Source organism: Notolabrus celidotus, chromosome 13 (genome assembly GCF_009762535.1).
Source record: "Notolabrus celidotus isolate fNotCel1 chromosome 13, fNotCel1.pri, whole genome shotgun sequence".
NCBI classification, from domain to species: domain Eukaryota; kingdom Metazoa; phylum Chordata; class Actinopteri; order Labriformes; family Labridae; genus Notolabrus; species Notolabrus celidotus.
The window spans coordinates 5,814,429-5,885,763 of NC_048284.1; the positions used below are offsets into that span (position 1 = coordinate 5,814,429).

At 39.6% G+C, this 71,335-nt stretch overlaps 5 protein-coding genes and 4 non-coding genes across 10 annotated transcripts in view; 3 read left to right on the top strand and 6 right to left on the bottom strand.

The window, feature by feature from the left end:
* scara5 (scavenger receptor class A, member 5 (putative)) overlaps positions 1–1,240 on the top strand; it is a 127,653-nt gene extending 126,413 nt beyond the window's left edge. Inside the window, exon 12 of the mRNA XM_034698974.1 lies at positions 1–1,240. This exon is cut by the window's left edge and continues 4,111 nt beyond it. The gene's annotated coding sequence lies outside the window, so the exon portion shown is untranslated.
* A 10,226-nt stretch (positions 1,241–11,466) lies between these two features.
* On the top strand, positions 11,467–20,722 carry pbk (PDZ binding kinase). Its single transcript, XM_034698983.1, has 7 exons — positions 11,467–11,604; positions 13,328–13,486; positions 13,621–13,760; positions 13,907–14,076; positions 15,896–16,025; positions 17,583–17,771; positions 19,831–20,722. Exons 1-7 carry the CDS (start codon positions 11,549–11,551, stop codon positions 20,061–20,063), a joined length of 1,077 nt encoding a protein of 358 aa, XP_034554874.1. The 5' UTR covers positions 11,467–11,548; the 3' UTR covers positions 20,064–20,722.
* Positions 20,723–21,619: 897 nt separating this feature from the next.
* Positions 21,620–42,759, bottom strand: esco2 (establishment of sister chromatid cohesion N-acetyltransferase 2). 2 transcript variants are annotated; one of them, XM_034698962.1, is made up of 17 exons: positions 42,513–42,759; positions 41,863–41,900; positions 39,270–39,381; positions 31,443–31,509; positions 30,156–30,286; positions 29,766–30,063; positions 29,321–29,672; positions 28,823–28,935; positions 28,512–28,617; positions 28,315–28,378; positions 28,114–28,156; positions 27,836–27,971; positions 27,607–27,738; positions 24,329–24,418; positions 24,009–24,152; positions 23,733–23,917; positions 21,620–22,278 (listed from the first exon to the last, which is right to left on the bottom strand). In XM_034698962.1, the coding sequence occupies exons 4-17, from the start codon at positions 31,493–31,495 to the stop codon at positions 22,146–22,148; spliced, it is 1,980 nt and encodes a 659-aa protein (XP_034554853.1). In that variant the 5' UTR covers positions 31,496–31,509; positions 39,270–39,381; positions 41,863–41,900; positions 42,513–42,759; the 3' UTR covers positions 21,620–22,145. The 2 variants fall into 2 exon arrangements, with proteins under 2 accessions (XP_034554853.1, XP_034554852.1); XM_034698961.1 differs by lacking the exons at positions 39,270–39,381; positions 41,863–41,900; positions 42,513–42,759 and adding an exon at positions 32,923–33,055.
* ccdc25 (coiled-coil domain containing 25) lies at positions 34,326–39,761 on the top strand. Its single transcript, XM_034698992.1, has 9 exons — positions 34,326–34,525; positions 34,665–34,712; positions 34,870–34,909; positions 35,054–35,105; positions 36,721–36,796; positions 36,887–36,990; positions 37,089–37,291; positions 38,167–38,212; positions 38,331–39,761. Exons 1-9 carry the CDS (start codon positions 34,501–34,503, stop codon positions 38,358–38,360), a joined length of 624 nt encoding a protein of 207 aa, XP_034554883.1. The 5' UTR covers positions 34,326–34,500; the 3' UTR covers positions 38,361–39,761.
* Positions 40,338–40,410, bottom strand: trnaa-agc. The gene has a single exon. It is a non-coding gene; the product is annotated as a tRNA-Ala (tRNA).
* Positions 41,569–41,641, bottom strand: trnaa-agc. Its single transcript has one exon. It is a non-coding gene; the product is annotated as a tRNA-Ala (tRNA).
* On the bottom strand, positions 42,022–42,094 carry trnaa-agc. Its single transcript has one exon. It is a non-coding gene; the product is annotated as a tRNA-Ala (tRNA).
* On the bottom strand, positions 42,662–42,750 carry trnay-gua. Its single transcript is given in 2 exon segments — positions 42,662–42,697; positions 42,714–42,750. It is a non-coding gene; the product is annotated as a tRNA-Tyr (tRNA).
* Positions 42,760–57,906: 15,147 nt separating the features above from the next.
* Positions 57,907–58,801, bottom strand: LOC117824573 (dnaJ homolog subfamily A member 4-like). Its single transcript, XM_034700106.1, has 2 exons — positions 58,762–58,801; positions 57,907–58,384 (listed from the first exon to the last, which is right to left on the bottom strand). The coding sequence occupies exons 1-2, from the start codon at positions 58,799–58,801 to the stop codon at positions 57,909–57,911; spliced, it is 516 nt and encodes a 171-aa protein (XP_034555997.1). The 3' UTR covers positions 57,907–57,908.
* Positions 58,802–71,335: the final 12,534 nt, after the last annotated feature.

Sequence of the window (71,335 nt, forward strand, 5' to 3'; positions counted from 1 at the left end):
TGTAATCATTGCAGTCCAGTTGAGTTAGCAAAAATATGGAAAATACGTGCTTCAACTTTTATAAAATTGCATTCCCTGATGCAGCTTGTAGAAATAAGTTGTATTTCACAGCACTTCATCACAAACATGTGGCGGATGTTTACATCTAACGTCTTTAATCCAATAGGCAGGAGACAGATAAGTCACCCGGTATGGGGTAGTGAATGAGAGTGTGATTTCAGACACAGCCTGTATGTCTGGAAATTAAAGCTCCTGCAGTGTTGCCCTAAACCTGCATTTATGCTAACGGCCAGCAGGGGGCCACGTTGAGTCAAACTGATGTGAAGTCTACAAGAGAACAACCCTTCTTCTCTTGATGTATTGCCACAGTAAATACTTCTGTACTAACTTTTCAGGTCTTAATAACTCCCTTTAACTCTTCTCTATTATCATAGTTTTGTTTCAGGAAGCTAAATGTTATGTGTAAAATACAGCAGCTGATGGCGGCAGAACCTCCAGCACATTTGATTAAAGAGATTTCAACACCCATTGTCAGACTCTTTGGCGACTGAGTTCTTCAAATATGAAGATTAAGTCATGAGAAAGAAATTAAACCCCCTGAAAATATGTCTGGTATAACAGTTAACCATTCTGTCCTCTATGATGATGATGAGGGGGCAAGATAGCGCCATCCTGAGAGCATTATGTACATACAAACAGTGCTCTAACACTGTGTCCAACACTCAAAAATAGGCCTCCTTTTTCATAAGCCTTGTTGGAAAATGCCATTTGATCAAATAAAGATGTGAAGGAGAATTCATGAGGACTTGGAGGACAAGTTCAGAGTGATACGACTCCAGAATAATCCCATGACTATATTTCAATCTGCACAACTTATTCAGAAAATATGCAACTTCATCCTCGGAGTATTTTACACCAAGTGCACTTAACCGCTTAATTGTGTCATTTTTTACAGTGTTGATTTTCAAAGTGTTGATTTCAAAGCATACCTGCTTGTACAAAGACCTTACAGTGCTGCTTTGGCATTAGTGTATTCATGCGTGTGTGTGTTCTATTACATTGTGCTGGTCATAACACACATAAGGGCTCCAGAGCTAACAACATAGATCAATGATTACGTCAAGAAGATACTTGATACACTGCTTCACTTGGCTTACACCTTTTGATTTACGTGCTGTTGATTTGTACCACTAAATGCTGTATATGCACTGCTGGAATAATAAAATGTAGATTTGTTTAAGCAGGTGGACTCTGTTTTTCCTGATAACACTGAGGTGAGGTGAGACTCAAGATGTCAGCAGGTGAAGAGGGATGCAGGAAGTCGGTTTAGACGTGTGTGTGCAAAGAGAGAGTTACACACATGATCAAAAGTAGTGAAGCATGTGGATGTGCATGATGACTGACAGCTCTGAACTTAATTACAAGTATGAATGTTTCCACATGTGAGGCGGACGGAGGGAAATGATTGGTTGAGAGATCACCTGTTCTTGCTCACACATGGCAGACGGTCAGAACAAAGACCGTGAGGCTGCTGTGACCCGGGTCAGCGTGGTTTTACTTTCTCCTCCAGGAAGATTTATGTCTTTTCATTTAATACAGTAAAATGTTCAAATACAGCGAGCAAGTGGGACTACTTTTTTTTTGCACGTGGTGATGTTTAGGTGGAGGTATATTTCAGAAACATCACATCCTGATTTTATCAAATCTAATTTCAGAGACATCTTTGACAGTTTGCTTTCACTTTTTATTTACTGATGTTTTACAAGGATGTGTGTGGGTTTTAATCATGTTACAGGATCTTCTCAACAAATTACATGAAGCTGCAGTCTCAAAGGTCAAGACTGATCCTCCACTAGTCTGTCAACACCAGTAAGAAGGACCACACAGTGAGATCAGTCTCTAATTTCCTTGAATGCCAAAGAAAAGACACTGATTTTTTACATTCCTAATTTTTTATGTGTAATGAAACAATGTGCAGACATACAGCATGTGCACGTACACACAGCATGTACAGACCTAGGCTATTAAAACAAATCCAATACTGTCAACAATAAGTTGCTGAGGTGCGAAATGAGGAACTGTTTCAGGCGTGTGTTTTCAGTTGACACGGTATTTCCAATGGATGTGAATACACAGATTTGTTTATTGATTTTATTTTATTTGATTAGGACAATGCACATTAATAAACATTTCAGTAGTATATATCAATTTAAATATTTTGCTGGAATTAGCACTATAGCTAAATTTCATCTGGAGTCGTACGGGGGGACGTGGATTGACAGCAGCATGAATGACTTGGAGGAAGATAGATGCATATTTAAAAAGACAGCAGTGATATAATTGGCTAACAATCAGGGTTTATTGCAGAGCTATTGGATGACTGCAGGAAAATATGAGTGAGCATGTATGGAGGATGTGGACTTGGTTTTGGAAAATCTTCATGTCTACAAGGGGCAATTTGGTTTGCAACAGAAGTCCCCACCAGCATCATGTACACACAGGCAATACACATGATAAACAAACACAAGTTCATACATAGAGAATACAGGAGAGAATGCAACGTAGAATTTCTGACTGAACTTACACTAGAGCTCCATTACTAAGACATTCAGGCAAATATGAGGTCTCTCTTTTGCTCCGTTTTTGGTCTCCACCACCTCCTGAGGGAAATATCTGGTGCTTTAGCTGGTAAATACTCCACTTTTTTCATCAGCTCGAGCGTTAGTGGTGACCCAGAAGAGTTAAGCTGAGGGTTGTCGATCTAAACAGAGTTAAAGAAAGTAGAGAGAAGCTGTGGGTAAATTTAATGCTAATCTTTTGTTAGCATAAAAATATAAAATCTTGCTTCTTTAAAATTGTGGTTGCATTGGTTTTATCTTCATACTTAAGAGTAAAGCATTGAGTTCTCCCAGTACGGGTGGACTGAATGAGTTCCAGTGAGGGTGTAGCATATATTAAGACTCCCGTATGGCCTCTTAACCCAGCTGAAGAACCCCCCTGTGTTAAAATAGACCAATAGTAGCGTCACAAGTGAGTTCCACGAGGATCTGATTCTTCATTCTGTTCCACAGGGCCTTGTAGAGCCACATCCAGAGATCAACATCCAAAACACCAGCCCCTCTTTCTGCACTGAACACAACAAAGAAACAAGAGACACAACACATGATGTAACTTCCTCTGAGAATCAGCTCCATATGAAGGAGGCAGCCGTCTCTCCATTTTCCTCATACCATCGCATGTATTTATGAGTTATGATGGATGTTTTCGGTTTCAGGGACGGATCCATCAGCGGTGAGGTTTGGTTTTCGGAGTCTTGCAAACAAAAACAGGAAGAAATAGTCAAAATGAATGACATTAACAGAATTATGGCACCACAGAGAAATGTCTGTTTTGGCTGCAGTTCTTTTGGATTCCTGATACGAAGAGAAAAACTCACTCCATCCAGTGAAAACAACCTCGGAGAGACGGAGCTTTAATTTATCTGTGAAGATTGACTCATCAGTCTTGGGTGGTCTCGCACAAGTGCTGCTCAAACGTGTTTGTGTCCATGACCTTAATAAGTCTGAATGAAAACGTGTGTCTAATCCTCTGGAGTAATTATTGTTTCACTTTGTAAACATTTTAGGGATCTGAATTGATTCCTCACAGAAACGTTGAGGCTGTTATGACAGGAAATAATGTCCTAATTTGAAGTAAGATGTTCAACAACCACAAATATTTGGTATAAACATACTTTTTCTGCCATGGTGGAAATAAACCCTTGATTTCAAAAACGTCTTAATCAATGAAATCTTTAAAACATGAACTTTAGTTCAAAAACTCTTAAAAAGTTGACTTTTTATGTGGTTCTTTTGGCTGTTTGCATGGACATCGTGAATACATGATCTGTCCCGTGTGTTAGCTAACATCTGGTTGTGTCTTAAATTTGGACTAGATTAAATTTGGACAGTTATAAAGCTCAATTTTTTTCCCACTAAATTGTGTTTTGCCAAACAACTAAAACTGAGTGCTTGTTACTTTCCTCTCCTGCTGAACTCGGTCAGGGTAAGTCCCGGTTAGTTTTGCAGAAATGGCGCCCTAAAGCCCTCGTTAATGAGCTCATCATTTCACAATGTGACAGCAATAAAAACTCACAATCTTAGCAGGGGCGCTCCTTAAAGTTCATGAGTCTGTGAGTCTGCAGTTTGGGATTATAAATAGTATTTATTTTTTAATAATAATAATAATAAGAAGAATAATAACAATACACTTATTTTATATAGCGCTTTTCAAAAACTCAAAGACACTGTACAATTGTTAAAATCAATACAAGCAAAAAAAATAAATAACACAGATCAAACAAAACAACTGTACAATCACAAATTAAAAGCTAACTTAAAAAGGTGAGTTTTTAAAAGAGATTTGAAAGCTGAAGGGTCAGAGCAGTTTTGGATATAGGAGGGGAGTGAGTTCCAGAGAGTGGGGGCGACTACTGAGAAGGCTCTGTCCCCCCAGGTTTGGTGCTTGGTTCTGTGAGGTGGGGACAGGAGGTTTAATGCATACAATTGTGTTCATAAGTTTACATACCCTGGCAGAATGTATGGTTTCCTTGGGTAGCTTCTGTTGTCATTATGATATAAAAAGAGTAGACACAGTTGTTTGATAAAAAATTTGCTTTACCCAACCACTAACCATGAGTGAAAAAAAAGTTTTTCTCTTATCATTCATATTCTCCGAAAAATGGCCAAAAAAATCACAAATTCTTCCAGGGTATGTAAACTTATGAGCACAACTGTATATATCTAAATGCTAAACTGTGATTGGCCAATAGCCTTTTCAGAGGCGGGACGGGTTTTGAAATCTGCTCCTGGACCAAGCGGCAACCTCTGGCTGAGAGAATTGAAGCCAACTGCAGTTCCTCGACTGTCCACTTGAGGCTGGCTCCAGAAGTACCAGAAACCACATACACACCAATTCAAAAAAGCCGATCTTTACAGCAGAAATAAACATGTTTACAGCCTGGTTCAAAAAACTAGTGTAGTCTGAATAGATCATTTCTTGATCGGCACACACTGTACAGGGGTGAATTTTTTCATAATGCAGAAATTTATAAGATATTTAGATTAAGAGTTTCGACAGCAGTTAGGTTGACTTCAGCATTTCCAATATGGCTCCCGCTGACGATTGGCTTCAAAACAACGCTTAAGGAACAGATGGGTGACGTCACGGAAACTACGCCTTCTCGGTTTTCCACCCTTACAGATTTTTTTTTCATTTGTTCCCTGAATAGTGACTTTGGACACACATACAAACATTTTGTTGCATGTTTATGTAAAACATGATACCTCTATCCCTCTTTCCAACCCCAAATGGGTCTCAGTAGATGTGTGTCTAACATGAGTCTGGTCCTGCTGGAGGTTTCTGCCTGTTAAAGGAAGTTTGTCCTTGCCACTGTAACTTGCTAAATGCTGCAAAGTGCTCTGCTCATGGTGGATTAAGATGAGATCAGACAGAGTCCTGTCTGTAAGATTGGACTGGATCTTATCCTGTCTTGATGTTGGGTCTTTGTTAATAATGGAACATAGAGTACGGTCTAGACCTTCTCTGTTTGTAAAGAGTCCTGAGATAATGTTTGTTGTGATTTGGTGCTATGAAAAAAATAGATTGATTAATTGATACTTAAGCGACCTCAGTCCAAAAGGTTTTGACACGCCCCTGGTTTAAAACTTGATAAACAAGCCATCTCTTGCCATATTTTCAAGCAACAGGAGCGATATTCCATCTTCTTAATTTTCCATGTGAATCATTACTTTTAATTCATACTGTGATGTTCACATCCACATGATCATGACAGTAGGCCTCCTCCTCTTTGTCCTTTAGAGTAACCCGTCCTTATTCTATAAAACGCACCACGACAAGTGACAGAAACATGAGCTCATTGCCCTTCAGAGGAACAAAAACAGGGTCAAAGAGAGAAAGGGAGAGAGAAATAGTCCCAGTCTTCCCTTCTACATCCATCTGTCATCAAACCACATTCCTTGCTCCTCTTCCTCATAATGAAACAGTTATCCCTCCACACAATGAAGAGACCAGGCTGGGAACATCTGCAGCAGAAGGAGAGGAGACAAAAAATGGGATCATGAGAGGGGAGGTCAGGGTCAGCTTCAGCATCAGAGAGAGTGAAGTCCCAACACTAAAGGGAGAACAAATATCTCCTTATCTGGCTCTTATACCCAGCATGTACCCAACCATGCATGGTACAAAGTCTGTGGAGTGTTTCAGATATCTATATGCACAGGTCCAGATAAGGCTGTATGGGGAAAGCTCAAACACACTGAGGGGACTGCAGGGTTTGCAATTGTACATTAATTGATTTCAAAAAGCTGCAGGAAAAAGTTTTTGATCAGCGAAGGAAAAAATGAATAAATAAAAATGGCTGCACAGAAGCATCCTCCAAAACAGGGAATACAGTGTTTCATTGTTTGTTCCCATTTTTATCTTACAGTACGTGCATTAGATTTTTAACAACTAGTTAAGGCTCCTCCTGCTGGACTCTAGATGCATAAAGGTTTTTAATGCTTCAGTGTTAGCAAAATGCCTTACGTTTACGTACTTTGAGATTTTCAAAACCAGATTAGATTAGATTGGATATACTTTATTCATTATTTTGTTCCAGAAGCTCAAAACACGGTACAGAAAAATACAACAATGTACTTAGATAGTTACAAAACTAAGACAAAAATGAATAAAATAAAATAGAATAACATAATAATAATAATAATAATAATAATAATAATAATAATAATAATAATAATAATAATAATAATAATAATAATAATAATAATAATAATAGAATATAATTAAAATAAAATAAAATAAAATAAAGCAAATATTACAGATATATCTATCTATCAATCATCAATCTTTATTTATCTAGTGCCAAATCTGTTACGGCTTGAGCAAAGGACCAGGACCCAAATGCAGAGTACAGGGAAAAAATTATTTATTAAGCAAAAAACCAAGGTTCAACTAAAGCGCCTTGCGGGTAAAAACAACTGAGAAAAAGTACAAAACTAGGAGTAACACAAAATCACCCAAAAAGGGGGAAAAAGGTTCTATCAAAAAACTCACAAACAAAAAACCAGGAATCAATCCTCTGGAAAACACTCGAGATAAGTACACAGAAAGTGTGACTTGAATCTCCTCAGGAGCAAGGCTACAATGGGACATGGAGCATGCGGCTAGAGGAAAATAATCTGGCACTGGAGGAGTGTTTGGTGGCAGCTTAAGAAGCCAGTGCTGATGAGAAAATCAGGGACAGGTGTGCCCATAACAAAATCACAACAAACATTATCTCAAGACACTTTACAAACAGGGCAGGTCTAGACCGTACTCTATGTTCTATTATCAACAAAGACCCAACATCAAGACAGGATAAGATCCAGTCCCATCTTACAGACAGGACTCAGTCTGATCTCATCTTAATCCACCATGAGCAGAGCACTTTACAGCATTTAGCAAGTTACAGTGGCAAGGACAAACTTTCTTTAACAGGCAGAAACCTCCAGCAAGACCAGACTCATGTTAGACACACATCTGCTGAGACCGAGAGAGAAGGATGATATTTATCTTCTTTTAAATCACAGCTGAAAACATATTTTTATTGAAAGGCCTTCTTGTAATATTGTTATATCCAAGATGTTTCATTTATTTTTAATCTACTTTTATTAATTGGTTTTCTTTCATTTACTCATTGCTTTTATTTGTCTTACTGATTTTTTTATGTCTTATTGTTTTAATTGCTTTTAGTAGTTTCTCTTTTACTCTTTTATTCAGCTGTTCCTCTTAAATTGTATTGCTAGCTCTATATGTCACCCAACATGCTTTTTTTTGTTTACATTTTGGGTTTTCATGATGTAAAGCACTTTGTAACATCTGTTTTAATAAGTGCTTTATAAATAAACAGTATTATCATATATATTATTATGTACATTATGCACACTTCTATCTTATGAATAGCTAGTACAATAAGATAAGGCTCCCCTGCACTCTTGATAGAATGCATATTTGAAGTATATATAACCTGCATTCTTCCTATAATCAGACAGGAAAAGCTTCAACTTATTGTATAAATCTGATGTTGAAGCATTTAACACCTGTAGTAATTCTAGAGTCCAGCAGGGGGATCCTCAACTTGATACATTTAATCCAAAGGTTCAGTTTTAAAAACATACATCCCTTCAGAGTGTTGGGTATATGGAACGACTCCTGAGAACAGAAAAAAAAAAGAACAGTATACATTTGAATAAAAAGGAAATAGAATGTTGTTATTCAGATGTGATGTAAAACAGCAGCTACAGTCGAACAGAAAGAAAATGGCTGAGGTAAGAAACATTTTGTGATTTGATAAAAAAAAAGCTTTCATTTATCTTCTCATAGCTCATAAATGTTAGTGTAGGTGGTTCACAATTACTAGTGATCAGCTGATAGCTCATGTTTCTTTTTTAAAGTGGTGAACAGATCAGACTTTGCACTGGAGATGTTTAAAATTTCAGTGAAATGCTACTCTGCTATATTTGATGTAATGTTCAGAGGAATCACCAGTAAAATAGGTCATATTATTTGTTATTATACATATTTCAGAACGTATATCGTCAGTGGTGTAAAAGCTACTGAAATGATGTCACTACTCACAACTGCTAGTTGCTATCAATGATGAACTGAGTTACTAACCATAAAAGGAAAAAGTTGTGCACGTAGATTACAGCTCACTACTTTATTCATATCCTTATCCTTGAGGAGGGATAAATAATTAATGTTACTGCGCGAGATACTCTTTCTCCCAAGATGCAACTGTGATGATGGAGGAGTTACCTCACCACAGAGTCACCTAACTAATTTCAGGTAGCTGTTAGATATTTGACGTAATGTAACGAGTAATAACTACTTTTAAAGTCCTTTTCAATGTTGTTATTCTCCCGGGTTTACAGAGAAAACAGGAAGTGAAAGCTGACCAGCAGACCGAAGAGACGGCTAGTCCCAACGAGACGGCTAGTCCCAACTGTGACCAAGAGCCGCTTCTGATCCACGGTCTGACTGTGGATCGATACAGAGAAATCTACAACTCCGTTTTAACGCCGTCTGCCCTCGCTGAGCTGTCAACATGCAAACCCGCTGTGAGACACTTTATTAGTAACAGACACTTTAAAGTCTGATGTGGTGTTATTAAGGTGTAATAACAGACAGTCTTCTTCTGATTTTAAAGGACTATGTGAGTAAGGTGTTGGAGCTGAAGCAGTGTCTGTGGAACGCTCTGAGTCGACCGCGGCTGCAGGAGAGGGTGATGGAGGATGGACGCGTGGAGATCAAAGAGATATTTGACCTGACATAAAGTATAGTTTAATATATTTAAGTGCCAACTTTTAATAAATCTGATGGATTTTATTTATTTATTTATTTATTTATTTATTTATTTAAAGGGACGGTGCATATTAATGTGCATTTGAGCATAGCATCCATGTACATATGCTATGAGTTACTAGTTAGCTATGAGGCTAATTTTCATCTGATGTGTTTAGGAGTTGAATTGTGAATCAAGCAAGCAGCAGTTACCCTGTCTGTTTATTTAAACTACATAACTTTTTTGTGTTTTTAAGAAATCAAAAGAAAATCGAATCCCAATACCCTGGGGATAGCGATCTGATTACATGTCATCTCATTACTGTGGTGAATTAAGTTTACAAAGTTAGTTTTATTTGTGTCTAGAATGAACACAACATAAAGAGTCAACATAAAAAGTGAAGCAGACTGGGGTGGCCAGACTGGGGCACTAACTTTTGCAAGTATGTTTGTACACGTTTACTCACATTTTCATACATGAACTTCTAACATGAAAATAGCCAATATCCATATCTTTGTTTACTTTGAAGAGCAGCACAACAGAGAGGCAACATTTAAATCTTCTTTGCTTTGAGGAAAATATGCTTGTTAAAAGTCACAATTTACAGTTCTGACAAAAAGAAAATATTTATCAGGATTTTGGAGTGGTCACTGGGGTGGCTAATCAGATTTTACAGGGTCATAGCCACCCTTGGCCACCCCCTGGATACACTCCTTGGGAAATAGCATGTGAGGGGGGAAGGTATTATTATAATGACTCATTGTAACATCACATGGACAGCAGATTCTGAATGGTCTGTCAGTTTAATTTCACTTTTTGTAGGTCAGCGGATAATAATGCTGAAAATGTGTGTGTGTTTTTTTTTACTACACCCCTTTAACTATAAGCTTTACAGGTTTTGTAAAGACTACATGGTTTTGTACATTTCTCACTGCATGTCTGTCTGTTCATCAAACTACTTCTAACCTCCACCCATTTCAACTGTATTACTTCTTCATATGGGGTATTTGGTGCTTCCTATATGCTTGTACAAAATAAACTTCACAATTTTTCAGGTTTTTAGATATTTCTCAGTACCTGTGAAACCTCTTTTTATTTAATTTCTGCTGTCTCATATTATTTATTCATACAGTCATACAACTCCAGTGAAATACCTAGCCCTAGCCTCCTGGTTGTCCTGCAGCACAGTCAAACATTTCAGCAGCTTTAAGCTATTTATTTCATGTTTCTACATTTACAGCAGTGTAGCATTGCATTTCAGCATTTCCACGCATGTGTAAAAAAAAAATAGATATTTTAATGATATCATTAACTCTCTAAAAGTTTTTTTTATTTATAGTCTATGTCTTAAAGTTATGGAAGCCCGTTTCTGCCAGTTAAAAAATAAACATATAAATAAATAAATAAAGAAATGTTTTAGGAAAAAGTAAAAAAAATAAAAAATTGGGAAAAGTAAAAAAAAAAAAAGAAAAAAGAAAAGTCAAGTCATAATAATGAGATACTAAGTCATAATTATGAGATAGGCCTAAATGGGCTTCCATGTGTCTCGCGGCAGCTACAGTTTGAAGGGGCTGAGACAAAGCTTTGCAGACCTTAATGGATATCATCATTAAAGACTACTTTAGATGTGGATTCACAAATCGTGAAATAACCTTTTTGAGGGCATCCATTGTTTCCAGTTACAGCATCAATAAAATAACCTGCAATGCTTCTAGCTATATCATTTTTCTTGAGAAACCATCAATGATGCATATTCCATAGGGTTTTAATTTTTCATAGCCATCTATGTGCCATTCTAATTTTTCTGCTTCTTCTTCTTCAACTACTTCTACTACTCTTCCACATGTTCAGCTGTGTTTAACAGCTTTCAGCCTTCAGCTTCAGCATTTCAACGCATTTGCTTTCAGGAAATGCAACCTTTCTAATTATGACTTAGTATCTCATTATTATGACTTAACCTTTTTTTTTTTTTTCTTTTCCTTAAAAATTATTATTATTTTATTTAATTTTCAATTTATTTTAACTGGCGGAAACGGGCTTCCATATCAAGTGGTTTAAAAAAAAAAAAAAGCAAAACAATCCATTGTACTTTCCAATCGCAGATTTCCGCGACGTGCGCTCAGTTTGTCCCTCTGCGGCTCCCGTACAAAGAGGGAGGAAACAATTTGAATGTTCGGCGCGGTTCAGCAGGAGCAGTTTTGTTGTGATCGTGAAGGAAAACGAAGGTAATGTCACGAATTTCGACCACTTTATGAAACCATCCATCCCGTCCTGTACTGTTAGCACACAGATCTGAGTGTACCTGTATTAACAGTAGAGGCTTGTCAAATGATTTTGCGGTCGACGTAAAATGTAACTGCTGTCACGTTGAGTTTAGTTGCTACAACGTTAGCAGACCGACTAAATCAACGTTTAATCATTTACTTTTTTTCTTTCAGTGAACACAAATTAAATAACTTAACTTTAAAGCAGTCAATGGTTCCTGCCTCATTGTTTAACTCTAACCAATTATTGTCACCAGCTATTGTTTCCAATACTGCCGGTGTTTCGATTAAAAGTGCGACCCTTCTAAATGGCGACTTTCAGCCGTTGAAAGATAAACAGGGATAGTTGAGTTGTTATTACTGTAAAAACACACTCATTAGATATACCTTCGATGAAAAACGAGAGAAGCACACATATATCTTAATAAATACTCAGTGACACATCATATAAACAAGGTTTAATTCGGCTAACATCACAAACATCTGATAACTTGGTCTCACTTCCGCCGAATACTAACTTTTTAAAGCTCCTGTCGGGAGTTTGGAGCTGGTTATGAAACACAGTAACATTTGTAGAGATGTCTCTTTATGATGTAAAGAAGCAAACAAGACCTTAACATTTATATATATATATATATATATATATATATATATATATATATATATGTATATTAAAAAAAACTTTCTATGTGTTGTTTTTGTCTGAAACATGGCAGCGGGTAGGTACCAGATAGCATGCACGAGCGCCGCTGACTTGCGACCATATGATGGTGACTAATTCAAAACCGGTCCTCACCAAAACATTATCATAGTGAAAGTTAAAAACACAAACAAACATGGCTGCTGTTAGTACTCACAACTGTCATGCTAGCATTATCCAGTTGTACTGGTGACACGACATCAGGAGAAAAGTTAAAACACATATATAATACTGTAACAGCTCTACTGTTTGTTAAACGTGTTCAGTGTAGATGTTCTTAATTCCTACAGTGTTGACAGTCAGTGAAGGCATCAGGAGAGGTGTAGAGTGTGAGCTGGAGAGAGGAGAGACAAGATGAGAAGTTCTTCATTCATTCAAACATTGATTGTTTGTTGGTTGACGTGATCACGGCCGACAGTGACCGCTTATTAAAGATCAACGTGTTCACGAATCGGCTCGTCATCCCTACAGCGTCTGGACGGACGCTACAGTACATCTACATTTTCTCTAGGACTTACTAAATGTCATTAATTCCTTTGCTTGTCAGAGCCCCCGTGGTGAGAGCTTTTTAGACTCTGATCCGGACTACAGTCCTGAGCAAAGCACCTCATCGGGTCAGAGGGGACAGGCCCGAGGTCGAGCGAGAGGGGCAGTAAATAGAGTCAGGGGACGGGGAGAGCACACCGGGGAAATGTACGCACAGGAGGCGGGCACAACGGCAGGACGGGATTTGATTGGTTTAAAATTTTGGGACCCAAAAACGGTGATTGGTTGGTGTTTTCCCAGGTTTGCTCCGGCTGTAGATAGCAGCTTTTTCCACTCTTTTTTAAGAACACATTATGCTTTGATCGCCATCAGGACATAAAGATCATTTTAACAAGTATGACAAAAAATGTATCTAAATCTGATTACCAACCCCAGCTTTAAGTGGATCATGTTGCTGTGGTAAAGTGAAATATGGTGGATTTTGTGCCGTCCTTGTAGTATGGCTTCCTCCACCTCGAGCGCTGATGAGGGCTCCTTCAAGACCCCTAAAATCTCCCGAGTGAGGGTCAACGGAGGGACCCCCATCACCATCCCGGCCTCACCTTTCATGAAGAAGCTGGGCTGTGGGACTGGAGTCAATGTTTACCTCATGAACAGGTCTGTCTCTCCAGTCTTGACTCTCATTTTGCTCCCTTCAGATCTATCCTTGGAATATGAAATAGTGTTGTTCATAAGTGATGTTTCCCAAGCTTCAGAAACATATAATCAACGTGTTTTTATTGATCCATCAGGATGGGGAAGCTGAATTCATCTCCCTGGGCTGTGAAGAAAATCAACAGTAAGTGTGCGACCAAACAGCTGGCCGTTTACCAGAAGCGTCTGAATGCAGAGGCAAAGATCCTGAAGGGAATCAACCACCCAAACATTGTTGGTAAGACACAAAAGCAACCTCACATTACATTAGCCGTACAACTCACTGTGCCTTTATGTCACCAGTGTCAATGTCAACTCCAGAAATACTGTACAAAAAGGTGACATACTGGTGCAATAACTCTGAGTCTTTCTTCCATCATTAAGGGTTTCGGGCCTTCACCACGGCTAAAGATGGATCAAAGTGTCTGGCCATGGAATACGGAGGAGAACAATCCCTCAATGACCTGATCGAGACGAGGAAGAAGGACGAAGGGAAAGCTTTTCCTGCTGCCATTATAGAGAAAGTGGCGCTGCATGTTGCTCGAGGCCTTCAGGTAGCACTCACAAATCACGCTTTAGCCACTCGCCAAACATCTTGGCTATCCACTGTCAGTATATGTGTCTGTGGGAACAAACTGCTCCTTAATTTGGGTGTAGCAAAGCTAGGAGTTAGCCAAAAGTGACATCCAGGCAAGACTTCCTCTCCTGTATGCTGCATCGGTCACAATCTAATTAGCAGGTCTAGACCGTACTCTATGTTCTATTATTAACAAAGACCCAACATCAAATCAGGATAAGATCCAGTCCCATCTTACAGACAGGACTCAGTCTGATCTCATCTTAATCCACCATGAGCAGAGCACTTTGCAGCATTTAGCAAGTTACAGTGGCAAGGGCAAACTTCCTTTAACAGGTAGAAACCTCCAGCAGGACCAGACTCATGTTAGACACACATCTGCTGAGACTGAGTTGGGGGTTGGATAGAGGGGATTAAGAGAGAGAGAGAGATGATGGTGGTGGTTGTTGCTGCTGGAGTCTGGCACATCCACAGCAGCAGGTTGTCTACGGCAGAGATTCAGAGGAAACTACGAGACAAGGGAGCTCAGGGACTCCAGATAGGATCCCAGTGTGTTAGTGTTTCAGTTCCCCGGCAGTCTAAGCTTATAGCAGCATAACTAAGAGCTGTTTAAAGCCTGAGCCAGCTCTAACTATAAGCTTTATCAAAAAGGAAAGGAAGCCTACTCTTAAAAGTAGAGTTAACTGTTTCTGGTGAGTCTCAGTTTCACTGTAATAGTAAATTACACAAATCTTCCACTGCAGCAGTACGAACCCCAAAAAGAGTTAACCCATTTTGTTGTGATTGACATGAAATGAACAGCTCTTAAGAAACCACAGCATCATGATTAAGATCTGTAGAAAGTAAAACGTCAAGCTTTGTCAGACCTGTCCTCAAGAGGAAGAGAAAACAACTTTTAAAACGCCTGTTTGTTAAATGGAACTCAGATTGATCATTTCTGCATACCAGGAAGTCAAGTAGTGTATCAAGAATGGACAGTGAGCTGTGCATGCATGGAAACATCTTTATAGAGATGAGTAAACTATTAGATTGCCACTTATGGGAGCCAGTATGTCCTCCAGCTTTTGCACTCCATACAGCAATTGTCTTGTAAACACCGAAGCCTGCTGATACATTTCTGGTCCATACTTCTCTGACTTCAAGCATTCTACACATTTTTCAGTAGAATCTGTAAATAGAGACCCTGATGATGGTCTGTCAGTTCTTTCTTAAGTGTGAAGTTTTGTAAAGTTGCACGTTTGGCCACGCCCACTTTGATTTGTATTGATTACATTTATAAAACCGAGCAGGGCTCAGTCTCATGGCGTGTTCTTGTCTGGGTACTTAAAAGGGTTTTAAGTGTGTGGTCTGGCCCTGGGTGTTAACAGTGTGTCAAGTCTGGATTAGATACAAACAACACTTTGGATAAACATCACACCTGTGTGTTTGTTTTGTGTGTTTGTGGGTTGAGTCTCTCTGCATACATGATCACATGAAGCCATAAAAAAAGCTTTGGATTAACTTCTCAAAAAGGATAATCCGCTTTCAGTCCCCTCAGTGATGTCTTTCTGTGATTCACGATCACAACCTGAATCCAATAAACCGTCCATGGGAGAAAACACACTCCAAAGATCAGGGGTTCATTTCTCCCCAAATCCTTTTTGTCTCCTCTCAACGTCTGCCACCCGTTAATTTAATTTAACAGAACGAGGAAGGTTTAACTGAACAAATAAACACAGAAGGACGCTGTTAAGCTCTGACTGTCAGGAATGTTTCTGTTTGTTTAGTCTTGTTTTTTTTCCTGTTTTTTTTTACAGTATCTCCACAACGAGAGGAGGCTGCTGCACGGGGACATGAAGTCCTGTAATGTCGTCATCAAGGGCGACTTTGAGACGGTCAAGATCTGCGATGTGGGCGTGTCTCTGCTGCTGGATGAGAACATGAAAGGTAGTGATTGCAATCACAGCATTAATAACAAATAATCAACATAATAACTCTTCTGCACTGGATGATGGTAGGTGGATTAAAAAATGTCTCCTACAGAGTTTCATTTGCAAAAACAACAAACTGTGTTCCCTCAGGTCCTCAGAGGATATCAATCAGAGGAGTCTGGGATTAGTTGTTCAGTTTCAGAAACCTTGTTGTCATTCTCAACTCAACCCATTTTTATTTATAAGTCAAACTTTATTTATACAGCACATTTAAAAAACAAACCGCAGTTGGTTAAAGTGCTGTGCAAGCTTAAAAACACAATCAATCAAAAAAAATTGTAATTAAAAAAGAAGAGATATTAAAAACACAATAGATAGCACAAGAAAAAGCAACAATAAATAAAAGCAAAATAAAATGTTGGCATATATAAAGCACCTTTCACACATACATGGAAGGGAAATGGCAACCTTAAATACTGCAGCAGCTGTTCTATGTTTTTTTTTTTTTGTATGTCTTTACCAGCAATGTATGCTGCAAGAAAAATGTATCATGATTAAATCTATGGAAAACTCAATAAAAAAAGTGAAAAGAGAAAACAACATTAAGAGGTAAAAAGTGGAAAGGAAAGGGATATAAAATACTTAAAAAATAAAATCATGATGATCAAATCAAATCAATAAAATCAGAGAACTATCAGAAAAATGAAATAAAATAATTAGAATAAACCAATAAAATAAAATCAGATAAATACAAATAAAATATAATACAATAAAATAAATAAAAGTGATGTTAAAACTAGTGTTATTGATGTAGATAGGGCTGTCCAAAATAATGCTTATAATCATATAACAACAATAGCAGCAGCCAAACATCAAGGCATCCTGATTTTAGAGGCTTTACCGCCATCTTCTGGACTGGATGTTACCCAACATGTAAATGTGAGAGTCATCATAGCTTTGCAAAGACTAGCTGCTCACCATCATAAAGAACCCATCCCTACACTTGACTGATAAAACTTTAAGTCAGAATAAATGATAAATCAGTGAATGTGTAGATCTTTACATCGTCTCTGAAGCTGAGGATTGATGAGTAACAGGCTGTACGTGTTAATGTGATCAGTGCATCGTTACTTTTGGTCTCTTCATGGGATTTGCTGACAATAACAGAAACACAGTGTTCACATGGGACTGATTAGAACTTCAGGCATAAGGTTGGCAGAAAACAGCTCAGAGAAAACAACTGTTTACATCAGCTGATGAAGTTTGTTTGTGTTCCCAGACATGTAAACCCAGGTGGTTACATTCAGACTGCAGGCCACAGTTACCTCGTGTGTGACCCACATCTGTTATAGCATGTCCTAGTGAACAGCTTAATACTCTGGACTTCATCAAATACATGACAGACTTTTATGTACCTCTGAGATATTGATAGATCTCCGTCCCTTTTATGCCTGCCATCATATTTGGGGAATCATTGCCGAGTTCTGGATCTTTTTGTTGCTATAATAAAACAACCAAAGTGTGTTTATTTATGCATTTCATCAAAAATGTTCTCCCTCTCTTTGTCTTCCAGTGTCAGACTCGAAGGCGGAGTACATCGGCACGGAGCCGTGGAAACCGATGGAAGCTCTGAACGAGGAGGGAGGAGAGATCACCGACAAGGCCGACATGTTCGCCTTCGGTCTGACTCTGTGGGAGATGATGACGCTCGCCATGCCTCACCTGGAGATGCTGGGGGACGACGATGATGAGGAGGAAGAAGGTGATGAGCCCTGAATATCATGCTTTTAAAAATTGCATGTAGTGTTCATTAATGCTGCAGGCAACATTGGTACAGTTTTGCATTATTATTTTGATTACAATTACCTTACATGCATAGCCATGCCTACATATTCAGAGATCTATCATCCAAGCTTTCCTCTGATTAGCATCCGGTTTGGTATGCTCACTGCGAGTTGAGGCTGCACTCTACATCGATAGCAAGTCCAAAAAGTCTGCAAGCCAATTCTGTATGTTACAGCAGTCCAGTTTGCAAATTTTCCAGTTCATAAGTATTGTTCTTTTCACAGACAAAAAGGCTAAAACATCCATCATATTTCCCAGTCTGCATACATGAGGGCGTTGAGGGATATCAATCAATCATAAATCAATCTTTATTTGTATAGCGCTGTGGTGGCGTGGCCCGGCGTGAGGCGACCGTCCAGCGGAGCAGTGACCAGAAATGAGGCTTCAAACTCAGTATAAAAGTTTACACACAAAGTTTATTCACGCAATGTGAGAGAGAAGTTACAGCGTACTCATGGAGCATCCGAAGTTCTCTGTCCGATTAGAGAAACATTCAGTTATTTATACATCTCTTCGTGCACTGGGGAGGAGGGAAGCGTGTGGTTTGCAATTAAGGGTAAAGGGTGTCGATTAGAGCAATAGCACACGGAAACAATAGAGACATACATCAGTCTTGTGACCTATAAGCCACCATGCATAGAAGACTATAAATGTGCACACATATGGTTATTCATTTAGCATAAAAAACGTGGCATTGGTAGCCAGAAATCCCCTAAGCTTACATATATCCGTAATTAAAAGCACAAGCTAACATTTCATGTGCTTGCAAAGCAAATCAGCAAAGATGAACTATCACATCCTGGCTGACTGATGTTGTGATACTGAGGCGAATAGATCTGACCTCGGTCAAACATGTTTTCTAGGAACTGCACAGATCGCTGGTCTTATACCCTACTATTAGCTTGTTACTTGACAAGTCATACAAAAAGAAAACATATGAATATAACTATTAAGAGAGAATACATGAATATAACAAGAAAAATACATGAGTATAATAAGGAAATTAAGCGAGATTCCACAGCGCCAAATCACAACAAACGTTATCTCAAGACGCTTTTACAAACATAGGAGGTCTAGACCACTCTATGTCAAATTATGAACATAGACCCAACTTCAAGACAGGGTAAGACTCAGTCTGACCCCACCTTAATCCATCATGAGCATTGCACTTCGCAGTATTTAGCTAGTTACAGTGGCGAGGAAAAACTTCCTTTTAACAGGCAGAAACCTCAGGCAGAACCAGACTCATGTTAGACAGCCATCATGCCTCGACCGAGTTGGGTCTGGAAAGACAGATAGAGGGGAGTAAGAGAGAGAGGTGATAGTGATGAGACGAGTAGTAGAAGCTGTTGCCGCTGGAGTCCAGTGTCCAAGGGAGCTCAGGGACTCCAGAAAGGTCTATGGTTAGTAACTTTAATGGGACAGGCAGAGTTAAAGTAAGTGATGAAGGGGTTGGGGGGGAAGGGGGTGAGCTAGGATCCCAGTGTGTCAGTGCGCCAGTTCCCCCGGCGGTCTAGGCCTATAGCAGCATAACAAAAGCTGGTCCAAGCCTGATCCAGCTCTAACTATAAGCTTTATCAAAAAGGAAAGTTTTAAGCCTACTCTTAAAAGTGGAGAGAGTGTCTGCCTCCCGGACCCTGACTGGTAGGTGATTCCAAAGGAGAGGGATAGGATATGAACATTCATTAAAACCTGTAAAATATGGATTACCTTGGGTTTATTTGTCTTGAATGTGACCCAAACATTTTGTTCATTGAAACAAATGAATGCTTTTTGTAAAGGACATATCACATACCACCTGCAGTGCCTTTAAGAGCCACCAGAGGGCCACTTCCCACACAGGGGATTTATTACCTGTCTGTGTGAAAAACAGGGTCGCCTTACCTCATTGTAGAATTTTAAAATCTCTATAAAATTCATGTTTCCTGTTGCCTCAGTGTTCAGAATCTAAAACATGTAAACCGTTCCTCTTTCAGAGGACTCCATGGAGGACAGCTTCGATGAGGACGAGTACTACGAGCGGTTGGGGACGAGGCCCCCGCTGGACGTTGAGGCTCTGGGCAGCTCCTACAGGAGGATGGTGGAGCTGTTCTGCCTCTGCACGGAGATAGACCCTAAAAAGAGACCCTCGGCCGCACAGGTGGTCCAGGCTCTGGAGAGCAACGCCCCTCTGGAGAAAACACCCAGTGAGGTGATCGTTATCGACTGATTCACACAACTGATGAAGCTTTTTTATCTTAGAGCTGTCAGAAACTTAGTCAGGGATTTGTATTAGAAACTGGAGAGTATAGAGACAACCTGAAACCTGTCCTCTTTATATACTGGTCCTTTTTGAGGGCGGTTGTGTTGGAGATATAAATCTTAATCTCCAGTCTCATAGAAGAATCTGTTATCTCTGTTCTGTTGGTCTTCACTTGTTGAAACTATTTCCATGTTTTCATTATTTCTCCTCGTATGTTCGACTTTTGTAGCGTCCTGTTTTTACTTTCCTTACCTCTGAGTTCTCTTCAGTCTCATGTTTGATTGTGTTCCTGCACTTCTATAAACTATATTTCTTCATCAAACTCTTGATGTTCTGTTTTCATTTGATCTTTGTTGTGTTTTGAAGATCTGTCAGGGCTTCATTTACACTGTAGATGAAGTGATGGATTGTTCTGCAGGTGTCTGCCAAGCTTTTGTATTTGCACACAAAAATACAAACATACTTTAAATCTTTTATTTAGGAATTTCAAATTGGAAAGTGAGTAACTGGATTTCATTTGTAATTCACCAAAGCAATGCTTTGACCATAATCGTTAAAAATACGGCAAAAGCTTTATTTGTTGTAATCCAAAGACCTCCTAAAACAAAATAATAAGTCTAGCTTCATATCTATTTCAAAGATGTTATTCTTTACAGGAAAAAACATCTTTTTGTCTGTTTTGCAGAGTAAAATAAGAAGACCATGTATTCCTAGAGGACATATAGCTAGTTAGCTTAGCATAAAGACCAGAAACAAGGGAAGAAATGTAGCCTGGTCTGTCAAATGTGACAACTCTAACAAAAAGAAGTGGGTACTCCTCTACTCCTTCTTGTGATACGACTTCTTTTCAAAGTTTTCACTTTATGACCAAGTTGTTTGTGGTTTTTGTTACTTTTGGACAAACCTGGACTCACTGTGCTCCACTGTGTAAGATCTTTAAGCTCTGTATGCTTCATACTTGCTTTCATTCAATGACATGTAAATCAATAAACTGGAAAAATCATGTCAGCAGCTCTAAACCTTAATTCAAGAAGTGACACGAGTGCAGCAGTGTTCCAAAAGTTGAAAACGGCTAACTTGAACACCGCCACACTCATCAATGTCACTTCCTGATCACCGACCAATCAGACCGAAGTAGGGGCGGGATTTCTTGTAACAACAATTGCCGTACGTTGGAGAAGTTATCACTCATGTCTCCGTGGTACAATTTCAAAGTTTAGAGCTGCTATTAATGCTATTGCTTGATTTTTAATATTTTTTACATGTTTTTGTTAAAATGTCTTTGAACGAAAGCAAGTATGAAACATACAGAGCATTTGGTTTGAATAGAAAATAGGCGCAAAAAACGGCATTAGTTACTCTTGGCAGGTGTTTTACTCGCCCTTGCACAACTTTGATTTTTATAATTCACTTTAAGTCACTCAGATGGTTTTCCCTCCTCAAAACTGCAACATGTAAAGTGTGTCTAGTGTAAGCTGTCAGTCAGAGAAGAGTCCTTTAAGAATTCCCAGGAAACATGTCACTGATCATTAAAGAAAATATGTTTAATAAACGTATTTACACAGCTGAGTTACTTTTACATCGATGGCATTCACCTTTCAACATGTCAGCGTGGATAAACATTCTCCTACAAATCCTCAAACGGGACGCAAAAAATAAAAGCTAGGAACATTTGAATGAATGAACCAAGGAACACAAAAACGATCCCAACAAGATGATTCAAACTCTTCAACATGAGCGCAGAAATGTGAAATATTTCAGCCACTTGACTTTCAAGCAGGATATAAACATCTGAACAGAAACACATCAAATATACAAACAACGGAATCAAGCAGAGTATAAATACTGAGTCATGGACCTTCAAAATAAACTACACCTAATGTCGAACACACAACGTAGAATCAGAGTTACACAACTGAGGCCTTCACACTTCAACACAAACAGGAGCCAGACTTCGTTAACGCAGGAACCTGAACCACCGCCGTGAGGATCTGTTCACAGGACGTGTCGGGTAGAACAGTTGTGCAGCTTTCATCACGTCACAGATCCTCACGCGATGAAGTTGTACACGAGGAAGGTCGGCGTGCCGGAGTACTTGGTGGCGAACAGTTTGCCGTCGGGTGTGGGGTCAGAGAAGGCGACCTCTTCCTTCGTGAGGTGACTGCCGTACATGAAGCTGCTCCTGAAGGAACAAGGGAAATGTTAGAATTCAACAAAAGAGAAGAAGAACTCTCCCCACAGTCTTTGGATCAGAACACTGCTGCATATCATGTTGTCTGCCTCTTATTTAACATCCTCATCATCGCCCTGCTGTTTTATATATTGGTTTAGAAGAAGCCTTTGATTGACAGGAGAAGGAGTCTCTTTAGTTTACATTTACTCTGGGTTTGGAGGACGACTTTCAAAACCGTCTCTAAATTGCACAGGATCCACAGGGATAAATGTAATTCTATTTCCTGTAATCAAATGATTGATTTTAAAAGCTTATTAATGTTTTGACATCTATTGAGACTTCTAAAGTAAATTAAAGACCCATGTAGTCTGTTTTTTATAAATTCATATAATTTATCATTTGAATGTCACTTAAGATTTTAATATTCTACTGTTTTCTTTATCTTTAACTCTTCCATTTTTTATTATCTAACTACTATTTTTGATGCTTTTTTTTTTTCTTAGACTTTTATCTTTTATCTGTCCTATTTATTTAATTTATGTATTAACTGTTTCCCTCTGTTGTTAATTGCAGACTCTTTAGGTTTTAGATTTAAGATAAGATATCAAGGGCTTTGACATAGAACTGATGTTTCTTTCCTTGGTTGATTACCAAATCTGACCTAAAGTTCATCAAAAAGAAACAAGACATTAAAAACGAATAGCTTTTTACATTGCAAGTGTATTGGGTTGATAAAGCTTACACACTGGGATCCTATTTCTCCCATCTCTCTGTCAATCACTTACTTTAACTCTCCCTGTCCCATTAAAGTTACTAACCATAGACCTTTCTGGAGTCTCTGAGCTCCCTTGTCTCATAGGTTCCTCTAAGTCACTGCCGTAGACAGCTGCTGCAACTATTCTCTCTCTCTCTCTCTCTCTCTCTCTCTCTCTCTCTCTCTCTCCCTCTCCCTCTCTCCCTCTCTCCCTCCCTCTCTCTCCCTCCCTCTCTCTCTCTCCCTCTCTCTCTCTCCCTCTCTCCCTCTCTCTCTCTCCCTCTCTCCCTCTCTCTCTCTCTCCCTCTCTCCCTCTCTCTCTCTCTCTCTCCCTCTCTCCCTCTCTCTCTCCCTCTCTCTCTCTCTCCCTCCCTCCAACCCCGACTCGGTCTCAGCAGATGTGTGTCTAACTTGAGTCTGGTCCTGCTGGAGGTTTCTGCCTGTTAAAGGAAGTTTGTCCTTGCCACTGTAACTTGCTAAATGCTGCAAAGTGCTCTGCTCATGGTGGATTAAGATGAGATCAGACTGAGTCCTGTCTGTAAGATGGGACTGGATTTTATCCTGTCTTGATGTTGGGTCTTTGTTAATAATAGAACACAGAGTATGGTCTAGACCTGCTCTGTTTGGAAAGAGTCTTCAGATAACGTTTGTTGTGATTTGGTGCTATATAAGTTAAGTTTCAAAAGAAGACGATGAGTGGACATTGTACCTGACAGTGTCCAGCATGCGGGTTGCGATGCTCTGCCGTCTCGCCAGACTGAACACCCAGATCCGGCTGATCCCACACAGAGCCTGTTCAGGGACGGTGGAGCAGCACCAGGCTCTGTGTCGGTCCATGAAGTCGTCCTTCGTCATGTCTTTTTGCTGATCTGGCTGCTCCAGGACTCTGTAGGCCTGAGGGGGTCAAAAGTGGATCGCATTGAAATCAACTCCAGGCACCGAAGGACTAAACTATGATATCAAAATCTCAGATCTCCAGTCTTACCTGACGGATGGGTTCAGCCACTAGGCAGCCCACCACCATGCGCTCTGTGTTGACGAACAGGTAGGTCTTGGCCTGTGTGGGTCGGCTCAGAGTCACCTGCTGGAAACCCAACTCACTATCTGCTACTCGCCGCACATCCTCAGCCTACGATAACAAAACACACATCATCAGAAAAACAAGCTCTCTCAGAGGAGCTGCTCAAACCAGCGAACAGCTCCTCTGATGCATCAGATATGACACTTTGAAAGACTCTGGAGCGAGATGAACGGATCCTTATTGACTGAAGTCACGGCACCCGCTCAGAGGGACACAACCCGTACCTTTTTGATGGCGTATTTCGGATCGTCTGGCATCACGAGGAGGATTTTTCCATCCCAGAACTCGGCCACCACCCGCTCCTTCTTCCAGCCCTGGAAACACAACAGAGAGACGGAGATGAAGTTACAAGCCAACAGCTCTGAACAAACTCACCTCCCCGTGAAACACAAGCGCTGCCAGCAGCCGTTACTACACATCTCTAGAAAACACACGAGGGCTTCAAAACACAAATAAACAACTTCATTATTTCAGAAGCAAAGAAAAAAAACAGACCGCTGCTAACTCTTACTGAAGAACAAAACCTGACGTACTGTCCAATCAGAATCAGAGACACGTTTCCTGGACTTCACTTTTCCTGATGACTTCACATATCTGAGTTCTCCTACTAAACTTGACTTTGTACCTCTGCTGTGTCTTCTAGGAACTTGTTTCATGGATACTCTCCAAGTTCATTTCTTACCAAAATGTTTCTCTGGTCACTTATTTTGTGGGTTTTTAGGAACATATACAGCACTTCTCTGAATCCCCATACTTTGCTTTCTTTAATCCTGTAGTATATTTCTCTGGAGACTTATACTCTATTTCATTGTGGACACCCTAACAAGCTTTTCTGGATAGATACACATACTCTGACTTTTCTGGGATCCCATACTTTGTTGCTGGACTCACTATTTTTTATTGATTCCATTTACATTACATTTTGAAGACCTATACTGCATGTTTCTGGAAAGACACTATAATTATACAGATTTGTCCCAGGTTCTGGAGGAATGTTTCAATTCTATTTCTCCATTTCCATGTTGATTAATAATGATTTAATCTTGTTTTGTTATTGAGTGCTTACTATGGTTGGTTGCATCTAGGGGTGACCACAATTAATCGATCAATTGATTGTTAAGAAATTACTCGAAACACACATTTTTGTTATCAATTTTCCGTCACGTGGAACAAACATCATGTGGTCTCATATTACACTCATCTATCAGGGAGGTGTTTTACAGTCCCTCCAGGAAGTTGCGATTTCGCGATCGCAACTATCAACGCAAATTCAACCAATCAGCGCGATTTTTTCGCGGCCTTGCAATTTTATACAATCACCGCAACTTTCCCGCAAATTTGACCAATAACCTTAATCTCAGCCCCTGTACGTCATCGGTTTCATCAATAATTTCACTTCCTTGGAACATAAACATAAGTTCTCACTTGATCGGCACTTTCAACAACAAAACACGCAGAGAGAACGGGTGAAAAGAGGGGACAGCAGGCAGGACAAGTGACCATGACAACGTTGTTATTTGTAGATTGAGGGGCTCAGTGATAGCTTGGTCTCTACCTGCAGCAGGTGTGCTTTATGAACCAGCTCTCCTCACCTCCATGTATCTGTCTCATCTTCATTGATGATTTTTACCCCCGGTGTGCGTTAGTGACAAAGACACAACCGGGGGACGTTTGTTAACTATTTGATGTTTGACGTTGTTGCCACCATCACCGTAAAAAGCTCCGCGTCTACAGCTTGATTTATTCCACTTTGGTGAAACATCAGACACATTTAGTAAGTTTGGATCAACTCATTGTCATCAGAGATGCAGATTCGTTTCAGAGTGCCGTGAACTGACTGTCTGTGCCTCTGTCGCTGCGAGGTGCATTCAGGGACCGTCGTAAATGTGCAATATAGTCCTTTCATGGCATTTTACTGTGAATCAAGAGAATCAAAAAAACAGTCACAGTGGTCACATCAATAATGTTTTCTAAAAATAGCTGTAATTTAGCGTATGTACTTGTCCCTGAGATGTTATTGGGGGAAAAAAGAAAAAGAAAAAAACGCAACTTTCACCGCAATTTTTTCAAAAAGCTGTCGCAAATTCAGGCTTTTTGGGCCGCAACAATCACAAAAAAATCCCGCGAAATCCTGGAGGGACTGGTTTTAAGTTTAAAGCATGTTTCGATGTGAATCAGCTGTTAAAGGTGTTGCGCACAGCGGAGACGCTCAGCTGGCGGCTGCGGCTGTGCGTCAGGTCTCCACGTGCGCTTTTTAAAAGAGGATCAATACAAAACTGCTGCCAACAACAACACGGACACAAAGGTTGACGGCTTTATACAGGATATTTCCCACCTTTGGATACGAAGGCAACAGACAGGTGGGAAATTCTGGTACGCTACGTTTGCAGACCCGGTTGCGCTCCTGGCTGACACCTGACCGAATACACATGTTTATTTTTTCTCAATAAGAACGAGTAGACAGAAAACTGGACACTGTGAGTCTGAAGTACTTTTCTGTTAGTATTATGAGCCTTCACTTTTGTAAGATTATGTCCGCGGCGAATATTTGAATGAGCCTGATCGTTGATATTCTGCGTGTCAAACGTGCCCGTATTCAATCCCGTCAGTTATTTGCTGTAGAAAATAAAATTTAGGGGGAAAACAACCTATTTGGCATTGTTTTTGACGTAAGAAGAATAATGTTTTTTCTTATCAATTAATCAATAATTGATCGTTAACATTTCCAAACATCGATCATGGAAAATATTTAAAATGTACATCCCTAGTTGCATCTCATTCATGTTCTAAAATAAGTTTTGCTTTGAATTTAGGACCTTTAAGTTTAAGTCAGCTGAGACGGTTCGGGCATCTGATAAGGATGCCTCCCGGACGCCTCCCTTTAGAGGTGTTCCGGGCACGTCCAACTGGGAGAAGGCCCCGGGGTAGACCCAGAACACGATGGAGGGATTATATCTCCCGCCTGGTCTGGGATCGCCTTGGGATTCCCCAAGAGGAGCTGGAAAGTGTTGCTGGGGAGAGGGATGTCTGGGTCAATTTGCTTGGACTGCTACCCTTGCAAGCCGACCCCGGATAAGCGGAGGAAAATGGATGGATGGATGGATGGAAGTTAAGATAAAATAAATCCTGACTCACAAAATCCTGACCTCAGTATTGCTAGGCTTTAACCCAAACTGGCACCCCGGCATATGGTCAAACTGTTACAACACATGCTGTGTTTCCCATGGGACACTTTTTATCTCTGAATACACACTCTGTATTTTCTGGAGACCAACTCTGTATTTTTCACATCAAGCAGCATTTTTTTTAAGTATGTATATTCTTTCATCAATGTGCTCAACACCCTGAACCATTGTTTTCATTCTCTACTTGAATAATCAAAAAGAGGAAAAGTAAGACCCCTGATTCTAAAACACCACTCATAGATTTAGATAAGCTCATGAATTGCTGTTCCATGTAGTCGTCTTAATACACAGTCCAGATTGATTTAAGGAAGCCTTACCACAAACTTGATGGACTCGAGGAAGCGCTGGTGGAACTGTGTGTGCTGGAAGTTGTCCTCTGGGTTGTCTGCGCTGTACACCATCCCACAGGAGCTGCAGGTTATCGCTCCAAACTGTTTCTGGCCGGCGTCCTGAAGAGACAAATGTTCAAGATACTTTAATGACAAGGCCCAGGTGTGTTCACACTCTAGCGATATGTCTAATATAAGAATATAAACATTAACGTACAATGATGAGCTGGTCGTCGTCCTGTTTCTCCCTCCTCCTGCGAACAGGTCGCTCTTTGACTAAAGATGCTGTTTGCAGTGAGGCTGTCGGGCCAGAGGGAGTGCTGCAGGACACTGGAGCACGCAGAGCTGCAGCCCTGCGAGACGTGAAGAAGAAGTTTAGTCATCAAGTAAAGCAAAATACTTTGATAGTTTGGATTTGAAACTTGCATCATACAGAAATCTCCTGTTGTGCCATGTGAACTGTAAATATGTTGGAAACCAAAAAGACGGCCTCACCTCTTGGAGCTTGAGCCAAAGATGGGATACACCGGTGCAGATTCTGTGGAGACAGCCAAATAATATTCAATATTCAGCTTTCATGTGACAGAAGTTGTATTTTAAAGCAACACAGTTCGGATATAGGACTTAATAAAGCCGCTGAAGCCTTGAAATTGTAAGTGTGACAGTGTTAGGAGCAGTTAAAAGAAGTATGTGTACCTTCAGGTGGACTGGAAGCGGCACTCACAGGACTTATTTCACTCAGGTCTAAGACAGACTCAACCTAGAAGAAGAAGAAGAGTGAAGGTTTGATGAATTCAACGATACTTTGTGGTAAAGACTTTTTGAGAGCTGCAGACAAAGTTCAGGCAGGGCAGGAGAAAACTCTGCATCATCATCTATGATCATGTTTGTACCTCAGCACTGAAGGCTGGGCCTCTGGATGCAGGACTTGGTGTTCGGGTCAACACAATCGACAGCTCCTTGGTGAGCCCGTGTTTCTTCTTCAAGAGAGCAGGAGAGCTGCAGGAAAAGATGAAGGGAGGAACTGAGTTCAACTTGCAAGATTGAATATTTAAGAAGCTTTTAAAAAGTTTAACCAACACATATTTGATGACACAAACATTCAAACCCTCCAAATTAAAAATGATGTATCATCTTCTTTGTTTTGTTCAAAGCTTGCAACGATTTATCCTGAATAATGTCAGGTTGGGATCAGACTCAGTACCTTGATGGCTGCAGAGTTTCAGGCTGCTCGTCCATCCAGTCTGTGGGGTCAAACCTTGATCTCTGCTTGGAGCTCGGCTGCTTCTCTTCCATCGTCTCTGGCTGGACGGCGCTCTGCAGGCAAACAACCGAGAGGGAAATGATTTTAACGTTGCAATAAAACAGATGGATCTGGCCACTAGAATAGCTCTGCTGCAACACCACCTTTAAGAAGTCTGGTGAGTTTAACTTGTGCATTACTCACATTAACCACTAACCTGAAGGGGCACACGTGAGTATTTTATAACGACAATCATAGAACAGTAATATTCCAGCACTGACAGGCCATGATGAATAACTCCAAATCTAGGAGACTCTTAAAAGAGGATGTTTGTGCCAAATCTGACATTGTCTTGAGGCTTTCTTGTGACATTGAGTTCATGAAAATGCCAAAACATGACAGCTGCTGCAGAGGTATGAAAGCATCAAGAGCTGCATAAATATGTTGCTTCTGTCTCACCTCTGCAGGATGTTTCAGCTGCTGGTTCTCTGTTGCATTGGGCTGCTGCTGCTGCTGCGTCTGCTTTGGTTCCTCACTCTTCTTCTGCGGCAGGACAGTCTTGTTTTTCGCCGGGACCGAAGCCGCCCTTTTGGAGGATTTGGGTGCAGATTTCTTGTACATGGACGTCGGCTTCTTCCCCGTGCTGAAGAAAGCAGCCCCCACGAAGATCTTTGGTTTGGGCTTCAGGCTGCTGAATGAGATGGTGATGGATTTCTTAGCCTCTGTGTGTTTGGTGCTGCTGGCAGGAGCAGAGGTGGAGGTGGAGGCGACTGCTGCTGCTGCTGCTGTTGATGCTGGTTTAGGGGGGACGCTGTTGAATGAAATGATGCAAAGAATATAAACTACAACCCCAAAAATAAAACAACCACGTCCAGGGAACTAAATCATGGAGTCAGAAACAAACCTGGTGTTGAGTTTTGGCAGCTTAATCGTCTTCGTAGCTGTGGAGTATCCTCTGACGACCGTCTTCCCCGCTTTACCAGAACTCTTCTTGCTCCCTCCTTTAACACTCTTCACCCTCTTCTTTTTCTCCTGAGAGGGAGGGGAAGGAGGCACAGGGAGGCGAGGAGGGGAAGGCAGGGACTCCTTTACCGCCTTCCTCTCGAGCGGAGTGAGGTAGACGGACTTCTGTTTGCCGTAGAAAGAACTCGTGACCACGCATCTTTTGACGGGAGATTTACGGGGGGACTTCGCTGGAGAGACTAGAGTGGAACACAAAGATGAGGATGATTGAATAAGGAAGAGGGAAGGAAGTCTCACTTGCAGCATGTCCAATCTCTCATGGATTCCCTACCTGCTGGTCTACGTGGGGATTTCTGTGGGGATGGACAGTTCTCCTTGTCCAGTCCTCTGCCTGGCTTCTTCCTGGGGGATCTCGTCTTCACGGGGGACGCGTCCTCGTTCACTCCCTTCTTGGGTAGTTGACTGGAGTTCAGGTTAAACAAGACATCAGTCAGAGAGACAGAGAGAGAGAGTAATGATGTAATGTATCTGTATGGATTTTATGTGCTTTGGCAACAACATTTCTTTGTTCATGCCAATAAAGCAAATTGAATTGAATTGAATTGAAATTGAGAGACAGAGAGAGAGATCAGACATAACAAGTGTCACACACTCCCATGTTGAAACTAAATTTGTCTGCTCTGGCGTGTCTTGGAAATTTCAACACAAACAAAAATAGAGATAAAGATTGATAGATGAGGATACAAATGTTTCACCAAATGCAACCAGAAATGTTTGAATAGAAATGTGAACTGATTGGTTGGGACCTAAAACCTAAGTTTGCACAACTAAAGCCATTTGCGATTGAACAAAAGACAACATACAACAACAGACAGCTGTGGAATCTTTTCCTAGAGTGAAATATAAACCTCTGACTTAAATCTGTAACCATCTGATGAAAGACAGGAAACTACATTTTAACTGTTTTTTTTATTGCAAACTTCCATCAATTTTTAGTTTTCCATTGTCCTTTTAATGGTGCTTTCTTTCTTGGCTCTGCCTCCCCTTGTCTAATATCTATCTGCAGACTCTTCTTGTTGTGTGGTGGGGGCTGCGAGGGTCCAGGTGCTAGAGTAGGTAGTATCAGTGTTGTCACTACCTGGAGCTTGCATGTACAGAGCATGGGTCTTTTGAACGTGGAAGTACTATATTGGTTGGGTTGTTAAATTGGGGTGTTCTGCTGGTGGATATGATGGACAGTGAGAGCATGGAGGGGGGGGTTTGCACTTCTGAGGTGTCATGGGCTGAACTAAAGGAAACATCAGTGAAGGAAGGAGCCCACTTGATAATCCCAGTGATGTGCAGGCTCTCGCTGCCCATCTGTCCTTTCTATCTCAGGCTTTGGGGGACATGAGGAGCAATGGGGTAGGCTACTAAACTTATCAATACAGGGCATAGAGGGGTGGGTTTCTTCACTGAAACGCTCATTCTTTCTTTCAGCACAAGTACCTTGTGTTAGACTCAAATTCTGTGCCACAACTGCAATTTCCTAGGCTTTTCAATTTTGTCACTTTTATTATTGGATGTATCAAAACTCCATTCTGAAAGTCCTGACACCCACAATGGCGTCATAACTCACCTGTCTGAGTCCACAGGGGCGAGCTTTCTCTTCCTGGTAGCAGTCGGCATCATGTCACAACTTTCACCTGCAAACAGAGATTGTAAAATTAGCGCCATAGGTCTTTTGGTGAAATTATAAACATGAATATGATTTTGTAGAAACATAAAACACAAATGCATTATTTCAGTTTCAGATTATGACTCCTCTGCCATAAAGACAGCTTCTTAAATGTATTTGTGTACATCTCTGGAGCCATGAAAACAGGAGTTAGTTCAGTCCCTTTTATATATTCTTCATACCTCAACTTTGAGTAGTAATGTAAGTAAGTAAGCTTTATTTAGTATAGCTCTGTCATTTCAAACGAATGTGTCTTCAGCTGCTTTTTAAAAGCTTCAGTGGAAACAGCTCAGCTAATTTGGGCCGTAAGCAAGCAGACCCTGATCTGAGGATCTGAGGGGTCTACTGGGGATGTAAGGATGGAGCAGGTCAGGATCTTAAACTGTATTCTGAATCTGATTGGCAGCCAATGTAAGGAGAATAAAATGGGGGTGTTGTGGGATTTCTTACTGGACCTGGTTAACGGTCTTGCAGCAGCGTTTTGTTGACGATCAAGAGAAGTTTTATTGAGGCTGGTGAAATAAGGATTGCAGTCATTGAGCCGTGAAGAAATGGAAGCATGAACCAGCATTTCTAACTCTGCGTGTGAAACCAAGGATTTAACTTTTGCTATGTCTCTTAAGTGGAAGAAACTAGAACGGGTTAGGGTTAGATTTTGTTCCATGATCAAAAATTACACCATGATTTTTGAGGGATTTTTTGGTGTTGGAAAGTGTCCTTCATCCAGTCCTGTATGGAAGTCAGACAGCTGTAGAAGTAGACAGTTTTTCAGTGTCATCAGGTGGACCATATTATGATTACACATAGCTGCAGTACTAACTCAAATATAAAACACTTAAGAAAAAGGACCTTGTGAATAAAAAAAGGGATACAACACAACCTCAGATTTGATCAAGCTGTATGAAAATGCTAATTTTTTTGTGTGCATCTTCCATGTTATGAATCGTGCTTTCCATTTGACTTAACACCTAAATGGACAAGGACTCTTCACATGTCTGTGCACACATGTTGATTATGTTGTAGTATAATTTAAGCTGCATGTTAGCTTTAAGCAGATGGAACTCACCTCTGTCAGCTGAAGTGGAGCTGAATGGATAATTGGCGGGATGATTAGCTTGTACAAAAGTGATTGCTTCAATATAAACTAACACACGTGTCTCTATCGAGAACAGTGTATCCCCTCTAATGAAAGTGAACATTTGTATCTCTGTTAAAGGAGTTACATGTGTTTTGGTGCTAATAAATAAACCTTAGTATAAGATGTGTAAACGACAAGTTAACACACTTCTAAACATCACATGTACGATACTCTGTCAAATAAAAACATGCAAAGTTTTAAGCACCATTAAACAAACTATAAACCCCGTTGAATGTATCTTACCGTGCTACATAAGACAGTAAATCTCTATAAAGTTTGTCTCTCTCGAGGTTCAGCTCCTTCTTCAGCCCGCGTTTCTCCTCTGGGTGTTTTGAATAGCGCGCGCCCGTCTCTAAAAAAATTGCACAACCAGGAACAACCCGGAAGTGAAAACCACTTTATTGTCCCTTCCAAGCTGCCGTAGTTCAAGCGTGAAGAGACTTCCGGGTGTTCCCTTCAAAATAAAACGGGTGCGCCGAAAAAACATCTAAGATAAATACAGCGTAAATGCAAGAAACCACAACTATTTTTAATATATTATATTGTTGTTTCAAACTATTGTTGATAGAATTTGCTCTTTCTTCTATGATATCCGTCTTGTAAATAGAAATAAGAATAGATAAAATAAAAATAAGAATACAAATTTAAAAACTAAAGGTATATACAAATGTTACACTTGGTGTCAATAGTTGTAATTACAGGCAGCAGTAGTGATAGGTTGACATGGTTTGATTATGGTTTGGTTATGACAGATTGTATGCAATATGAATAGATAAATATATATGTACAGGTAAGATATCTATATGCTGACAAAGAGAATAATAAAAAGTACTATATAATAATGCCATGATCAATGGTCATCAATATATATACTATATAATATAACACAATGGAGATATGATATATTCTAAAAAAAATAATATGATATAATACAGAATCAGAATCAGAATCAGAATCAGCTTTATTCGCCAAGTATGCTTGAACACACAAGGAATTTGACTTTGGTAAACTGTGCTCTCTTTGTACAAGGCATAAGAATAGGAATAAGAATAAGAACTACAATAAAAAATAAAATGAAATATAATAACAATAACCTTAGCTATAAATACAAAGAAACAACAAATAGCTTGACTAATATGTACAGGCTAAAATAATATGATAAAGTGCAGTGGTGAGTTGCAGAGGTAGTTTTACATTATAAAATAGAAGTTAAATAATACAAAAAATAGAAATATGGAATTCTATATACTATATACAATATAGTAATAATATAATATGGTGGTAATAATAATATATATATAGAGAGAGAAATTAGAGTGATAAGATTGTAGAGAGATGTTCATTGTCCATTGTTATGATTCGGCAGCATTTGTGCAACCTCAAATATGAACTTTGTCCATTTAGTGGAACCCCCAGGGTGAGACATGACCTCTCTTCATATCGGGGTCCAATTGAGATTCCCATCTGCTCAACCTGCTCACTATACATTGTTCTCAATCTTTACTTATTATATCAACTTTAAACGCAACACAACTGAGTTGCAACATATTCAGACCCAAAAGTTGTGGGTCTAATTACAATTTTAAGTGCTAACTAAAATAAAAAAGGGTTACTTCCGGTTTTACTCCATAGTAAATCTCTGTAGCTTGATTTAGGCAGCATCAACTTCCGGGTTCAACTTGTACATGCGAAAAGTGACAGCAGTAACGATCAGTTGGCAGAAAGCTGGTCTTATTTCGTCTTGTTTATAATAACCTTGTTAGCTTTAGACTATTCCCACACACAGTTCATCTTTTATCGGGTACTTTAAAGTCACTTAAGATGGTGTTTTACTTCACAAGTGCCGGTGAGTGAAGCCACAGGGTTAGCAGCGATGCTACCTTGTAGCCTCTTTAAAGCTTGATTTCTCACTGAATGATTCTGTTTCTGTTTTAATGTTATCTTTATTACATCCATTTAAAATATCTGTACTGTTCTGCTTTCAGTGGTGAACCCTCACTACACAATCTACATGGGAAAAGACAAATATGAGAGTGAGTTTGTTTTTTTAGGTCACACACACACACACACACACACACACACACACACACACACACACACACACACACACACACACTCTGATTATTGTGCTCATATGATGAAGCAGTATTTGTCACATAATCAATAACTATCTGTGTTTTTGTTTTCTAGATGAGGATCTAATAAAGTATGGATGGCCTGAGGACATCTGGTGAGTCTATCTCTTTTTTTCTTACCTTAACGCATTGAAAAAGTACAAATTTAATACATTTGAGGTGTTTTAGTACATAATATACGTGTAAAGTTAACATAAATATCAGTTTTTGTTTATGTTTATTTACTTGTTTTGGTCTAGGTTTCATGTGGACAAACTATCCTCTGCTCACGTTTATCTGAGACTTCCAAAGGTAAGAAGTCAACACATGAAACCTGAAATGTAAATGTGAGTGATTGTTTTATAATTCACTTTTTATTGTTTTCAGAACAGGTAACAGAAACAGACGTACACCAAAATCAGAAGAGAAAACACAATTCAGAGAGAAATAACACAACAACACAGAAACAAAATACATTTTCACATGAAAAGAAGTAATGAGGCCGTTGACGAAAGGACTGAAAGAAAACAAAACAAAAAGCAATTAACACTAATAATTTTCACAGAGAATTCTGATTACTAACATACTCCTCATACAGCCGTTAACATGGCAAAGTTAGCTATTTGATATTGTATCCATGAAGGGGCCTTATATGCCGAAAAATATCTCCTGTCTGTTGTTTAATTTAGGAATGAGTTGTTCGTAATTGGCTATTTTGGTCACTCCTCCTAGCCAAACATTAAAAGGGATTTTGTTTTTAGTTTTTATGATTGTCAAATTGACAAACCAAATCCTCTGTATCAACATGGCTTTATCTTGCTTTCTTCATATTAGACTTTCCTCTATCTTTACATACATGTAAACCAACTAAAAACAGCACATATGAGATACAATCATGCTCAGGTAGTAGAGGTATAATGAACTGAAGGACACAGTAAGCATTTGTTAAAAGCGCCTTTAGGGTGTGCTGTTGCATTGAGCAAGTATTAAGCAGGTATTAGTGATTCAGCAAGTTTTCAGCACTGCCTTAAAGCACCAAAACTACAATATACAATCATATTTATGTTACCAGTCTATCCTAATTTCATAAACATGTGTTGTAATTTTCAATGTGCACAGATAATATTAAAACAGAGCTTTAATGATGCATATAGAATCTTTCTCAAATGACCAAGATGGACAAGTGCAAGTTTTATGTTTGTTTCTAATGACATTCCATGCTGTGCTAAGAAATGTTATTTATAAATATATTTGTCTCTTAGTTGATTCAGAAAATGAAAGTTTAAGGGAGCTCACTCAGCCCACATTAAGTGACACAAGGTATTTTTCTTGTTTTTGGAAACACTGGAACAAATGTCTTTTTATGTTTTAATCATGATGAACATGTGAACTGTAATTATTTGCTATTTGTTTCTTGCTGGCCCTGTATTGTATTTATTATTATTTATTTCTAGTTTTATTGGGATTTTTTAATACCTTTTTTTGTGCTGATATGGCCCTGATATGGTTCTAAAATAAAGTATGAATAATACAATGTCAGACACTGCTCAAACATCAAACAAGCACATTTAAAAATTCAACTTTATTCATGAATTGTCAAGTACAACAGGTTTTGAGAGCAGCAGTGACAAGACACTGAGTGCTTAAGGGAGACAAGAAATGAACTGTAGCTTAAAAAAGAAAGGAAAATTCAATCAAGTTAAATTACAAATTAATGTCAAGACACTGTAGTTTTCAGATCAGTGGATTTCATGACGTATTTTAGTGATTCCAGGCTTGTTTTTAAGTAAAATATGAAGATTGTAAGGTGAGGTTTCTGTTTAATATAACAGCTGTTGTGTATAAGGAACCAAAGAGTAATGATTCAAAAAGCTGATACTCATGCCTTTGGATTAATCTGTGTGTATGTGTGTGTTGTTTTTTCTAGGGTCATACAATAGATGAAATCCCTCCAGAGGTGCTGATAGACTGTGCACAGCTGGTGAAAAACAACAGCATCCAAGGTAAAGATCTGCTTCCTCTGTTGCAAGTTTCAAACATGTCGCCTCATGTCTTCTCTGTATATTAAATTGAACTGTAATGTTTCCTGTCAGGCTGCAAGATGAACAACATCAACGTTGTTTACACAGCGTGGGCCAACCTGAAGAAGACCGGAGAGATGGACGTCGGACAGATCGGTTTCTTCCGGCAGAAGGAGGTCAGTAGACGTCAGCGCTGACAGAAAGTGACGCTACGAATCTCGACTTATCACGTCAGAACCGGCTCACGTGTTCATGCTCACTCTGCGTCTCACAGGTGAAGATTGTGGCGGTGGAGAAGAAGGTGAACGAGATCGTGAACCGTCTGGAGAAAACAAAAGAGGAACGCTTCCCCGACCTGGCGGCGGAGAAAGAGTCGAGAGACCGCGAGGAGAGGAACGAGAAGAAAGCTCAACTAGTGGAGCAAAAGAAGAAAGAGAAGGATGAGCAGAAGAGGAAAAGAGAGATGGAGGACCTCAGGTGTGACAAGAACACTGATTTTAATACTTCATCATCGTTATTCAATCAATCAATCTTTATTTATACAGCACCAAATCACAACAAACAGTGCAGGTCTAGACCGTACTCTATGTTCTATCATTAACAAAGACCCAGCATCAAGACAGGATCAGATCCAGTCCCATCTTACAGACAGGACTCAGTCTGATCTCATCTTAATCCACCATGAGCAGAGCACTTTGCAGCATTTAGCAAGTTACAGTGGCAAGGACAAACTTCCTTTAACAGGCAGAAACCTCCAGCAGGACCAGACTCATGTTAGACACACATCTGCTGAGACAGAGTTGAGGTTGGAAAGAGGGATAGAGGGAGATGAGGAGAGAGAGAGAAAGATTATAGTGATGAGATGGGTATCTTAATCCACCATGAGCATTGCACCTTGCAGGATTCTGCCGTGGAAATCACTGCATGGGCTCAAAATCACTTAAAAAAGCATTATCTGTGAACACAGTTTGTCGCTGCATCCAAACATGCAGGTTCAAACTGTACCATGCAATGAGGAATCCATATATAAACATGATCCATGGCTACTTGTCTAGGCCTGAGCTCATTTAAGGTGGACTCAGGCGGAGTGGAACAATGCTCTGTGGACCGATGATTCTGTACTTTGCAGCATTTAGCAAGTTACAGTGGCAAGGACAAACTTCCTTCAACAGGCAGAAACCTCCAGCAGGACCAGACTCATGTTAGACACACATCTGCTGAGACTCCAAGGGGATTTGACTATATTTGTTAGTCTATACTGAGTGTTTTGGGGTAGATCAAGATCCTGGATGTTGGTTTTCTTTACACTGGAGTTATTTCTAACCTCTTTGAAATCATCTGTTTCTCCTCAGGAACTACACTTCACTGATGAAGTCAGAGAATATGACGACGAATGAGGTGAGTACAGACCCCAAAACCAAACTTACGTGTCAGAGTTGTCTCCCAGGGGTGGTCGGGTACATTCAAATGTTCTAGGAAGAAAATTAACTTGAGCTCCACCGTGTGTCGTTTACAGGACGGCAACGACTCAGACGACTTCATGTAAGCGTTGAAAGCCGGGCAGCAAGCAGACCAGAATCCTCCTCCAACCCCTCAGACCTGCCGTCAGGACGCCCCCCCCCCCTGCTAGTTTCGCTTGCTGCAACTCTGCACTGACTTTGAGGAAACACAAAGACGATCCCTTTTTTGCTTTTGGACGGCAGAAAGCGAGCCGACGAGGGTAACGGCACTCGGACCTATTCTTCGTGCTGATTGGCTCGGACACTGCGTCACAGTCCAAACCAAGCTGGCTGGCCTCTTCGTGAAGGGAGGACGGCGGAGAGGGAACACAGGACGACAAGAATGCTGAGGATTCATTTGAGAGGAAACTCTCAGAGAGTGATCGATTGGGTTTACACTTGATGTTTGGGTGTTTTAAAAACCCTTCTGTTCCCTTCATGTTTTTGTTTCTCTGCATGTCAGATTTTATTCAATATAATTCAAATTATGAATTAAAACCACATTTCAAGTTACTCATCATGACAAACCCTTTTTTTTTTGTTACTCATACACAGTGTCAGAAGCTACAGAGGCCCTAAACGAGAGGATTTGTGTTGAATCAAAGGGGTTTATAGTTTGTTGAAGCCCAAAAGTTGTGACGTTTTTTGGTTTAACATACTCTCAATAGCCCAAACAATTAATATTCAACTAAAAACAATGACATAATAAAGCCTGAAAATGAAACTTAGACCTTTAAGAGTATGTGGAAAGGGCACTCAAAGGATATTAACTCGTATGTACTACAGTGTTTCAGTATTTCCTTGATGTTAAACTCCCACTTCTTTTATTTTAGGCTTTAAATGTGACTTTCAAACATCTCTTGGGCTCAATTGAAAGCTCTGTTTAAAGTCTGAATACGTTCCAAACTGTTATTTCCCTTTAGGAGGTGTGCTAGTTTTCAAATTGTAGCAGCTACCTTTCTTCTTCAGGTGATGGTGACACAATCCCAGAATAGTTGAGGTACAGCATGTCCCAGTCTTTATGTTGGTTGTTGGACGATGTCTCCGCCTCTCTTCTTAAACTCTAAACTGTGGAGGTTGTAAGAAAGTGAGAAAATGACTTAACAAGGTGCTTTGCATGTAAAACACAAACTGTAACACATGTTAACATCTTAAATGTTGGGGAGTTGACTTCTGTGATTGATTCTGTTCACGTCTTCTAACTGTCCTCTCCTGATATTAGTTGCAGCATTTAATCCTGACACTAAACATGTTGAGATTCAGTCATTTGTGTTGAGCTGCTTTGAGGATACATGTTTCTCCTGAACATCTGAAATGTAGCTTTGTGTTCACGACGACATGTTCTGCCACTTTGCATTACAAAACTAATCTTTCCTCATTATTTGTTTTTCATATAAAAAAAACTCTTTCCCAGATTAAAATTAATCATCTAAATTGATAAATTTCAACAGTGTTTGGTAGGGCTCTTTATTTTTCTGTCTTTATTTGTAGTTGTTCACCCCTGCATCCTGAAGGGCACAGAGGTAAGAGGCAGTGGTTAACGTGGTACTTTCAAATTAAATGTCCTTAGTTTAAGTATTTATTACTGCTAGGTGGCTAAAAATAGTTTGCCATAATTCCTTAATTTAACATTTTTAATCCAAAAGAAGTAAGAGGACTAGACAAACGGACTTAGATATGATAGATAAATTGAATTGAAGTTCTTTTAAGCAAAATAATGGCAAATTTAACAAAGTTAATGCTTGCTGTGTCATGGTATGAGTCAGCATTTTTTAATATTTCATTAAACTTTTGAAGAAGGATATTTTTCTTTTTATTCTGTAATTTAACTTTTATTTTGAACATTCAATCAAATCTTTTGTTTTCAATAACTACTCATGGTACACTTTCTGGTATATCTAAAACAGCATTTTCACATGACATGCTTACTATGAATTTTTCTGGGTAAATAGTTGAATTTAATGACACATTGAGGCACAATTAACCACAAAAATTTGTTTTACCCGAAGTGAAAAAATAAAGGTTGGAGGATGCGGGCATCGATCCCGCTACCTCTCGCATGCTAAGCGAGCGCTCTACCATTTGAGCTAATCCCCCTTGATGCGCAGAGGACGATGACGTCAGAATTTCTACGTAGAATAGGGAGTAAATCCTAAGGTTTTTACGTATGTTGATGTTTACATTAAACCCTGTCTATGCTTTAAACCCATATATTCGACAGATTTTTAACTGTGCCTAATCTTTTTAGGGGTTGGCTTTGAGTTTGTTTCCTTAAGTTGTTTCCAGATTTATGTGAACAAATTGAACTCCATATTTGAGTCACCAACAAATGTCTATCTGTGAAGCGCTTTTCCTACAATACTGTAACACAAAGTGCTGTACATAAAAAAAAAAAAAGATAAAAATAGAATAAATCGAAAATACCCAAAAAATGATGAGACCTCCCCCACACCCCCATCCCCACCCAGAACCCACTCCAAAATCCGTATGTAAGGTTAAGAACATGATATATGCAAAAGATAATAGTAATACAAATAATAAATAATAAAAAGATAAGTTGTTGAATGAACTGAGGATAAAATAAAATAAATTACAAAGATAAAGAAACACTAAAAGATTAAACAAGTAAAAGAAAGATAGAAAGATACTACACTAAAAGTAAATACAGCAGAAAACAGAATCAAATATTATCAAACACTGAGAGGTAATCTGTAAAAATCATAAAATGATACGATTTAATTATTAAATAAATAAAACAATTAAATAATACATAATAAAATAAATAAAACATAACTTAATTAATATTGTATATGTCTCTATAATCATTTGAAATAATTATAATAATAATACATTTTATATATAGGCGCCTTTCTGGACACTCAAGGTCAGCTCACAACATACTAGTAAAAACACTCAACATTAAATAAATACATAAAATAAAACAAAATAACAATGAAATACTAATAAAATAATAAAATATAAAATAAAATAATAAAATGAAATAAGAAATAACATACTTCAAAAAGTTACTAAAATTTGATCTAGATAAAACATAAATAAAGTAAGATCGAATAAGACTGAATATGTAGGTCTTGAGTTTGCTTTTATGAATGGTTAGGATCCTTGCATGATACAAGAAATTGTCCCACAAGCAGAAAAAAAAAAACCGTGTATTTAGAATGACATGCGTCTGCATTATTTTGCTTCTGGACCTATTCGTGTTGTTGAATTGCACACAAGGAAAACGTTCTCATTTGGAGGATGCGGGCATCGATCCCGCTACCTCTCGCATGCTAAGCGAGCGCTCTACCATTTGAGCTAATCCCCCTGGATGCTGTGGGCAGCGTGACGTCACAGTTTTTTACGTAAATTCTGATAGGTCATTACGTTTTCTGCGTTTTGCTGCTTCACTTTCGTTCATTACAAGATGTGTGTGTTTGGGCTGCTTTAATCACAGCTGTGGCGTATATATATCATGATTTATGATCAGAGCAGGAATCTAACTCGGAATTTTACAATATTTCTCAAAGGAATAAAACAAAAACTCACCAGAAGCATCTTTTTAAGTGTTTAACGAGGCATCAGTCCTGTCATCAGAAGAAGAAAAGAGAAACAGACTTTTAATTTTAGTAAGTCTTGTTGTAGTGTATAATAAAACGGACGTTTCGAAAAAGAAGTCGAAAAAACTTTACACAAAACGAATAAGTTTGGAGGATGCGGGCATCGATCCCGCTACCTCTCGCATGCTAAGCGAGCGCTCTACCATTTGAGCTAATCCCCCATCATGCATCGCTCTACCATGACGTCAGTATATAAATGTTAGTTCAGCGCGGACTATCACTTTCGCTGACCACCGCAATAAACATTACAATAGTCAACATTACAGAAAAATTTAGTAATACTTAAACACAGTACCTTTATTGAAGCGGTATAGCTGCTACTAACACTATGAAGGTAAATACATAATGTAAAGCTACAGAAAAGACGTCAACGCGTTAATAACTAAGTAACTGATTAAATAATCAACAGCGTCCGGTGTTATGCAAAATTATGTTACCTGTCAGTAAGAGGGATTTTAGCTAGCATACAGTTAAATTGAACAACATGCAACACACGTCATTTTAGTGTTCCCTTTACTCACAAACATGCATTTTACTTACAGTTAAAATCATAAATAACATAAAACTCATGAAACTTACTGTTGAAGTTATGTCTTCGTCCACTTTGGGCAGAAAACTAGCTAAAAGTGTGATGCTCGCTAACTAGCATTAGCAGTCAGCTGAGTTATTTTTTCGCACATGCTGAGATTTTTCGGTGGTGTTTGTAGTTATTAAAACCAAAAATCACCTCCTTCGAGCCGGATTTGAACCAGCGACCTAAGGATTTCTTATGTATTCACTCTACAGTCCTCCGCTCTACCAACTGAGCTATCGAAGGGGATACACGTGGCCCATGAACAAGCTATCTCCAATGTTAGCTCACTGACATTACTGAAAATTTGACACCAAAGAGGAATTTAGTATTTTCACTCTATGATAACTGCTTCAACGTTCCTTTACATGTACACCATACACTTTAGTACATATCAGCATCATTATAACCTCAGAGACTCAAATATAAACCACTCTGATGGGACACTGAGCCGGACAATAGTTTGCTGCAGAATTCACAGAAATATTGTGTACTATTCTCATAATATACTATATAACACTTTGAATGCAATCTAAAACAAAGTCTACAGGTTTTATTATTTTAATAATATAAACAACAAGTCAGGCATTTATAAAGAGATGATATGAAGAAACTTTCAAAATTAGACATTTGATTTCCCTTTTTATACCATTTTAAAGGTTTTATTATATTGAACATAAGGACATTTACCAATCCAGAAAGGGAATAGCTTTAAAAAAAAACATGGAATATTTTGGACAGACATAGTCATGACTATTTTTTAGGCATTTCAAATAAAGTTTCAGAATAAAAAACATAAATTTGAAATAATAGGTTCTAATTTTGCTGGAAAATAAACCTAAAAAATGTCTTTTTCAGACTTTCAGTTTAAAAATAAAAAAAACCTATAAAATATACTATCATTAAATTATAAATTCAATATAACCCCCATGCCTACAGGTTGTATTCTTTTAATAATGTACAAGTCAGGCTTTTATAAAGAGATGATATGAAGATGCATTTGATTTCCTATTTTTTCCAGGTGCTTTCAAGACATTTTAAAGGTTTTATTTTATTGAACATAAGGATATTTACCAAAGCAGAAAGGGAATAGCTTTAAAAAAAAACATGGAATATTTTGGACAGACATAGCCATGACTATTTTTTAGGCATTTCCAATAAAAGTTTCAGAATAAAAATCATACATTTGAAATAATAGGTTCTAATTTTGCTGGAAAATAAACGTAAAAAAATGTCTTTTTCAGACTTTCAGTTTAAAAATAAAAAAAAACTATAAAATATACTATCATTAAATTATAAATTCAATATAACCCCCATGCCTACAGGTTGTATTCTTTTAATAATGTACAAGTCAGGCTTTTATAAGGAGATGATATGAAGTGGCATTTAATTTCCTATTTTTACCAGGTGCTTTCAAGACATTTTAAAAGTTTTATTTTAATAAAGGACATTAAACCAAATTTGAAAGGGAATAGCTTTAAGAAGATGGAATATTTTGGACAGACATAGTAATTACTTTTTTGGGTGGCATTTTGAATAAAAGTTTCAGAAGAAAAAACACTTTGACATAATAGGTTCTAATTTTAATGAATAATTAATATAATGTATTTTCCAGACTTTCTTACAGCAGTTTAAAAATAAGAAATGATAAAATATACTATCATTAAATTCTGAATTCAATATAAACCACATGCTTACATTTGTTTCATTATTTTTGTAATAAAAACTACAAGACACGTATTTATAAGGAAATGATATCAAGAGACTTGCAGAATTAGACATTTGGTTTCCCATTTTTCCAGGTGCTTTCAAGACATTTTAAAGGTATTACTTTATTCTACACAAGGACATTTACCTATCCAGAAAGGAAACGGCTCAAAAAAGATGGAATATTTTGGCCAGACATAGTTATTACTTTTTTTTTTGGCATTCTGAATTAAAGTGTCAGACTAAAAAACATCAACTTGAAATAATAGGTCTAATTTTGCTGAAAAATAAATATTAATAAAATGTATTTTTCCAGACTTTCTTACAGCAATTTAAAAATAAAAAAATGATAAAATATACTATCATTACATTTTAAATTCAATATAAACCAAGTGGCTACAGTTTGTATTATTTTTACAATACAAACTACAAGTCAGTCATTCATAAGGAGATGATATGAAGTGGCATTTGATTTCCAATTTTTACCAGGTGCTTTCAAGACATTTTAAAGGCATTATTTTATTGAACACAAGGAAATTTACCAAACCAGACAGGGAATCACTTAAATCATTTTAATTTGACATAATAGGTATAATGAAATGTCTTTCCTGACTTTCCCACAGCAGTTTAAAAAACATCCATCCACTGAATTAATCATAGCTGAGGTATCACCTGTGTCCACTAGATGGAGGAAGAGACCATTAAGAAATAAACAATTTGATTCTCCCAACTCAGGACATCAAACAAACTTAGCTGATTGAAAGTTATCAATTCAATATTTACAAAAAGGGATTTGTACAATAAACATGCATATTTGAAGCATATAGGTATTTAGATTAAGTAAGAGCATTAAAAAACAACAACAACAGCAATCTTCATCTGGCACGCTCCACGTTTTCACTTTGCTGATGAAATGCAATTCAGGGTCAGCAGGTTCAAATAAATGACGTCACAAGTTGTAAGCGAAAAAATTGCAAACCTCTCCGTTTGGTTTTATCGGATGACACAGCCTGTGTCGTTGACTTGTGGAGTGTTACTCGCTGTTATGTTTTCCCTCAGAGATTGTTTCCTGTTTTTCAGCCCCTCAATGCCAAACAACAATGACGGGAAGGATCTCGCTCGGCGTCTAGACAAGCGACACACACTCTGAGCCACGGCCGTCTGCTCCGCCTCTATATGCTTTGTTCACGCTGTCTGTATTAATCGAAGCTGATGCATGAATTGTTTAATGTTTTGAAGGGTTGTCATATTAGATTTGGTGCCATACTTCATGTAAGGCCTTGAATAGAGGAACCTCTGCTGACCTTACTTTGGATTTCTTCTGGCACTGTTCCCTCTGATGTTATACCTTTACTGCGATTATACAACCTTTATTCACGTGTATGTTGGAGGGCACATGTGTACCTGACCCCACTGATCAATTTAGTACTCTGTGTAATACAGCTCTACCTAGTTCAGCTTCCATTTACCTTCTCGAGAAAGCGGGAGTGGATTAGTTTGTAGAGGGTTACAAGAGGGTAGCCTTTTCTGTCTGTTTTCAATAGGAACGAAAGAGAACCTCGAATGACCCCTTTTGAAACTCTCAGAGTGGCAAAAACAAATTCAACTCAGGGAAGAAAGATTGCTCTCTCTCTCTCTGTTGTTCATTTCTCCATTGCCTAATTTTATGGGGATGGAGGCAGCAACCCCTGGAACAAGTACTATTGCAATCACATCTATATGTGATGTGACACAGCCTGTGTGCCTTGCAGGTGCGACATAAAAGAAATGAGGTTTCAAGAAAAATGTTGCAAATGTATGAGATTGAAAAGTTAAATTTACAAGAATAAAGTAATGTAAAGGGGAAGAAGTCGTAATCACAGGCTTTGTTTCATCTTTACAAGCTACAATAACATATAGGGTGATATCAGGGGAGGATGAGCATCATCTTGTGAAGTTAGCTGAGGACAAACAGCATTTGCAGAAGCGTGCCTGTTAGCCTGCCTTTCTTCATAACAGACTTCATTTCTTGTGCAATTAATTCAGAATCCTGGTTCTTATAACAATGTGGTGCGGTGGAGTGTGTTTCCATGAAATATATCAAAGTACAACTTCAAAAGGTGCTCCATGTTGTTCTTGTCAGTTCAGGCAGCTGCAGGCTGCTCCTCTGATCTGTACCTTCAAAATAACATAAAGCCTAACCATAGCGTTCAATCATGACTTTGTCCTCATGAATGTATGACTTTATTGTAATGACATTAAGATTTGTTTCTTTAGATTTACAACTTTCAAGCTAGGGTTGGAAGCATAGACTGTATAAATAATGGACGTAGTTTCCATGACGTCATCCTGAGAGCTGTTTAGAAGCCAATCATCGGCGGCAGCCATATTGGAAATGCTGAAAGAGTGTGACGTAAAGAGGCGGGGTTGGAGCCTCCTAGCCAACAGCCATGTGTTCCCGCCTGTGAGTCAAGTCCGTCGTGTCCTTATTTGGGCATAAACTTGTAATCTTAATATCTTCTGAACCGTCACTTTAGAAAAAAATTCACCCCCTGTACAGTGTGTGCCGATAGAGAAATGAGCTATCCAGACCTAAGCCGTTTTTTGAACCAGGCTGTAAACAGGTTTATTAATGCTGTAAAGATCGTCTTCTTTGAATGGGTGTGTATGTGGTTTCCTGTGTTTCTGCAGACAGCCTCAAGTGGACGCTCGATGAACTGCAGTTTTTAACACTTCCGCATGTGCTTCATATTTTAAGACTGGAGGATCCCGCTTGGGTAGCATCAGAGAGCGTCAATATGACAGAGTGGGGATCTCCACACGTACGGCTTAACCACCTCATCACTACATGAGAGTCCTCTCTTGGTCTTGGTCTGTTACACTACTCATCCAAATGTGATAACTTCCATCTGCACTGATAGGTCCCAGCTTTAGTGTCAGATACAATCTTTGAGTCTGAGGTGAAGTGGTGTATATTTATCATTTAATCTGTATGCTCCCTTGTTCAACAGTAATGGGTGATTGTCATGTTTGCTATCATAAAGCCTTGAAGCAACGTTAACATTTTGTGGATATGTGCTGGACAGCTGGGTTAACTCAATTTAAGCATTGTGTAATCGTATACAGATGTGTCAGAACTGTGAAGTAACCCAAAAACAGCAGAAATTAAAGGTTCGGATAATCGTTTTTTCACATTAACGTTCACGTTAAAAGTGAATCAATAAAATGCTGTTTCATCCCAGCTTCCAGTCTTTTGACTTAGCAAAGCTAACCACTACGCACTCAGTCAAATTCCTCAGTCACAGTAACATACCTAGATTATGCAGCTAGGGATCTATTTTTTCTTGAATGTATACATCTCACTCTGACCCAAACTGGACAAGGTGTTCTGTGCATGCTCCACGACTCACACTCCAGGCTTTGACCCGGGAGAAGAACTGCATAAATGCGAAGAAGGAAGCTGAGGAGTAAGCACAATTTCAACATAAGAAGAAGGGAAGTAAACAAGATAAAGCCATTAAAGTATCCAAAGGTGCAGAGCTGTAAAGATGTCCATGTTACCTACAAGTTAGCCTCTTGCTAACGTGTTTGTCGGTTGTTTTGGTGTGTGACGACAACCGTGTGAAGGTCTGACAGCTGACAGGAGGAATTATATACAGAGGTGGACATCCTTTTGTTCCTCACCTGGTCCAGTCCAGTTTAAATGCCTAATCGAGCTCTAACCGCAGTTCGACTTCACTGTGCATATAAGTGTACTGAGTGAAGTGGCAGTCGAGTGGGTGAGTGGAGCCCTGTACAATTGTGTTTGCAATGCATGTTATGGCTTTATTGTTTAGCTATGAGAGGTTGGAAGTATAGGGCCCTATTAGAGTTGCAACCCGTCCCTTTTTCCCAGAATTGTTATCTTTTTTTTCGCCAGCTGCCACCAGTCCCTTTTTTGGGGGGAAAATGCAAAACACCTAATTTGATTTCCCTTTGTTCTGTAGTTTAGAAAGGTCCCCTGTGCTTCTGCAGCTATTTAAAATTGTCTCTGTTGTCTTCCCGTCTATGCTTATGTCACATGCGCATGCCCTAGCACTCAAAGTGGCTCAAGCAGGGAGGGAAACTTGGCCGAAGAGAGACAGCAAGCTGAATTGACCGACGTACTCCGCGCTGAGGTCGTCTTTTTACCAACTTTTGGCGTCTTCTTTTGAAATGGGAAGAAAGACGACTGACGTGGAAGGAGATGGAGCAAATACACCAGCAAGCCACCAGAACGAAAAAAACCATGTACTAGTTACAATCCTGACTGGGCGTGTACTGTCCTCCTAATGGTGTAGCATAACCAAAATTAGACAGCCAGCCAAACTCCCTGAATATACAACACGAGAGTCCGGATGTAGCGTTCTAGCTCCAGTTTTAATTCGGACTCTTGATGAGCATGTTGGCAAACAAAAGGAGTAAAACTGTAAACAATAAAAAAGGACACTGGGTTACAAGTTAACACCAGTAAAGTACACAAATGTTTTTCTTAAACATATGCAATATCCAAATCACACACTATACGCTGCTAAGACATGATGCATTTAACAATTAAATATAAAATCCCCTATCAACCATATATTAGCATTGATTCTAAAATGAACATAAAGACATCCCATCTTCAACAAATATTAAACCATTCTGTAAGATACACATTCAAACAACTAGAAAATACTTACAGGCAATGCTTGCGATGGGCTAATTCAAAGGATTGCAACTGATTGTCCAGCAACACTGAGATCCACTGATCCTGCTCCCTAGCTCTCAGCTGCAATATTCTGTTGATCAGTGGGCGGAGCTAAACCAACAGCATGAACTGCTTGCAGGGCAGAACCATAGACTGTAAATAAAAATGGACAGCGTTGCTCCGTCTCTTCCCGTTGTACGGTTCTGAAGCCAAAAAATCCCACTCCTGGGAGCCGCCATTGTGCAGCCAGAGTCTGTGAAGCCACTGTAATAAGCTCCGCCCTACAGCGTAGCGTCACAAGACGCTGTGTGTCCTTTGAAGTTTCACTCCACGGCGGCTGTGAATCAAAGGAAACAGGAAGTAAAACCCCGTTTTTTAAACTCTAATAAATAACGAAAAAGCAACTTTTCAGGAAAAAGAGGCCTTGGACACAAAACAGTCAAATACTAACTACATATCACCACAGCATACGGATGTGAGAAACATTCGTACGACGTGTATTTATTTTTTTAAGTTTGACTACTCCCCCATTCAAATGAACAGGGGAGACGGATTTTTGACCTATACTGCAGCCAGCCACCAGGGGGCAGTCACACTGCTGAAAGCCTCACCACCAGCCACCGGAACCTCTCCCTTGGGCAGAACAGGGCGACACCGTCAGAGTTTGAATGGGTATGGCCGACCCAGGGAGACAATCTTTCCACCACATGCGTTTTTGTGTCCGGCGAAAATCTCCGTAAAATATAAAGGGACAAACGCATAAACAAAAAAGCATCAAGCTGTGGAATCAAACAAACAAAAACAGGAAGCAATTGTAACTTTTATGACTGAAAAAGGTACACCAGAAGAAGACAAGATTGCAGCGGCAGAGCTTACCAGTGTCCTGTGTCCGAATTTTATTTTCATTTAGTCAGTCTGAACCAAGGGTGCATCTCGCTCGGATGGAAGTGAAGCTTTCAGCAGTGTGACTGCCCCCTGGTGGCTGGCTGCAGTACAGGTCAAAAAATCCATCTCCCCCATTCATTTGAATGGGGGAGCAGTCAAACTTTAAAAAATAAATACACGTTGTACGAATGTTTCTCACATCCGTATGCTGTGGTGATATGTAGTTAGTATTTGACTGTTTTGTGTCCAAGGCCTCTTTTTCCTGAAAAGTTTCTTTTTCGTTAGTTATTAGAGTTTAAAAAACGGGGTTTTACTTCTGGGTTTGCTTTGATTCACAGCCGCCGTGGAGTGAAACTTCAAAGGACACACAGCGTCTTGTGACGCTACGCTGTAGGGCGTAGCTTGTTACAGTGGCTTCACAGGCTCTGGCTGCACAATGGCAGCGCCCATGAGCGGGATTTTTTGGCTTCAGAACCATACAATGGGAAGAGGCAGAGCAACGTTGTCCATTTTTATTTACAGTCTATGGTCTGAACTGGTAAAAGTGGCCGAGCCCTCCGCCCCAAACAATTGGTTGAGTGTCCCTTTTTTTTCCACAAATCCAAGGTAGCAATCCTAGGCCTTATTATCTTGGTAGCAGTGTTCATAATGTGTTTGAGTTTGGTCCGGTGTTGACAGTGAACTTTGTTGAGGACACAGGTGGAACAGAAGAGCAGGAGTCTGAGTCTTAACTATCAACAGGAGCATGACGGGACTCATCTGAATGTCCCGATGTGTATCTGTTCCCCATGTAAAGCATATGATTTTCTTAGAGTATTTTTCAGTATGTGCCAGGTGCAGGAATTCCATTTGCATAGAAAAGAGTGAAACATGAGATAAGAGAGAAGTGTGAAATAACACTTTTATTTTATGTCCAACTGAAACAGCATGCAGCCTCTCAGTGTGCACACATCGTGTGTGTGACCACAAATCTGCTAACCTGCGGCTGTCATTGGTCTCCCTGTCACCTAGAGAAAGAACTGCGGTGAGTTCACTTCCCTTTTCTTTGAAATGTTGTCATAAACTCAGTGTGCTCAGTTGTGAATCAGCTGATAAACTTCCGCGAATCCTTCAACCACATGTGCTGCGTTGACGTTGGTTCGGCCAGCAAGTCCCCTGACACGAGAGAGTGAAACACTCCTCTCCTCTGTCTTAAACCGCTCTACCATAGTCGCACTCTCTCTCTGTTCACGCTCATGTTACAGTTTGGATAAGTCAAGATCCTGCCTTGAGGCTGGAAAGAGGGGAAAGAGAGTAGAGGATTACAAAAAAGAAGCTTGGACAAAAAGATGCATGGCAGGATAATTCATTGCACCTGCTCTGACAATGTCCAGAAACCCAATACAAGCTTTCCTGGACGAGATGACACCTGTATGAATGACTCTGCTGCAGCTGGGTGTCAGGCATGCGAACACATTTTCATTTCATGCACACACACGCTACACAGAGAGGAAAGACTTGCCTGCACACAGAGTTGCAGAGTGGAACAGCTGCCCTGAATTTGGGCAGAAACGCTTCTATATGGTGCAGAGGGACGGCAGTGGAATTATTGGTTTGCAGCAAAAATTAAAAACAGCATGCAATCAGTCACAAGTGCAATCAAGGCTTGTTTGCACCGAGCGTGCAACAGCTTATTTTTTCCCTTGAACCATACTGTAGTGAGCTGTTTGTCAGGAAATCCCACAAGGTTGACTGAGGACAAGATTAGACTTCACACAGCTGCAGAAGAGTTAACCCAGTTCTGCGTCACATAACTTTTACTCATTAGTCTTGCAATGAAGTAAAAGTCTGCTGAGATTTACAGATGGTCTTGTTACCACAGCCAAACCTGCTGGAGAGTGTACGAGGCACGGTTACACAGCTGGACACATTTCCACATATCTTTTTTCTTGTGTGTAGGAGTGCAGGTCAAGGTTTGGTTCTGTGTCTAACAGCACATGTAGGGTTTTATACAACCTGCAAAGAAATGTACATGCCAGACTCAACTGTAAGGAACTTTGTGAACTCTGTAGTTTATCAGCGTTTGATATATAAGTTTGTTATTAATTAGTTCTCAGGAGAGGAGCATCATTTGTTTGGATTTCTAGTTTTGTTTCTGTATATGAACCTCCTTTTTTTTTTTTAACACACACACCAACCACCCACACAGGCTGGATATGTTCTGTGAGCTTGTTGTTTAGAACAAACCACATTGTCTCTCTATTGGTATGGCAATGAATGCAAGAAGACCTAGATCATAAGAGGACATCTAGTTCTGTACAGGTTGGGGTTTTGGTAAAGCTATGAATCCAACATTAGCATCACTCTAATGTTTGTAGTGCGATCTCAATGCCTTGTAAAATGTTAATAAAACTGGTTTGATGGTTTGCAAATCATTTAAAGACTACATTTAATAGAAAAGGAACATCTCACTGCTGATAAGGTTTATTTACATCAGGTTAGTAACATGACTGGGTATAAATAGGCCTCTCCTGAGAGGCTGAGTCATCTCTCTGAGAGACTACTTGAGCAAATTGTTCAACAATTTCTGTATAATGATCCTTAGTGTGGGGCGGACAAGGTCAAAAACCAATGCTGAATACATTATTTTCAGGCCCTGAGGCAGCACTGCACTAAAACCTGGCATGACTCTCAATCAATCAATCAATCAATCAATCAATCAATCAATCAATCAATTAAATCTATATTTATATAGCGCCAAATCACAACAAACGTTATCTGGAGATGCTTTACAAACAGATCAGATCTAGGCCGTACTCTATGTTATATCATTAACAAAGACCCAACATCAAGACAGGATAAGATCAAGTCCCATCTTACAGACAGGACTCAGTCTGATCTCATCTTAATCCACCATGAGCAGAGCACTTTGCAGCATTTAGAAAGTTACAGTGGCAAGGACAAACTTCCTTTAACAGGCAGAAACCTCCAGCAGGACCAGACTCATGTTAGACACACATCTGAGAAAGATTATAGTGGTGAGATGGATATCTTAATCCACCATTAGCATTGCACCTTGCAGGACTCTGCAGTGGAAATCACTGCATGGGCTCAAAATCACTTTAAAAAAGCATTATCTGTAAGCACAGTTTGTCGCTACATCCACAACTGCAGGTTAAATTTGCACCATGCAAAGAGGAAACCATATACTGCACATGATCCATGGCTGCTTCTCTGGGCCTGAGCTTATTTAAGGTGGACTCAGGCGGAGTGGAACACTGTCCTGTGGTCTGATGATCCTCATTTGACATTCATTTAGCAAATCTTTGATGCTGCATACTCTGCTCTAAAAATGAGTGTTACCACAAGGCTTATTGGGATGGGTAAGTACCCATGGCATAGGTAGCTTACACATCTGTGAAGGCACAATTAATGCTGAAAGATTAATACTGGTCTTAGAGAAACATATGCATCCATCTAGACAATGCCTTTATCAGGGAGGACCTTGCATATTTCACCACATTCAGCACGTATTACAACATCATGGCTCCTTAGTAGAAGGGTCCAGGTGCTAAACTGACCTGCAAGCAGTCCCAACTTGTCACAAAACACTTGGCATATCATGAAGCCAAAATAAGATAAAGGAGACCTTGAAATGTTGAGCTACTTGTATCAGTCAATAATGGGACATCATTTCATTTTCAAAAACTCATGTCGCGGGTGAGGAGGTGATGCAACACAAAGGTAAACAGGCACCTGTTCTAACTTCTTTAAGACATGTTTTTGGCATCAAATTTTAAATAAATATATTTCATAAAAAAGTACAATTATTCATTTACCATATTCCATGCACTAATTTCAACAAAAAGGTTTAAAAGATGTGTAAACTAAATATTTTCATATTTATTTTGCATCACGTTTTTTAAAATTGGGGTTGTACTTTCTTTTCTTTGCAACACAGAAATAACTGCTGTTTAAATTTTCATTACCTAGTTTGTGTTGGTGCTGCAGGCCCATCAAAAATGTGTTAAAACACACTTTATAGAGGGAGAATTTCAAAATAAAAGACCATTTTAAATGCAGATAATGATGCAAACAAGTGAATCAAGAAAGAGGAAGCCTTTAACGTGAAAACAAAGCATTCAAAATCATGAAGAGTATGTTATTGAAGGATGAAGTAGTACAGAAAATGAACACCATCTGAACCACTGAATACTATAAAATGAGTCTTTAAATGTGCAACCCACGTTGAGTCTTGTGAAAATGGAACAATCAGGTGCATCTGCTATCTTTATGTGAAACAACAGCCCACGTCACTGACGATACCACAATCATAGATATCATTCACAGGCTCTTCACTGTTAGGTGTTTGTTTTGTTGTGCATTGGCTGTCACAGTGTTTGATGACAGCTGGGCAAAATTAAGCTAAAGCACAGACTCCTCTCTGAGCTGGATGTGTGGAGAACAGAGGAGGAGTCCTGCGGCGGGTTAAAAACCGAACATGTGGTTTTTCAGTTTTTATTGCTTCTCTTAGAACAAAAAGACAGTTGTTCAACATTTGTGTCCCTCTTTGTAACGTGATCCACTCTTAGTAGATGTCTAAATATATGTTTTTAAAGAAGTTGTGATTGAATAAAACGTATCAAACACACAGCAGTGAGAAAGAGCCAGGACTCTGATGTGTCACCACAATGAAAGTGCATTACTCTGACATGCTTGACCACAGCTTGACTCAACAACCTGTTGTATGCACACTCATTTTGTGCATTTGGCGAGGATATGTTGGTCAGAAACTGTTGTATCGACAGGTTTAGTCTGCAGCTACTCAAGCTACTTCTCAGCTGCAGCCTCTTAAAAGCTTTCACAATTCTGGCACGGCTCGCCGAGTCGTGTAATAACCTCTGCTGATTGCATTTGCAGCTGGTTGGCTTCAACAAGTGTCTTTTCCTTTTGAGGAGAGGTTCAACACCAGATTTTTACCCCATGAATAAAGTTTTTATAACATTTTTATTCGTCTCAGGGCCTGACATTTGGCCCTGAGACTCTGAGTTTAACAAACCCCTACACAATAAGAGTCTGAAAATCACACTGCCAGTAACATCATCATTAAGATTGTTGAACTATTTTCTCTGTAAACACTAAGTCAACGGTTTCTTTGACCTTTTTGGACAAAGCCCTCCTACATTATGAGACACATCATCTCCAGGCTTTTATTTTTAACTAATAACCTCCTTATACAGACAGAATAAGGCAGATAATACACGCCATTGTTGAAATGAGTCTTGGCTGATTATGTGGCGGCGCACGCTGTGCGGCTGTTGGCTTTAATTAGAGTATTAGCAGGAAGCCGAGCCGTGCTTTTCATCAGAGGACCAAAGGAGGGAGAAGTTTCACAATAAGACACCCTGCAGAGCTGGTTTATCACTGACGGCGATAAGACTAATCTCCTCTGTGAATGTTCAGATATGATGTTCAATGACAATCGGAGTAATTAGCATGTTGCGCTTGAATATATCAGGCGTTATTAAGATTCAAGTTTGATAATTTTTTCACTTCATGGTTAAGGGTTCGAGGTCTGATTACTCCTGGCTGCTCATAAAAGCTCATCATGAACCTTGTGTCTGGTTTGGCAAAATATCCATTAAAACGTGACAGATCTCCAGCGCTGAAAAGCCTCTTTGTGCCCTATAATTCATGTTTTGTTTGCAGCTGATATTGACAGACCTGCAGCGCTGAATACTAAATGAAACAGAGATGTGAACACCCACATGAAGGACTTTTCCCTGCAACAGGAAATATTCATTTAAACAGGTTGTGGGAGTGAAGTTTCTCACAGTGACTCACTCTGAACACACACACTAAAATTTTCTGAAACTTCCAGAAACACTGAGTAGGAAGTGGTTAAGTAACAGGTCACAGTAGGTGCAGGTTTGCTAGAACACGCTGCAAACAGCTGAAGTTATTCTCTCCTCTTTAAATCCAGCGTCTAATCTGATTCAACATATCCTCTCGTCTAGTTCTTCCACATACAAAACCCTCCTCCACTCTGTTCTAACAGTGAATTAACAATGTGCTTCACTAAGCATCTGTTACAAATCATTATGCACTCCAGGTATGCCGTTACAGTCATGCATCTGATTTATAGTCGGGCATCATGTGAAGTCTGAGTTGAAGCAGCTGACAGAAATGATTTATATGTGCTAACAGCAGGTCGTTAATCTGTTGACTCATGCCAGGTCAGACTACATGGTCTTTTGTGTCTGATATGATGGTCACTGTGACAGAGTAGCTGATCAGAGTCATAAATTTGTGCTGTGACTTCACACACAGACATGACGGACTGCACGACCGACATGACGACGCTGGAAGGAGGAGGGACCGGGCTAGACGACACTCTGGAAGAAGACTTTATTTCCTCCATTGTAATAAAGGAATTCAAGTAAATTAGCATCCTCTTCTAGCCATGTGATCTAGATGATAAGATAAGATAGGATAAGATACTCCTCCACAGGGTCCAGGACTGAGCTGTCCTTCACCAGTGTGTTCAGTCTTGCTCTCCTGTATCATGTCCGCCCACAGCAGGTGAAATCCTCCCAATGTGGCGTTTGTGTCCAGTGTTAGCTCTGTTAGCATGATGCTACTCTGGTGCTGGGTTAGCTCGTCCACCTTATCGTAGACAGATCTTACAGTCCTCATAACGGTGGGTGGAAGGACAGGTCGATGTCGTCTTTTTGAGCTTGCACCTCAATACCAGCAAGCCATCCTTGCCTCCTTCTCCTCAGCTTGCAGGGAACATCGGGCCTAGCATCGTTTAGCATCAACATGCTAGGGCTGCTAACAGCTGATCTCGTATGTAAACGATGTTACCATGGATACATGCAGGAACAAAAATAGCAAAAAAACCCACTGCAAACGTAGCCAGTTTGGTGTCTATGGCTAACAAATGAGCCATTAAAAGACTTGACAGGCTCCAAATACAAAGATAACTAAACAGATATGAAAAAAGAACAACGAAGAGAGAGCTGCTGCAACAAGCAGCCACTCGAGCGGCGCTAAGCAACGGAAAAGTTGTGTAAATGATGATAATAATAATAATAATGATAATAATGATGATAATGATAATAACTATATTTATATAGTGCTTTTCAAAACAAATTACAAAGCACTTCACAAGCAAATTTGAAAAGCAGTAGGCAGTCATTAAGAACATATCATTATCCAGCTGTAGTAATAAAACAAACATCAAAGCAATTAACCATACATTTTTTTTTCTTTCTTTCTTTTCTTTTCTTCTTTAGGAAGCACTATGCACTTAGCTAGACTGTTCTCCACTGTTGTCCCCAGTGGCAGATCATGTCTTCCAGCTACAGTTGACTCACACTGTCCTGCTCTACTCTGGGAATCTGTGTTCAGGTCTTGAGTGACCCAGCACTTGGTACTTTGGTCATTATTGTGGTGATGACAAGTTAATTGTTGATGATGATAATGGAAAGTCTTAAATGGTTTGGTTGCTTCATTGTAGATGTTCCTTATTTACTTTGTGCATTGCCTTTACACTGCTCGGCAGTACCTGCACCAAAATGGACTTGAAGCACTTTGTTACTCTTACTGATCTTGTTTCCTCTTGTCTAGATCTTTGCTTGTGTTGTTCTTGTTCTCGTATGTACGTCGCTTTGGATAAAAGCGTCTGCTAAATGACATTGTAACATTGTAAAATCAATAAAAAGCAAGTCTAAAATAGTGAGTTTTTAAATGTGACTTAAAAGACGACAGTGTGTTAGCTTCCCGCCCAGTGGCCCGAACAGAAAATGCTTGATCGCCTTTTATTTTATTGTTTGAGCGTGGAATAGTTAGTAATGACCTACCAGAGGATCTGACATTACATGAAGGCTTGTAGGGAGTCAAGAAGTCAGCAATGTAGTCTGGAGCTGACCCCCTATGAGCTTTAAACGTCAACACGGGAGATCCTGAGTTACTGAAATGTTTTAATACTGCCTGTAATTACTTCTATTTAATTTAAATTCCATTTGTAACATTGTATATATCTAAATTGTATTCTAGCTTTATTTATCTATTTTTATTTTTACTTATTTTATTTTATTTTATTTTAATTTTTACTTATTTTTACTTATTGAAACTTACAAAATTACGGAGTCTGACATTGCACTCCGCCTCTGGGACTTTCTTCATCCTCCTCATAAGCTTCCCTGCTGTAGCTTTTCTGTTGCGACTGCTCATCCACCTCAATGAGTTCTACCTCCTCCATGTCATCAGTGATCATCACATCATCCCTGGGAGGGAGAAGTCTTTCCAGCTGGAACATGAGATGTTCTGGGAGCCAATGTTTCTCTGGGAATTCCACCTGGAACTTGATGATCAGCTGTCCCTTTTCATAAGGCTCCTTGTAAACCGGCATGCCCTCACTCTGAACACATTTGATGTCACCATGCTTGATTACTTCACCTGGTGATGAGTTGATGATGAGCGCTCTGCCGTCTAATGTTAAAACAGTCTTCTTTAAACCACACAGAGCCTCAGCGAGTTTGATCTTCATCTTCATTACCAAATTATCCTCTTGTCTCTGGAAAACAGCGTGCTCTTTCTGGTCCAGCACAATGATTACTTATCTTATATTATCTTACCTGTTGGTGCAGGTGTGGCAAAGTGAAGTTCTGAAAAAATCACAAGTAGAGTGAATATCTAAACCGAGATGAGTGCTCAGGTTGGAATCTTTCAAAACTGGCTATATCACATGGCAGAACCGTCCCCGTCTGCTGAAAAATGTAGCCTAGCTTGTTTCTCACAGCAGTTTCCCATTAAAGGGGCTCAGCTGAGCGGCATCCATTGAGACTAGTTCAATTACCAGTGACATAAAACTCTCACAACCCCACTTCAAAAACACTGAAACATCCCTTTAAGATGCCCATGTTGTGTTCATAGCCTCCAGCTTTTGACCTTTGACCTTGTCCTCTTAACTCATCTCTCAGCACCATTATTACAGGCGTACACCTGCACCACCTTAAACCTCCTGCCGTGCATCCATTGAGCTCTTTGTGATGATTGTAAAAAGTTTTTCAGACCCTGTTTTAAAATCAGACAAATTAAACCTTCATGTCTTTTCATACGACCTGATGATTCACCTCTCCCTGAGGCCAGCTGGTGAAAGAAGCACATGAAGCTCTGCAGGCTAAAACAAAAAAAAAAAAAGAAAACTCTTAAATATATCTTTTCACTCTCCCTGTTAAGCTTGTCTTTCAGCACTTTCATTGGCCTGGTACCCCCAAATGCCTGTAGCTATAATTATCCACCCAGTGTGCTGTGAATGGGGAGCAGCCTTCGGTTTCTAGATTAATTACCTTTGTGTGAACCTCACTGCTGGTGTTACAGCATGAATAAAGCTGTCGGACACACGACACCTGAAGGCTGACGAGCTGGACTTATCACAGAGGGTCAGGCTCGCCTGGGGAGAGTCGAGGTGCTAAATGATGAGGAACAGAGTCTGATGACATGAAGGCTTCACTTCTGTCCCGCTCTGATTTATCTGTGGTGGACTTTCTTTCTTTTTCTTTGCAAATGTAGCTTTGGAGCTCTTTATTTTGACCTGCTATCTAACATTTCTCAAACATTGTTATAAAAGGTTACTTCTGTACAACATGAGTCATAAAATATGCTCATTTGGTCTTTGTTCCTGGTCAGAATAAAATCCCCCAGGGACAGTCCCAGGAATCTTCTTCAGTTTAATCAATTTTAAGGGACTTCATCGGGGAATTCCTTCATTAGCTTGAGTCAATAAATCACAGCTGGGTACCTGCTCCGGCTTAAAAAGGGCAAGAAGATCATTAAAAATGCATTATAATGTTCATAAATCGTCAGATCTTTTTAAATTAGGCACATTTTTACAGGTTTTGGAGACAGAGTTACATTTATAGATGAGGACTTGAATCTTGGGTTAATGCTTTTGCATTATTGCAAGAGGTTTCTTGGTTAAAATCCTCATCCAAGAATAAGAGCCTTCCTCTGTGGAGTTTGCACGATCCCTCAATGCATGCATGGCCTCTCTCTGGGTGCTCCAGCTTCCACCATAGACACCCCAACAGGGTGAGACAAAACCCAGACACAAATACTTAGATTTTTAACCAAACTACAACAATGAAAAAGACAGAATCAACTCCCTACCAACATGAGAATGATCAAAAACAGATTTTCTTTTAAAAAGTCACTTTAACAAATGTTGATGAATTCCTCTTATATGTTATTATGTAATCACTGTTTTGAAAGTCTTTGTTTTGTTTGTGACAATTTTGTTTTTGTTTCCATTATTTTGTAGTTTAATGCTCCTCATCGTTTATTTGCTTAGATACTTAGTTTATTTTTCAATTTCATTCTTGATCTTTATAATTGGCTGCTATTGCATATTTGTTTTATGGATAATGTGTGATTTTAAATAATTGTTTTTCTTGTTTTTGTTTTGTTGTGTGGATCCCAGGAAGACTAGCAACCACAATGTAGAAGCTAATGGGGATCCTAATAAATAAATAAAGAAAGAAAGAAAGAAAGAAAGAAAGAAAAAAGACAGAACAGCGCACAGTGTTTTCAAATGGAGAGAAAATAGTGGCTATGCTAAATGGCTGTACTTACAGTCAGCTACTCTTTACTGCTCTGTCTCTGGTTGTTTTTTAAAGACTCACACAGTGAGCTTGAATTAAACTACACATTGATAAACTTGTTGCAAAGTTGAAGCTGAAATTGGGCTTCTTTTTTAGAAATAAATCTTGTTTTTCACTGAAAGTCAGAAAACATCTAATCACCACAACTTTTTTACCCTTGTTGGATTATGGAGACCTGCTTTTAATGAATGCTCCTGCTCAGTTTTTAAAGAGATTAGATCCTGTGTATCACTGTGCTTTGCGTTTTATTACTGGTTGCAGCTATCATGTACATCACTGTTCCTTATACGCTGTCGCACACTGTCCGTCTTTGTCCGGTCATAGACTCTCTCACTGGCTGATCTTTATTTATAAATCTATTCATGGACTTTCTCCCTACTTATTTGTGTGTACACGTGTAGAAACCGCAGCCGATATGGCCTGCGCTCTCAGGACATCATACAGTTGCAGGTCCCGAGAGTCAGAACTGAACTGGGCAAAGAGGCTTTTAAATTTTCAGCCCTGTTTACCTGGAATGATGTGCAGAAGGACTTGAAACTGACACATCTTGTAACTCTGGGGGAATTCAAGTCACTCATAAAAGACAGAGAAACAAGCTCCATTGGATCTTGTGATTGCACTGTGTAATCATGTAACCATGTGAAACTGTGACCGTATTCTATTTGTGTTGTTTTGTGTGCTTGTGTGTTGTAACCTATTTTGTGCTGCCGTCTTGGCCAGGTCACTCTTGAAAAAGAGGTTTTAAATCTCAATGAGTCTCTTACCTGGTTAAATAAAGAATGAAAGAGAGAAGAAAGAAAGCTGTCCACTGCTAGTTGGGGCTTTCATAACGTAACTTAGCTCTTAACCTACTCTGCATGCCCCTGTTGCTGCTTCACAATTGTTACCAAGTGGCAACCTCTGGCCTTAAAATTTGAAGCCCATGCGGAAGTGCTAAAAACTGCAGTTCAGCGAACGTCCACTTGAGGCTGGCTGCAGAATAACTGGAAACCACATACACACCCATTCAAAAAAGACGATCTTTGGAGGAGAAATAAACATGTTTACAGCCTGGTTCAAAAAACAGTTTAGGTCTGAATAGCTCATTTCTCTATCGGCACACACTGTACGGGGTGACATTTTTTATAACTGGTTATTTTGAAGATATTAAACTTACGAGTTTTGCCCAAATAAGGTCATGACTGACTTGATTGACAGGCGGGCACCCTGTAGCTGTTAGCGAAAAGTTTAAAGGCCGGCCTTTTTACGCTCAGACGAAGTTAAGTTGTGTTCAGCATTTCCAATATAGCACCCGCTGACGATCGGCTTCAAAACAGAGCTTCAGAAGCAGATGGGTGATGTCACGGATACTACGTCCATTATATATACAGTCTATGTTCATCGCCGGTTACCAGCTAGTGTTCATTTGGGAGCGTTTAGCTGCTACTGAGGCAGAGATTTAGCCTGAGGACTTCTGTGGAGAATAAAAACATTGAAGAAGTGTAGGTGTTGGCAGACTGCTTTGACAACTGCTGTGTTTATGTAAAAGCAACCTTTCGCTAACAAGTTCAAGTAAGTGCTGTGTTCGCATCTTGTACTGCGGCCCCCTTTGTGGCCAACATAAGAAGTCAGTTATCGTCAAAAAGAACAGATGCTTTGTTTTTCTTCATGCTTATATTTGTGAGTCTTTCTGAAGGCCCTTATAATATGTTGAGTATGCCATTGTGTGCATGGTTGTGAATTATGCCCATTATCCTTTGTGTGACTGATGTGAGTTGAGAGCTCAGCTTGAATGCCTCGTGAGAGCGCCTCGGGCTGTACTCTGGGGAATCTACCCACCGTCAGGGGTCACGGCTCTGTCTAATGCCTGTGACACATTAGCAGGTAATTACAGGCCTCATACTCTGCAGCTGCGTGAAACATGCCTGTGCATGGAGACAAAAAAAACGAGCAATTACGAGTGCATTTATCACACCGGCCGTGAATAGCTTTGTTGGACTTCAGGAATAACAGTTTTTGCATGAGTGCATTATGATTCACAAAGTTATACAGGGAATGTGTTGAAGTCATGAACACAAACACTGTTGATGGACATGCATCAGAGTGAGAAAAGTGTTGTGATGTTTTCTTTAAGTCCTCGATTTGATGATGTTGTGTATGCTGAGGTGGTTTTATTTTGCTAGTGTCTCCAAGCTTATTGACATTAGAGGAAAAGTAAATCTGAGTCTGAGTAAAATTGTGTAAAGACGGGATGTTGCAAAGTGAAATACTACTAACTTTTAAGACAGTTTTATTGTAAGGCCAGAGCAAATTTGGATTTAAAATCCTGCATATTTTCAATAGATTTATCTTTCTGCTCTCGACAGTCCTGCGCCACAAATGCATGCAACTTTTACTCGTGTGGACTTCTTTTGCATCTCTGTAGCACATCCTGTGTCAGATCATCCTCACCTCTCTGGCCTATTAAAGAAAAACCTGACTGCAGAAAGTGCAGAAAGCTTAACCCCCATCTTATTTTCTTCCTGTTGCTTGTTACAGCTGCAGTCTTTTCCTTTTCTGCTGGTTTATCCATATTCTCTATTAACACTTGTACACCACAAGCCATCTGAACAACACCATGCATGAAGAAACTTGTTTCAGCACTTGGTTTAGCACTTTTGACTGCACTATTATATCTAGTGCACATGAAGGGGGGCTGTGATTGGATGACAGGTGTCACATGATAGGCTACTGCTTGATGTGATCCAGGATCAGTAAAGTGTATCCCAATACACCTCTCTTTTGGAATTGTCTACCAGTCAGGGTCTGGGAGGCAGACACTCTCTCTACTTTTAAGAGTAGAATTAAAACGTTCCCTGAGCTCCCTTGTCTCGTAGTTTCCTCTGAGTCGCTGCTGCAGACGGCCTGCTCATCACTATCATCTCTCTCTTTCTCTTCATCTCCTCTATCCCTCTGTCCAACCCCAACTCGGTCACAGCAGATGTGTGTCTAACATGAGTCTGGTCCTGCTGGAGGTTTCTGCAAAGTGCTCTGCTCATGGTGGATTAAGATGAGATCAGACTGAGTCCTGTCTGTAAGATGGGACTTGAACTTATCCTGTCTTGATGTTGGGTCTTTGTTAACAACAGAACATAGAGTACGGTCTTCAGATAACATTTGTTGTGATTTGGCGCTATATAAATAAAGATTGATTGATTGAGTGATAAACTGATTATGCAGTATGAACAGGAAGGGACAGAGAACGACCACTCACATTCCAGGATAGGAGAGGGATCAAGAGTTACTGAGTGCTATGTTTACTGTATCCAAAGTCAGGTTTACGGCACCCGACAGGCATTCAGCAAGGCTTATGTGTCTAGTAATCCAGATGTAGTTAGCGGTCCCTGTGAAGCAGCTATTGTCACATTTGAAGGAGTTTTATGAATAAACCAGGACAGACCCCAACAGGCAGGTTTGGTTTTAGAGAGGTGTAGCTTTTAGAGAATGAGGACTAGTTTACTTTAGTGTTTCTTTACCCTCAGCTCTTCTATTTTAAGGGATCTTCCCTGTGTATTTGGGCCATTAAATCTGATCCTTTATCCAAATATTCAGCAGACAGGTTTGAGAGTCAGATGTGTGTTTCTAAGTTTTCATAGCTGCAGATTTTCTTGGCTTTTACACTTAACACCTGTCTATAATTCTATAGTAGAACACAATAATTCATGTAGTTAGCAAATGTCAGTGATTAAGGGCTGGAGACCGAAGTATTGGAGGCTCTTGTGAAGAAGAATATAGATGTGAACTTGCGCAACACTGGTAGTTATCATGGGCCTAGTATTGCAGATCACATCATATCATATCAGTGATTCCCACCCCTAAAAGCAACAACAATAGGGAGACAAAGACATCAAAATAAAGACAAGAAGATGTACAGATTCACTTTTTGTAACGTTTTATTTGATGGTCTTTTATGTCTTAATCTGACCTCTCACAGTCTTTCAGTAATGGGCTGCATGTGTGTAACTACAGGAAAAGACTTAACAGACTTCTTCAGCTCTGAATTGATCAAAAACATTCACAACAAAGCGAGCGCTTGTCCTTTTGGTTCTGCTTCTGTTTCTCTGCTGCAGACACACAAGGTCTGGACTGACATGCTGTGGCTCCCGATACAGACAGAAGTGAGTCAGAGGAGTCATAGGAAGTCATCACCTCAATCTTGGGCTCAGCCTGGGAACAACACAATCAGGGGGCTCATTGTATGTCTTCTTCCCATGGAGGAAACGACTGTCAGTGCTTATTCACTGTATTTTAACCTCATCTATCAGCACACTGCCACGGGGCAATAACAAACGAGTGCAGGATGACTAACAATGGGAGTGAAAGCAGCTTTCACATCGGCACCGTTTCCTACCTGAACTCCGGAGGAAGAATAAAAGACGGCACTGTGATGAGCTGATGACACAGGGCATGCTGGGATGGACGCCAACCCGCTCTTTGACCCCGAACAGGATAAGCAGATGATAAATTGATGGATGTGGATCAGATAAAACGTCAAATGGATTCCTTTAAATGAAGAGATAAAAACAATGTGCTTTTCACTTTCATTGTGTTCATAGACGGTGTTAAAGAAGGAACCACTGTGGAGTCACACAATGGTTTGTGAACCCCCTCAGGGTCGTGGTTTAGGCTGCTGGAGAAGACTTTAAACTAATGACTAAGAACTAAAACTCATTAATGAAATGTTTGCTGGAGTAATAAATCAGGTGGTAACATTTTCTCACAGGGTTAGGACATTTAAACTTCTTTTGGCTACAAGCTCCCCTGCTGGCCATTACAAAGAAAGCACTGTAGTGGCTTCACTTTGGAAATGAAGAGGCTACGTCCACTTCCTGTTAACAGTGTATAATAAATCTAGACTATATCTAAATTCATAGTTAGCTCTCTGTCACGTGACAATGAAGCAGAGTGCAAAGGAGGGATTGGAGGCCAATATTAACCAATCTAAATTCAGCATTTACAGTGAAAAGGTCAAGCTGATGTTTGGTTATGTAAGCATTGGATTGAACAGATGGATCGGTGGTTGATTAGTAATGCCTGCTAAGAGGCACATGACCTCTCCATACCCTGTATGATACATGGATGTTGGCTCTGTGGCGTCATCCATCTGTTTCTGAAGTGCTGGTTTGAAGCCAATCGAGCCGCGGGTGGCTTATTGGAAACGCTGAACTCAACCTAACTTCTGTCGAGCTAGTGTGAGGTAAAGAGGCGGGCCTTTAGCCTCTTTACTAACAGAAACAGGGTTCCCACCTGTCAATCAAATCAGCTGTGCCTCTCATGATGGAAAACTCATGATCTTAATAGCTTCGAAACTGCTGAGTTATGAAAAAATAACCCACCATACAGTGTGTGCCAATCATAGACTGTATAGATAATGGTCGTAGTATCCGTGACGTCACCCATCTGTTCCTTGAGCGCTGTTTTGAAGCCAATTGGCAGCGGCAGCCATATTGGAAATGAGGAACTCAACCAGGCATAGTGTGACGTAAAGAGGCGGAGTTTCAGCCTCCTAGCCAACAGCTATGTGTTCCCGTCCGGGAGTCAAGTCAGTCATGTCCTTATTTGGGCATAAACTTGTGATCTTAATATCTTCTGAACCGTTGCGTTAGAAAAAAATCCCCCCCCCCCCTCATCTTTTTTGAATTGGTGTCTATGTGGTTTCTGGTGTTTCTGCAGCCAGCCTCTAGTGGATCCTTGATGAACTGCAGTTTTTAGCACTTCCGCATGGGCCTCATATTTTTAGACCAGAGGTTGCCGCTTGGGTGAGACTAGAACCCAACACGAATACTTAGATCTCCAAGGAAGAACGGGATTATAGAAAAAGGGAGAACTACCCCAGGATTGACACTTAAAGGTAAAGTTCAGCTTCTTTGAATGGGTGTGTATGTGGTTTCTGGTACTTCCAGAGCCAGCCTCAAGTGGACACTCGAGGAACTGCAGCTTGAAGCACTTCTGCATTGGATTCATTTCTCAAGGCCCATGATTGTATTAGCCAACAATCATTAAATATCTTCATTACTTATTTCATTAACTTATTATGGGCGTTAATTTAAAAAAGATGATCAAAACCTTTAACTTCTGCTGAATTTGGTTTTCATAATGGTTATTACCTGACTTCACTGCAGGAATGCAGCACTGTGGCTGCAGACATGATCTACTGTATGCTGAGGTTGTTTACATGAGACAGAAGGAGGATCCACGCCCTCCTCTTACATGATAGTCTGTTGTATACAGATACAATATGTGCTAAATAAGATCAAATGAATAAAAATGTTGTTGTTTTTTAAGAAAGAGATTCAAATCTTGGTCACAGGATTTCTTACTAATCAGCAGCTTTTGGGAGCACCTGTGAAGTTCCCTGTTCAGGTGGGTTTCTGCTCACAACAGGACACCATCAGTTTGATTTCTTTGTTTTCAATTGAATGAAAGTCTGAGTTGGATTTTCTGTTCACCATTCATTCATTAAGGTCTCTCTTCTTCTAAGAGTAAGAGTTAAAACATGTCATTTCTTCCTGTTTATCGTCGTGCAAAAGTGCACAAGCAGCATTCTTCAATAAATTCTCATGACAACAGGTCCGCACTGTTACACCCATGTCTCTTCTTCTTCTGCAGCCATAAAATGTGTCACAGGGATGAAAAAATCAGCTTTGAGCCTGCGGCATAAATCCACCCTGACAGGACTGCTGAGATAGCTCTGCGTCCACAGCAACGCTCAGAGAGAACTGCCTGCCTCGCCGTCCACACGGCAACAAAGCTCACACAGCAGGCCTCAACCAATCAGGACGCTCCAAAGGTGACAGGCCCGGGCCAGGTCTTCTTTTTTGCTCTCTGTCGCTATGGCTGCTGCGGTCTTTTTTTGTTTTCCTGGGAGAAAAAACCTGGAGATGGATGGAGGGAAGAGTGAAAGAGAGATGGAGAGAAGGGAACGTCTCATTTTGTAAAGCTTTATTAATATTTACATTTACATAATACTCTCTCACAGATAGCATGTCTCTGTCAGGCTGCACCTTTTTTTAAGGAAAAAAAAACGTGGTTGTAAATACACATAACCTTTCTTTATATTTGCATGCACCTGTTTGTCTGCCAGTCAGTCTGGGTTTGTCGAGGCACGAGCAGATAAAGTGTGAAATGATAATTTGACTCTGTGTAATCATCTTCACCTTTATCAGCTAATGTGTTGACATACATGTGTCATCTGCGTAAAGAGCAACCTGTCAGAGTTTGCTCACTGCTGTGCGTGGATACACATTGAGGGCAGCAAACTTTCCATAGCTGTCACGCGTGTCTGACATGAAGCGTGCAGTGTCTGCAAAACATTACAATTATTAGATATAACTTATAACTTGCAGTGGAGGAAGACATATTTTTGAATGTGAGCTGCCTTGATGTTATTTATTTCTAACTCTGTTCATACATTTGCATTGCATAGCATACATCGCCTCTGCTCAACGCTTGCACATGCCTGACACTGTATATCATGGAGCTTTGAGGTTTATCACCATTTTTTAAAACGATGACTCATCACTGTGTGCTGTACTCGAGAGTAGGACGGTCCTCCCTGTCGTCATGCAGGAAAAAACAGTGGCATCTTCTTATTTATAAATGCATCCTAGGACTACTTCCCTCTTATCTCCTTGCATATATTGCACAAAAGAACTCAGGAAGTCATAATCTTCGATCTCAGGATCTCTTATTACTATCTGTTCCAAGGGTCAGGACTGAACTTGGGAAAAGGGCCTTCAGGTTTGCTGCTCCCTCGACCTGGAATTCCTTACAAAAGGATCTAAAACTGTCTGATATGATATCTTTGAATGATTTTAAGCGGTCCTTAAACGACTTTGAGGCTGAAGCATCTGTCTGTAGATGTTTTGTTTAAATGTGACATGCTGTTTTTCTGGAGATACCTGTTGCGTCTGATATTTGTGTTCATGTCTATTGTAAAATTGTAACTCTGTAACTGTGCTGCTGCCTATCTTGGCCAGGACTCTCTTGGAAAAGAGATTATTAATCTCAATGAGCATTTAAATAAAGGTTCTAATAATAAATTATAATACATTGAAATTCAAAACAAACTATGAGCTTGTCTTCATGCTGGAAGACTTTACAGTGAAGTATGTTGTTGGTAGGACACAGGTCACGTTGGAAAGGTCAGTTAAATCTGAGTGCAAACACTGGACTGTGGATTATCAGGAGGAAATCTTAGAATGAGGGTAATCCAAGCAGCAACTTCTGCAAATAAATCCAATGCAGAAGTGCAAAAAGCTGCAGTTCCTCCAGTGTCCACTTGAGGCTGCCTCAAAAAGTAAAGAGACTTAGGATAGAGGCTGTATTAAAAATAAAATGTCCACTTTTATAGCAAAATCAAACAAATTTACAATCAAACACAAGGAAAGGTTTTGCTCTTTATACCTGATTTCTTTGTAACAATTGTACAGGGAAGAATTTTTGGGGGCGTAATTGGGGGCGTGGCCTATGTTGTTTATTGGTTGGTTTCTTTTAATCATTTTAAATCATTAGTTTTAAAATGTTTAACCTCTGATTGTACCTGTTTTAACTGACTTTGTGTAAAATCATTTCAATGGTTGTAACATTACTTTTAATTGTTGTGTGTTTTTAATTGATCATCATTCTTGTAGGGTTTATATCTTTTATTGCTTGTCATGCATTTTAATATTTCTTTTATATACTCATCGTCATTGTAAATGAGGGCTTGCTCTCAATGATTTTCGAATTTAAATACAGATAATAAAAATATTGCAGATTCTTTAAAATTAGCCATAGACAACTTGCAACTTGCTTTTAATAATACCCAACACTCATATCGGGACATTTTCTTTGCAGTGTGGTTGTTTGGACTCTGAACTGAATGCAGGAGGTGTGGACACTGTTGGATGGACATTGATTAAATATCTATATGTGAAGTATACAGTCAGAGGGCATCTGACAGTGGTACGATGGACAGATTGTTAACTCCCCCAAAATGTCTTGTTAATACTGGTATCTTGTTATTCTCATTATTTGTGCATTATTATTTTTATTTTTTTTATTGTCTATACAGTATTTTTCTTCTCTGTTTGTTGTTTTGTCCATTTGTCTGTTTGTTTTTTATTATTTTCAAACAAACCGGTCAAACTCACACATTTTTCCGTTACTTTTGGGCTTTTTTTCCAGTCTTCGGTCTGGCACTATTTGGTCCTGTATGTTGTGGATATGTGCTGCTGAAAATTTTAAATCCAACAAAACTGAAGTCATAAAAAAAGAATCTCCAACAATCACTAATTAATCTTAAACTTGTACTAAATGAAAGTTAAACTAAATTCATGTTGTCTCCAGGGCCAGAAACATTGATTCTGAAAATGTGCACATAGCCACTTGAAATGCTGTTAAAGTTGAAAGAGTCACTGATTTTAAATACCTTGGGATATGGCTTGATAAGGATCTCACATTCAAAAGCCATGTAAACATTCTCTCCACCAAGTTAAAACAGAAAATTGGTTTCTTATACATAAATAAATCCAGCTTCCCACTGTCTTGTAGAAAGAGAGTTATTGAAGCAGTGTTTTTATCTGTTTTAGATTATGGTGATGTGGTTTATAAACATGCTGCAGATTCAACTCTTAAACCCTTGGACTCCGTTTACCACTCTGCTCTCAGATTCATCCCTGGTAACAGATATTACACCCATCACTGTGTCCTGTATGAGAAGGCTGACCCTCACTTGAGCAAAGGAGGAACAAACACTGGCTTTTGTATATTTTTAAAGCGCTTGTTGGAAAGCTCCCCACCTAACTTACAGACTTGTTGGAATGGAATCATGGATCCCACGGTACTCGCTCTTCTGATTGGCTCCTTCTGAAAGTCCCTCGAGTTTACACTGAACTGGGTGGATCAGCATTTTCTATTGATGGCCCTAAATCATGGAATACCCTCCAACAGACTTTAAAGTTGACATCCATTCCCTCTTTTGCAGAGTTTAAGACTTTGACCTCAGACCACTGTGTCTCAAATTGTATCTGTTTTAATTAATAGATTATTTTGTGAATGATTGTGTTTGTTTGTTTGCTGTTTCTGATGTGTCTGTGATCTTGACGACATTGGAAATGAGGGAAACCTCAATGTCTTTTTGAGAATGAATAAAGGTTTTGAATTGAATTGATTTGAAAAGGTTGACATTGTACCTGTTTGCCAACCAAGCAGCAACCTCCAGTCTCAAACTATGAAGCCCATGCGGACTGCAATTCATTTAGGATCCACTTGAGGCTGGCTGCAGAATGACCGGAAACCACATACACACCAATTAAAAAAAGACGATCTTTACAGCAGAAATAAACATGTTTACAGCCTGGTTCAAAAAACGGCATTGCTCTACATAGCTAATCTCTGCATCGGCACACACTGTACGGGGGGTGAATTTTTTTCTAACATGCCAGCTCAGAAGATATTAAGATTGTGGGTTTTGCCCAAATAAGGACATGACTGATTTCACTGACATGCGGGAACACATAGCTGTTGGCCAAAAGGCTCAAACCCCGCCTCTTTACCTCACACTAACTTTGGTTGAGTTCTGCATTTCCAATATGGCTCCCGCCGACGATTGGCTTAAAAACAGCGCTCAGGAACAGATGGGTGACGTCATGGATACTACATCCATTGTTTATACAGTCTATGTTGCCAAGTGTCAAAGCTACGGCCTCAACTCCACCTCCAAGTTAGTTGGAGTCGGCATTTTCAAAATACCAACTGTGATCTTTTGGCTCCATAACCAATGACTGAGATCACACAGTCAACTTCTGTATTCCAAACTGATTCAACATTCAAGAAAGCTTTATTGCCAATAAAGCTCACACACACAAGGAATTTGACGTGGTGATTTGAACACCGGTACTCAACA

Bases quoted from the DNA above. Each gene is read 5' to 3' on its own strand.
- LOC117824573 (XM_034700106.1), bottom strand. From the start codon at position 58,801: ATGCACGGCAGGAGGTTTAAGGTGGTGCAGGTGTACGCCT. The intron at 58,385-58,761 runs GTAATAATGGTG...ATATAAGATAAG, and splicing joins GGTGGTGCAGGTGTACGCCT to TAATCATTGTGCTGGACCAG.
- esco2 (XM_034698962.1), bottom strand. From the start codon at position 31,495: ATGATGCCGACTGCTACCAGGAAGAGAAAGCTCGCCCCTGTGGACTCA. The intron at 27,972-28,113 runs GTGAGGCCGTCT...CACGTCTCGCAG, and splicing joins TTTGGCTCAAGCTCCAAGAG to GGCTGCAGCTCTGCGTGCTC. The intron at 22,279-23,732 runs GTACAATGTCCA...TTGTTCCTTCAG, and splicing joins CGCATGCTGGACACTGTCAG to GAGCAGCTTCATGTACGGCA.
- ccdc25 (XM_034698992.1), top strand. From the start codon at position 34,501: ATGGTGTTTTACTTCACAAGTGCCG. The intron at 36,797-36,886 runs GTAAAGATCTGC...GTTTCCTGTCAG, and splicing joins GAAAAACAACAGCATCCAAG to GCTGCAAGATGAACAACATC. The intron at 36,991-37,088 runs GTCAGTAGACGT...TGCGTCTCACAG, and splicing joins GTTTCTTCCGGCAGAAGGAG to GTGAAGATTGTGGCGGTGGA.
- pbk (XM_034698983.1), top strand. From the start codon at position 11,549: ATGTTCGGCGCGGTTCAGCAGGAGCAGTTTTGTTGTGATCGTGAAGGA. The intron at 11,605-13,327 runs GTAATGTCACGA...CCGTCCTTGTAG, and splicing joins GATCGTGAAGGAAAACGAAG to TATGGCTTCCTCCACCTCGA. The intron at 16,026-17,582 runs GTAGTGATTGCA...TTTGTCTTCCAG, and splicing joins GCTGGATGAGAACATGAAAG to TGTCAGACTCGAAGGCGGAG.